Source organism: Pseudorasbora parva, chromosome 4 (genome assembly GCF_024679245.1).
Source record: "Pseudorasbora parva isolate DD20220531a chromosome 4, ASM2467924v1, whole genome shotgun sequence".
NCBI lineage: Eukaryota > Metazoa > Chordata > Actinopteri > Cypriniformes > Gobionidae > Pseudorasbora > Pseudorasbora parva.
In genome coordinates, this window is record NC_090175.1 from 16,967,137 (window position 1) to 17,035,108 (window position 67,972).

The 67,972-nt window shown below is 39.2% G+C and overlaps 2 protein-coding genes and 1 long non-coding RNA gene across 4 annotated transcripts in view; 1 reads left to right on the forward strand and 2 right to left on the reverse strand.

The window, feature by feature from the left end:
* Window positions 1-30,734, reverse strand: part of evi5l (ecotropic viral integration site 5 like) — a 94,225-nt gene extending 63,491 nt beyond the window's left edge. For both annotated transcript variants that reach the window (XR_010904719.1, XM_067441133.1), the window contains exon 1: window positions 30,510-30,734. The gene's annotated coding sequence lies outside the window, so the exon portion shown is untranslated. The remainder of the gene's footprint in view (window positions 1-30,509) is intronic.
* A 1,075-nt stretch (window positions 30,735-31,809) lies between these two features.
* Window positions 31,810-37,914, forward strand: ddx39aa (DEAD (Asp-Glu-Ala-Asp) box polypeptide 39Aa). Its single transcript, XM_067441134.1, has 10 exons — window positions 31,810-31,905; window positions 32,575-32,787; window positions 33,502-33,629; window positions 34,000-34,276; window positions 34,373-34,491; window positions 34,637-34,768; window positions 34,846-34,955; window positions 35,400-35,544; window positions 35,698-35,845; window positions 37,656-37,914. Exons 2-10 carry the CDS (start codon window positions 32,580-32,582, stop codon window positions 37,670-37,672), a joined length of 1,284 nt encoding a protein of 427 aa, XP_067297235.1. The 5' UTR covers window positions 31,810-31,905; window positions 32,575-32,579; the 3' UTR covers window positions 37,673-37,914.
* A 5,177-nt stretch (window positions 37,915-43,091) lies between these two features.
* On the reverse strand, window positions 43,092-51,260 carry LOC137073941 (uncharacterized). Its single transcript, XR_010904833.1, has 4 exons — window positions 50,489-51,260; window positions 50,298-50,362; window positions 43,444-43,589; window positions 43,092-43,241 (listed from the first exon to the last, which is right to left on the reverse strand). It is a non-coding gene; the product is annotated as an uncharacterized lncRNA (long non-coding RNA).
* Between the last annotated feature and the right edge of the window lie 16,712 nt (window positions 51,261-67,972).

Genomic DNA, 67,972 nt, shown 5'->3' on the forward strand with positions numbered 1-67,972 from the left:
ACACGGTGACAGATAGAGAAGCGATGGGTCTTTGCCTGTTGATCACACCTCTTGTGGTCTGATTGGTTGAAGGATTATCCAATTGCGTACAGAGTTATTCGAATAATGCTCGTTTACGACCTCTAGTGCAGAAGAATATACAGAGCAGACTCCTCAAGACCAATGTTCAATCTTAAATTAAGTCTGACAGACAATCTTGGCATGGTAGTTTTTCTGCAATATTGAACATGTTAGGTCATTAGGGACTACAGGTGGAAAGATAGATATGATTAAGCATCTTCTGGTTCTTATCACGTCTTATCACATCACTGACATTTAAATGAAGAAAAAACTGAATACATTTTATTTGGTGAGTCTGCAACCTCTGAACTTAATATGCTAACTTCAAAGTTTCAACCAACTATCAGAAAATGTGGTGCTTTTGATAGTACCCTGAAATTTGATAAACAAATTGACAGCTAGTTTTTTTCAGCTATGTCTATTGGCCAAGGTCAAACCATTTTTAAACCGTTCTGACCTTGAGAAACCTATTCATGCTTTTATTAGTTGACGATTAGATTATTGTAGTGCGCTTTATGCTGGTGTCTCACAGTCATCACTCAGGCGCCTTCAGCTGGTGCAGAACGCAGCAGCCCGTCTTCTAACCAACGCACGCGAACGTGAGCATATAACCCTCCACTGGCTTCCAGTTTCTTTTAGAGTTGATTTTAAGATTCTGTTGTTTGTTTTTAAAGCTCTCAATGGCCTTGCACCACCGTACATAACCGAGATGCTGGTTTTGCGTCAGCATTACAGGGCTCTAAGATCAACAAATCAACTTTTACTGGAAGTCCCAAGGACACGGTACAAACACTAGGGTGACCGGGCTTTTTCTGTAGCTGGGCCCAGCCTCTGGAACAAACTCCCTGCTGATATACGTACAATCACTGACTTGGGCGTCTTTAAGGTTAAAGGGCTAGTTCACCCAAAAATTAAATTTCTTTCATTAATGACTCACCCCAATGTCGTTCCACACCCGTAAGACCTCTGTCCATCCTCGGAACACAGTTTAAGATATTTTAGATTTAGTCCGACGGCTTTCTGTCCTTTGAATGTAAGTGTATGCCCACTTGCTGTCCACGTCCAGAAGGTAATGAAAACATCATTAAAGTAGTCCATATGAGACATCAGTTGGTTAGTTAGACTCTTTTGATGCATCGACAATAATTTTTTGGTCCCAAAATAACAAAAAATACGACTTTATTCAGCATTTTCTTCTCTTCCGTGTTCCTCAAATAAAGAATCAAACGGTCATGAATCATGATTCGGATCGCGTGTCAAACTGGCAAACCGCTGAAATCACGTGACATTGGCGATCCAAATCACGAATCAATACGCTGATTCACAACCGTTTGAATCTTTGAGGTCTGAAAACAAACGCGGAAAAGCCACTGTGTCTCTTCAGAAGCCTTGGATTTTGGGTTAGAGGATTAGTTATTTTTAAGATGCCTTTATGACATTTATTGGATCTTCTAACTTTGAGAGGAATGAACTTTAAAAAGTGGGACAGACATATCTCAGGTTTTATAAAAAAAAAAAAAATCTTAATTTTTGTTTAGAAGTTAAACTAAACAACATGAGGGTGAGTTCATGATGACAGAGTTCAAATTTTTGGGTGAATTACACCTTACAAATACAGCAAGTTGAGCCTCGAGATAAAACAACTCTGTATCGCAAATCATATTGTTTACATCATACATATTGTCACATTTTTATATTGATATATATCGATTAACCATATATAGTTACAACCCTAGTAAATTCAGTATACCGGTCAGTCTCAGCTTTCTGGGCGTGTGCTTTTGAATATGTGCACACAAAACTTATCACACAGTGCACGAGTACCAAATTGAGTTCTCTTTTGCGTCTTCTTGAGATTGAATGTTTAACTTGGCAAGGCTTAAAAACACCTGCAAATGATACTTATAATTTCATGACGATGCAGCACTGGCTCGATCGGGATAGCGACCGTTCCTTATTGTCGAGCCCTGCATTTAGAACTAGCACGTTAATTCTCTTTACGTGGCATGTGTACGCCTCTGTCTCTCTTATGTTGAGAGTGTGTGTGAGAGAAAGCAACAGAGACCGCTCTCAGCCAAGCTCAAGGCAATGGAATTATACCTGCGCTTAACTTGTTTTTGATCTGTAACTCACTGGCTAATTTAAGACATTTTTTGTCACTTAATGTGAAATTTGGTCACATATGCAAGTCATTTACTCGGATTGTAGAGGGTTGAAAATGCATAAAATGTAAATGCCCAAAACAAGCCACAGGCATTTTCCTCAAACATTTGCAAACATAAAACAGCTCCCACAAGGAAGAATGCAATAGAAAGCAGAACGATAACCCATAGCTAAAAATAAAGTCCAAGATGAAACCTTTTTAAACAAACTAAACACATACACTGTGGACAATGGTAGTATTCACATCAGAGGAGCAGCCCAATCAAAAGAACCATTAACAAGCGCATGAATCCAACCCCCCCGACCAAGAAAACACACAAACACACTCTCATCTCTGGCCAGTCGACGCAGTGCAGTCACAACCAAACACAACAACAGTCTGAACGTAGCAGAAATCTCTGTGTAAGGCAGAAGGAATGAAGTCAAAAAATTATTTCAAAAGGACCTTCACACAATATATAAATATATAAAAATAATGCAAGATTAGAAGAGTTTATTACAATCATAATCATCCATTTTAAAGCTAAAGTGTGTAATTTTATAGATGAAAAAAATTATTTTTACAAATTCATTGTTGCATTTTCTTTTGGTGCCACTAGTGGTGCAGAAATTGTACCCATCACCTTTTAATTTGAGTAGCTGGGTCCTAAAGAGAAAAATGCAGCACCTCTGTAGCATATTCAAAGTCACTGCTATGAGAACCTCAGCAGATTTAGGATGACCATGACCAGTGCCGTTTCTAGGCATAGGCAAACTAGGCGGTCGCCTAGGGCGCCAACAGCTGGGGGGCGCCAATGAGCCCCCGCCCCAACAAGATTTTTTAGTTATTTCATATATATTTTATTATTAATATTTCGTACTTTTGCTGTTTCAAGGCATTATGATTAGTTGCGATTATTGGAGTGAAGTCACCATGGTGATAGTGGCGCTGCTGTAATGAAATGAGATCATGTAGAGGGCGGCAGGGAACGTCGTCATCCTTGGCGTTGTAACGCTTGTGTCCGAGTGAAAAATGCGGATAGCTCACTCAATGTAACTGGAGTGGATTAAAACACGGAGGCGATTAACATCAAACCGATCGCACTTTATTCCCCGCTGAACTCTCATCACAAACTCCCTTTTCGTCCACAGCATTACTTAATAAAACAAAATAACTGACTGTTAGCAACAGAAAAGAGAAAATAATCCCCACACATGGGAGCTCAAGACTCAGTGCGCACATACACAAAATGAAGACTTCGTTTGCAGGGAGCGCGCGCAACTCTTAAAGGGGCCACACTATATTTCTACTCGTTACAGCGTGCTTTAGTTTCATCATCATGAAAAGGTCAAAGCCATCAGGGGCTCAGTATCGTAAAAAGAAAAAAGAGGAAATATAAAAAAAAGAAAGTGAAATATACAGGTATGTTAGCCATTATTGGTTACTTTTTCTCTACTAATCTGGTCTCTCTATCATAACGCTGAGCAAAACAATACACTGAATATTAGCACTGGACGTTAATTTGAATATTTTTTTTTTACATCAGAGATAGCTGTTTAGTGTAAATTGATCAAGTAGGCTAATACTGTCATAACCATGGGCCTCACTAGGCCCCTTTTTTATGAATTTATGCATCACCCCCCCCCCCCCCCCCCAAAAAAAAAAAATGTGATTAACCTTTAAAACATATGAAACTGGCGCGAGGCTTCGGCTACGGCTTCGTCCCGGTTTTAGTCTTTGTGTCACTGTGTTCTTCAATCCGCAGCGGCGCCGAGTGACATGGTTTTCAAGCTATTGTTATCTAATTTTTTGGCCTTCAGAACATCTTAAAATACACATATGTAGATCATAGAAATCAAAATTTTCTCGGGGGAGCATGCCCCCCAACCCCCCCAACATCTGTGATCTCAGTGATAATAAACCAAAGCTACATTATTGGATTAATGCATGTACAATATGCCCATGAAATAAGAAAGTCATATTTACTTAATAAGTTGTAGTTTAAAAAAAAAAAAAGGGGGGGGGGGGGGGGTTGCAACATATGAATCTCACCTAGGGTGCCAGAAAGGCTAGAAACGGCCCTGACCATGACAATGACTGATTCACTAACACTGAAACATTTTAGATTGCCTCCAGTTTAGCCTTTGACCTTTCTAAAATATATCTGAACCATATAATTTGAGACTGAGAAAGTAAAAAAAAAGAAAAAAGAAAAAAAGAATGGCCACAGGAAACAATAAGAGAAATGCAAAGGCCTTGTCGCAGGGCTTTAAATTAACTTTTTGCCTTGGTTGCACTTGTGCTAACGTTTTTATTTATAATATTTTATAAATATTTGTTTTATATTGTGCTTTGATGCTTGTCATAAATATGTGGTAATGTTACTGATAGGATATTGTAGGCTATGGTAGACTAAAGTTTTTTTTTTTCTTAATAACATTTTACCAGCTGGAACAAATGCTATAATGAAATGATGAATTATTACAGGTAGATCACCGCAGGATTAAAAGTGGTTAAAGGTTTTCTCAAAGAGCCAGAAACGCAAACACCAAATGATTACATGCAACGATTTTGTTTTAGTGGTTTGCTTGACGATGTGAGTATAGGACTCTTTTACCTTAATGTTAACGTAAGACATTTTTAAAAATTTAACTAAAACATCTATTCCTAGATCTTTTATGGCTTCCAGTTTTAGGTTTTTAGTCACAACAATGAAACTATTCATCTTGGCATCTTCTGAAGCGTTCTGATAATAAAAATTATTGGCCGAAACCAAAAAAGAGGAAACCGAACACTGAAAAAAATTATGCCAATCATTGCATTTATGGCTATTGCTATGACTGTGTAACTTTACTAGAAATCAAGGCATTGCAATTGCATAAATTAATATTAAAGTTTCATAAATACTTAATAATAAACAAAAAATAAATCAATTACAAATTACGCAAATATTTATTTAGCACATTGCAACAATGCACAGTATAAAATAAAATTCAAACTAAAATTTTTAACTTGATCCGTACTCGTCTCAATTATGTTTACAAAGTTTGTTTAACCTATATTATCACTTAAACATATCTTCTATTACATACATACTTTGAAATAAATTTCCATGACTTTTCCAAAACTTTCAGGTTTTTGCGTTTTTTCCAAAAAATTTCCAGGCCTGGAAATTGCTATTTTTAAATTACATGACTTTTCCAGGTTTTTCATGACCGTACGAACCCTGAAAAGATATTCAATCAAGAAGAGCAGTGAGTGATGTCTTTATCTTTTGTTTGACATTAAACAGAGCAGTAAAGGCTACTGCCCCTTTAAGACCTAATGCAGGGATATGTGTCGTCTTTCTCAACTGTATAAAGTTCACTTAAGGCATATACTGAATATGTCTGCTTGGATACTTATCAAGATGGACATGTTGACATACTTCTTGTGTGAGTTTGTTGATTTAAGCGTAAGACTTGAAAGAGAACTCAATATTTGCGCGCTGTGAGACGTGCATGAGTGCAAAGAGACAGATCTTCTCACAGCGCGTGCGAGTTCTCATTCTCGTCTTCTGGGTCTACCAAGCGGCAACCTCCCTCTCTCTTGACGCAAATACGGAAGTAATGTAAACTGCAATTCCTCAACTGGCCACAAGGGACAGGCTCCAGAAGGGAGCAGAATGTCATTGAGCCCCATGTTGAAATTCCCAACTTTACAGCAGAAAAAAAACATGTTTACAGCCGGGTACAAATTGTGGTGTTGGCCTATATGGCTAATTTTGCCCTTCATGACAACTGTGAGGGGGGACAGCCAATTATCCACCGTCTATAGTCATTGCGTCACCTAAGCTCTGCCCACATCCCGCCTCTTTGCCCATTTTCTGTTATCCTGGAGTGACTCGCGATGACTCGCTCGCAAGATGGCGACTGCCAGCTCGTCTGTACTTTACGTTTCAGAACAGCTTATCAGAATCCTATGGGTGACGTCACGTACACTACGTCCATATTTTTTACAGTCTATGGGCACTACACGTGTGTGATGACGCCGAAAATGACTGGTGATATTCGAACATACGGCAGCACTCGCATGCATTGAAAAAAGTTTACAAAGAGGTGAAACAGTATACTATTTTTATTTACCCACCACAGTGGCCGGAAGGTGAAGCGAGTTTACCCGCCACAACTCAAAATCACCCGCATCTGGCTGGTAGCGGGTGCTACTTTCCATAACTGTCACACACACAGTAAAATGGACTCACAAACGTTGCGTCTAGTTCACTGATGCTGTTTGACTCTCTAATGCGGCACAGATCACAATTTCAAATCCCACAGCACGGAGAAAGCTGTGTCTGGACCACAGCCAATCAGAGGCAAAGTCCCGCCCCATCTCTGTCTCTGATTGGTTTAGACCACGACATGACCCAACCATGAGTGTGTGAGTTCCGTCAAAGGAGAGAAAAACGCTTAGTTCGTGGAGGCAGCTGAGTGAATGCAAGAACGTTAGGTGCATGCGACCTTGGAAAAATTTAATGTGAAACCTTACAAATTTTGGGCGCATGTGCGACCAAATTAGTTGCACTCTAGAGCCCTGTGTCGCCTTGGTAATGGCAGAGAAAAACTAAGTCTGTGTGTGTGAGTGTGTGTATCTTAGTCACTCAATACAATAACACCACTGTGTTTCCTGCATCTGTCTCTTTCTTCTCCTGATAAGCAGCATAAGTGTGATTATTGTAGCTCTCAGCACAGTGTCAATCACACACACCCCTCCTCCCACATGCGATTAAACCCAAACCTCCAAACCTTCATCTGTCGTTACTAAGGTTGTGCGATATTGAAGAAAAATGCGATAAGCGATATCATCTTAAATACTGAGATATTTGATATGCGATACGATATTGCTATTAGTGTGTAAAGTCTATTTAAATTAGATGTTAAAAAGTATTTAAAAACTGATAATATTATTTGTTTCACATTCTTTCTGGGAAAAGAAAGCATTGATACAATGTCTGAAATGTATGTCATAAATCTGACAATATAATTTTAACAAACAAAAAATGGGAGGAGGAGTTTAAACTCGTTAAAGAGTTTTTCAGTCGATTTTTTTTCCTGGTTCTTGACGGACAAACCAATTTGTCAGATGTCCTTATATACATATATGTCTTGCCACTATTGGGCAAACAGGTCTGATCCTTAATTACTACAATTAGCCTGAATAATTTGTAAGCTAGATGTATGCCTATTTTTTCACATATTCGTGGCACACCACACGGATTTCTGTCATCTCATGTGTTAATATTTTTTTAGTGTAACAATTTATGATTTGCAAAAATAACTGTTGCATCTGTGTAGATTACATAAGCAAAGTGTATGCGCGTTGTGCACGCTATACATTATGGTCAAGCATGCGCCCTTAAAATAGCATAATGAACAATGTGCAACGCGCCACTGACTTTAGACTAGGTTTTTTCTGGTCAGTGGTGCAATTGTTTAATGGAACAGCAAAATAGCACCAGGGATTGTTTGCGACGGAACACGCCTCCTTTTTTTGCGCTGAACCGCCCAGGGAGCGCAAGTTCATTCACTAGTTTAGCGACGTGCTTCTGTGGAGGGAAAAGCGCGCTTTGCACGGGTGCAAAATAGGAATGACACATGCGTCGGTGTACAAAGTCAATTGCGCTGGGTGCAAGATAGGGCCCCAAGTCTTCCAGAGTCACAGCCAAAGCCGTTTCGAGAGACCGCTGTTTGCCAGCTTCTTTGTTTACAAGTAGCACACAACTCTGCTGTCATTATGTTAAGCCCGCCTACCGACTCTATACACAATGTGATTAGCCTGACCAGAGTTTGGTTTTTCCAGCTCACAATCCAACAGAGTCGCTAGACTACACTAGCTGCATATTAGATTTCGCTGCCGCTAGGGTGCGTCTAAATTTCTAGGTTAAAAGATATAATTATCTCAATTCAAACACACATGTGATCTCATTCCTAAATGACAATGATTCTCCTGTGTCTATTAAAGCTGTAGTCCGTAACTTATTTTTGGTTAAAAATTATTCATAATCAATTTGAGCAAGTACACAACAAGCCAGTATTCAAAACTATCTCCTTTCCTTAGTCCCATTCACAACGGTAAGCTTTAAGCCTCAAATTTACGGACTGCAGCTTTTAACTTCACACTTGACAAAATCACACCAGAACATTCATTATGAACAACAATATGCATTTGCACTGGTGTTTTCCCACTTCACAAGCAGTCTTTTCAGCCACACAGTAGGCTTATAATAATTTCTGTGTTACAAACATTAATATCATCACAGAAGTACTTAGATAAAAGTTTGGATATAAACACTGATGTCTACACGATCACAATAAAGCAAATCATCTTTTGAAAGTAACTTGATGCTTCAAATAAATTAAACAATATTTGAATTAATAATATCAATTACATCATTACACCAGTAGGTGGAGAAAAAGTAAAAATCATGTATATGCATTGAATCATTCAAGAGATTTGTTCAAAAACTCTGATTCATACACTAACGAAACAAGTGAAGTATTTATGAGTGAGTCATTGAATCATTCGTTTAAACTGTTTTTATTTTAATTATAAATAATTCATTTAGATTAATTGAACATTTTAAATAGATGGCAGCAATTAAAAAGGGTGTTCTGTGTTTTTTTTCTAGACTTGGTTGTGTTTATGGGGCGCAGTATAACATGTCTTAATACTTTTTTTTAAATTTTTATACGCTGTATTTTTCTTATATTTGACCTTATTCCACACCGCTGTCTCCACTGTCCTTTGAACAGTCTGCTTCCTGCTTCTATGAAGCCCACCCCTCTGAAAAACGCAATGGTCTTAGATTGGTTAGATGGCAAAATGTAGTTTCCTGTATTTTTATTGGCTGAAGTGCCAAGCACAGGTTGTCTGGAAACGCCACGCCCCTTACAATTACGGGCAGAAGTCACATCTGCGGTGACTAGCAAGGGTTTATGATGTCACCAACCCGGGAAGAAGCTCGTAAAAAAGACAATATCTCCGTTTGCATTGAACTTTCAGCGCTGTAACTTTGCAGATATGGTTTATGCTCAAGCAGCAACATTACACACTAACTAAAGTTAAAAAAGTGTAAATCGCAGGTAACCACCCCTTTAACATTTTGTCAGAATTTGTAGTAAATGACATGTTATTTTGTTTAGTTGTCAGTTCAGAATCATGGGAGAATCGTGATCGTGAAAAAAAAAGAAAAAAAAGTGTGATTCTCATTTAATCCAGACACTGCATGAAAAGTGGGATTTTCGTCCCCGTAAACGGCCGGAAATCTCCCTGATTTTCGACAATTAACGTCAGTTTACAGCCTGTGAACGTCGCGTTCGTCTGTGCCACATATTGACGGAAACGAACCATGACGTATGTGGAGCTTGCGGAGGCATGCTGGCGCCGGCGCTAATGGCTCTAATTAGCATATGAATAGCAGCTATGGGCGGCGCCTTGCCGGAATGGCTTGAATTTCCTCACTCAGTATTGGTTGAAACTACTACATTGAAACAAGAAATATCACTCGTGATTGGTTGGCAGATCTGTTACTATTGGTCAACCTGGGTAATAAATTAATAAATTTAAACCCCCAAATTATAATAATTTTACACACATATATATATATAGGCTATGTACAAAACGGCCCTCAATGAATCATGTATAAAGTTACTTTGGAAGCATTACTTATAATGTCCAGTAGATGGCAGCCTACCTTCACTCAAGCTCAATACAAGTATTGCATCAGCGGTAGCGCCAGTTGCGTTAAGAGAGATTGCCGGAAGCTTCGTTCAGGTGTGGACGGTTAGTGCAGCGTTCCTGAGACATTTAGCCTGTTCTAATGATTCCTGAGTGGTTTTAGTTGGTGTGCGTCAATGACGATATGTAAGTCCACTGTTCACTATTGAAGTCACTTTGAGATCGTTTCTAGACACTGCTTAATATCGTGATATGTGAATATTCAACCAGATGCTAAGCTAATTATGGCTTGCAGTGGAAGACATCATATGTATAACGTTTGTCTAGTGACTATTAATGCTTTAATCAGTTAATTATTGCAGCTGATTACTTTATAAAGAGAATTGTTGTTCTATTTCTAATATATTATACTAATGTGATAATATCCCAGTGTGTGAGCATAATGCTGTACTATTTGTGATAATATTGCCGTATAGTAATTATTTCCTCTCTGTTTATTGTAGAACCACACGCACATACCCACACATCTTGTACCCAATGCAAACTGTGTAGATTGGAACAAAGAAAGGAATGTATGCCATACCGTGCTGTTGCTGTTGCTGATTCTGAATCATAATCATTCAAGTAAACTATATCAACCTGATTATGTCTTCCTGAGTCGTGACTGACATCCTGTAGTGAATGCAACGTATTATCAGCTAACAGAGTCATTCCTACCTCTTCATAACATTGTGGTCCTTCGAGCCGGATGTGATTTGCTACAGTGACATTATGGTTGATAAGCATCAGGGAGGAACTGTACCAGAGTCTGTACGGCCAAAACGGCAGACACGTCATCCTGCCTACTTTGATGATTTTGAAGTGGACTATGGAGGTGATCGGCTGCATAGTGAACCTGTTCCTCAGCACTTAAGCACAGCACGGTATGAGCACAGACATGACCTGGGATCCAGTGAGCGCAAGGGAGTTTCACAACAGATGGCGCATCGTACTCCACCAAGAGAATTAAACCTGTCAACGGAGTCAACATCTTATCCCTACCTGCCAGATTCAAGGGCACAATCCTTTGCAGCCTCACAGCATCAGGCTGTTACCAGAAATCTACCTGAGGCTTCTACTCCCTTCTATGAACAATCAGCGAACGTTATGCCTGCCTTACACAGTCCACTCCATGGTCGAGTATGTTCCAGTGCTCCGCCTTCCTTGTATGAACGAACAGCAACACCTGACTTGCATGCTTCCCCTTCCTATGTGGTTTCCCCCGATCCTTATTCACTGCCAGCTGGGCCTTCACGGTATTCAATCGGTGGTGTGAATCATGGTGCTAATGACTCAAGGTACTTCTCTCAGCAGCAGAGAGCTCCCCCGACTAAGCCACACAGTGCCACAGACATGATGGTTCTCATTGACAAAATGATGGGTCAGTTACAGCTTATGAAAGATGAAGTGGTGTCAAACCATGACTCCCCTAGGGGTCCAAGTCATTTGCAGCATTATAAAGAGCCACCTCCTGTGCATTATGAATCTCCTGGCCCACAGTGGTATGCACACTCACCTCAGTATGCTACAGACCGAGCTTATGGGCCATCTGACAGATTCCAGATCAGCTATGAGCCTGTCCCTAGATCAAACAGCAATATGTACCAGCACCAGAGGCCACCACGTGTTCAAAGACCAAAGCCTTACTGGTCAGAGCATCCTTCTATTCAACTAAAGGAGTCAGTGTCAGAATACAGGGGTCCTAAGCCCAGCATACCTCATCTTGTGCATAAAGATCCAAGCGAGTTTGCACGTCTGAGGCTCGCTCTATACAATCTGCTTCCTGAGGACGGGTCAGAGTTGTTCAAGTACCAAATCTTGGTGGATCATCTGCAGCTGGAAGAGGCTAGACTGATAGCAGATTCTTTCCTCAACTCTCCATACCCCTTTACAGAGACAATGAACGCCTTGACCGAGAAATTCGGTAAGCCTCATCAACTTGCTTTGAATAAGATTGCTAGAGTAATGGATGCAGCTGATGTCCGTCCAGGGGACCCTGAAGCCTTTGAAAGGTTTGCATTACAAATTCAGGCCCTTGTAGGACTGCTAAAATCCTTGGGACCAGATGGAGATGCTGAATTGAGGTGCAGCTCCCACGTAGTTCGCCTGCTGACCAAACTGCCACCTGATTTGAGAGCTGCCTTCAGGAGACAAATGCTACCTAATCACGCCTCAACCTTCACACTTCCAGAGTTCTCCAAATGGTTGCAGTCTGAAACGTGGTGTCAAACCAGTGATCTGGTGGGAAACATTCAGCCAAAGGGATGGCCAAAGCAGAGGATTGAGAAACGCAAAGAGCAAAGGCCAAGACCAGCTACTGTTCTGCATGGAGCAGGCAGTTTCACCCCAAATATTACTTCCTCTCCAGTCAAAGTGGCCATTTCGCCAGAGAACCAGGTGAAAAGTAAAGCCTATTGTCCCTACTGTGAGAATACAGACCATTTCCTTAGTCAGTGCCTCAACTTTCAGCAGCTCACGACAGAACAAGTCAAAACATGGATTCAAACAAACAAGCGTTGTTGGAGGTGTGGAAGGACACATTTAGCTGCGCAGTGTAATTTGAAGAAACCCTGCAACAAATGTAAAGGTAAACATTTGCTTATACTTCATGACATCAACAACCAGGCGGTCAAGGATGCTTCCCCAGCGTCAATCTCTACAGCTGAAACCTTATACCTGGATAGACCTGGAACAGATAACCGGGTCCTGCTGAAAGTAGTCAGAGTTCTGCTAAAATATAAAAACCGCACCCTGGACACGTACGCTATCCTGGATGATGGATCCGAACGCACCATCTTGCTGTTGGCTGCAGCACAGAAACTGAATCTGAAAGGTGATGAGGAAGAGTTATCCATTAGAACTATCCATCAGAAAGTGTCATGTCTACAAGGCTCTACAGTTTCATTCAGTGTGTCTCCAGTAGCGCAACCACATAAGACCTACCATATCAAGCAAGCCTTTACAGCTGATCAATTGGGATTATCTCAACAATCCTATCCTATGGAAGCACTCGGGAGTAAGTACAAACACCTGAAGGGTCTTCCTATTCATTCCTTTGAGAACATTCACCCTCTTCTTCTGATTGGTGCAGATCAGCCTCATCTAATCACCCCAATCGAACCAGTTCACCTTGGACCACCTGGCGGGCCAGCCGCCATTAAGACAAGACTGGGTTGGACGCTGCAGGGTCCAGCGAAGCTTCTTCTGAATCCGCTTCGTTCTCAGCATGTCCTTTTCACTTCAGTGTCGACTCAGCAAACAGAGCTGATGAGAAATGTTGTGAAGTTATGGGAGCTAGATACTCTTCCCTACCACAATGAAAAACTGGTCACTCGCTCCAGGGAGGATCAGGCAGCCCTTGAACTCCTGAACAAAGGAACTGTCAGAGTCGAAGTAAATGGTGTCCAAAGGTATGCTACCCCGCTGTTACGTAAATCCAACATGGACTGTCTTAATGCCCCACCAGAAGCTGTGATGCCACATCTTCGGAGAACTGAACGGCATCTCTTGAAAGATCCTGAACGAGCAGCGACCTATTCTGCTGAAATCAAGAAACTGGTGAAAGAAGGGTATGTTGCCAAACTGGACCCAAACCAAGCACCACACAGCCATGAGAGGTGGTTCATACCACATCATTTGGTAACCCACAATGAGAAAAATAGACTGGTCTTCAATTGCTCGTTCCAGTACAGAGGAATGAACTTGAACGAATCCCTACTTCCTGGCCCTGTACTTGGCCCATCACTCCTTGGGGTCCTGATAAGATTCAGGGAGCATTCTGTAGCTGTGAGTGGGGACGTGAAAGGAATGTTCCATCAAGTCCGACTTCTGGAACGGGACAGACCTATCCTGCGATTTCTTTGGAGGGATATGGAACGAGACAGAGAACTGGATGTCTATGAATGGCAAGTGCTCCCATTCGGCACAACTTGTAGCCCCTGCTGCGCCTCCTATGCCCTGCACAAGCATGTCCTTGACAACACAGATTCCGGTGATCACCTACAATTCACTATACAAAGGAGCTTCTATGTCGACAACTGTCTTCAGAGCCTGAACACAGTGGATGAGGCCAAGGGGCTGATTGACAATCTCAGAGAGCTACTGGCAAGTGGAGGATTTGAAATCCGACAGTGGGCCTCAAACCAACCAAGTGTCGTAAATCATCTACCCAAGGAAGCTCAATCTACCAGTACTGAACTGTGGTTGTCACAAAGGGAAACAGAAGTACCAGAATCCACTCTAGGTCTGCACTGGCACTGCCCCACTGATACTCTTAGGTACAAGCACCGTCCCATAGAGTATGGACCGCCCACCATGCGCAATTTATATCGGATCCTTGCCAGTCAATACGACCCGTTAGGCTTCATCCTCCCTTACACAACCAGAGCAAAAATCCTAATCCAACAGCTGTGGGCTAAACCAAGAGAATGGGACGATCCTTTATTACCTGATGAACTTCTGCAGAACTGGCTTCAGTGGGAAGACGAACTCAAATCCCTTTCCACCATTAGAGTCCCTAGATGCTATGTTACCGCAGAAATGGATAACGCTTCTGTTGCAAGAGAGATACATGTGTTCTGTGACGCATCAGAAAGAGCCTATGGTGCAGTCGCATACCTGAGAACTGAGAATAGTCAAGGCAAAGTACAGTTGGCATTCCTACTAGCGCGCTCCAGAGTTGCACCCAAGAAACAGTTGTCAGTTCCCAGACTTGAACTCTGCGCCGCACTCTGTGGAGCTCAGATAGCAGAGTTGTTAAGGAAAGAACTTACACTTGAGTATTGCAGAGTTACCTTGTGGTCCGATTCCACCACGGTGCTAAACTGGTTGCATTCAGATTCGTGCCGGTTCAAAGTCTTTGTTGGCACCAGGATTACAGAGATACAGGAAACAACGAATCCACGTGATTGGAGGTACGTGGACTCTGCTCAGAATCCAGCTGATGACCTAACAAGGGGGAAATCCCTTCAGGATCTAGCCACACCGAACAGATGGAGTAATGGCCCACCATTCCTCTTAATGCACTCTGATCAATGGCCCAAAATCCCTTCTAACAGCTCCCTGGAAGATGATTCAGAATTGCGCAAGTCCATATTCTGTGCCCTAAATGTTGTGACACCCAATCCAGAGATTCCGGATGCCAGCCAGTTTACAACCTACAGAGAATTACTGGAAGCTACTGCACGATGGGTTCAGGGGGTGGCAAGTGGACAGGCCATAACTGCTGGAGATTTACTACAAGCAGAAGTACTTCAGTGGAGAGCAGCTCAGCTAGATACTTTCTTTGATGACTTCCAATGCCTGAAACACGGGAAACCTCTTCCTTCTAATAGTAAAATGCTCACTTTGAGTCCAGAACTGGACGAAGAGATGGATATAATTCGAGTGGGGGGAAGACTTCGACGAGCTGAGGCACTTGACATAGCAACTAAGCACCCAGTTGTCCTTGATCCCAGTCATGCCCTTACCAAGCTTCTAATTCAGGATTACGATCAACAGTTGAAACATCCGGGCCCAGAGAGAGTCCTGGCTGAAATTAGAAGGAAGTTTTGGATTCTGCGTGGCAGAGAGGCCATCCGTCATCACCAATTTCGATGCATTGACTGTCGGAGATGGAGAGCCAAACCAGAAGTCCCACACATGTCAGACTTGCCTGTAGCTCGACTTCAGCTATTTAAGCCTGCTTTTTACTCCACGGGAATGGATTGCTTTGGGCCCTTCTCAATTAAGATTGGACGGAGAGTGGAGAAAAGATGGGGAATAATTTGGAAGTGTTTGACAACTAGATGTGTCCATCTTGACATACTATCCAGTATTGACACCGATTCCTTCCTCATGGCATTTAGGAGATTTGTGGCACGTAGAGGAACTCCCTTTGAGCTTCGGTCTGATCAAGGGACTAATTTTAAAGGAGGGGAGAGAGAGTTGCATGAAGCTTTCAAAATGATGTCACCTGAACTACAACAACAGTTGGCAAGGCAGAGGGTTCACTTTCGTTTCAATCCACCTGGAGCTCCTCATTTTGGAGGAGTGTGGGAACGTGAGATACGATCTGTTAAATCAGCTTTGTATGCTTCTGTTGGTGTTCAGTCTGTTACAGAGGAGGTACTCAGGACAGTTTTAATTGAGGTAGAAGGAATACTAAACTCCAAGCCTCTCGGATACCTCTCCTCTGACGTCTCGGATATAGATCCTATTACCCCAAATCACCTTCTGATGGGGCGGCTTGACGGCTCTCTCCCACAAGTGGTATATCCTCAAAGCGAAATGATCAGTCGAAAACGATGGCGCCACAGTCAGATCCTCACTGACTTATTCTGGTCTGCATTCATTAAGTACTACCTACCAAATCTGCAGACTCGATCTAAATGGCAGAAGGATGTAGAGGACATTGCAATTGGTAACGTTGTTATGCTGGTGGATCCCCAATTGCCAAGAGCTATGTGGTTGATCGGAAAGGTTACCAAGGTCATGCCAAGTGCCGATGGGCATGTCAGAACTGCAGAAGTGCAAATCAAGGGACGAACCTACACCAGACCAGTTTCAAGGATGATTGTACTTCCTGCCATCCCTGATGACCCAGACCACTCATAAATCCGGGCCATTTATCAGGGGCAAATTTAATGACTAAATTTGGGGGCGGCTGTACAAAACGGCCCTCAATGAATCATGTATAAAGTTACTTTGGAAGCATTACTTATAATGTCCAGTAGATGGCAGCCTACCTTCACTCAAGCTCAATACAAGTATTGCATCAGCGGTAGCGCCAGTTGCGTTAAGAGAGATTGCCGGAAGCTTCGTTCAGGTGTGGACGGTTAGTGCAGCGTTCCTGAGACATTTAGCCTGTTCTAATGATTCCTGAGTGGTTTTAGTTGGTGTGCGTCAATGACGATATGTAAGTCCACTGTTCACTATTGAAGTCACTTTGAGATCGTTTCTAGACACTGCTTAATATCGTGATATGTGAATATTCAACCAGATGCTAAGCTAATTATGGCTTGCAGTGGAAGACATCATATGTATAACGTTTGTCTAGTGACTATTAATGCTTTAATCAGTTAATTATTGCAGCTGATTACTTTATAAAGAGAATTGTTGTTCTATTTCTAATATATTATACTAATGTGATAATATCCCAGTGTGTGAGCATAATGCTGTACTATTTGTGATAATATTGCCGTATAGTAATTATTTCCTCTCTGTTTATTGTAGAACCACACGCACATACCCACACATCTTGTACCCAATGCAAACTGTGTAGATTGGAACAAAGAAAGGAATGTATGCCATACCGTGCTGTTGCTGTTGCTGATTCTGAATCATAATCATTCAAGTAAACTATATCAACCTGATTATGTCTTCCTGAGTCGTGACTGACATCCTGTAGTGAATGCAACGTATTATCAGCTAACAGAGTCATTCCTACCTCTTCATAACAGGCTATATAAAATTATGATTTGCATATTATTTTTTAATTGTATACATTCATATTCATGTGATATGCTATTATGTTTTATATTCATGTCATTGTTATCCTATGGACTATTATAACCATCAAGGACATTCATTTATTGAGGAAAGGAAAATATGCCAGGGACGTGCAGTTTATTCAAAGAAAGAGCTTTATTAGAACAAACACAAACACACAACCAAATGCAAAACGTTTGAGATCTGCCCACAACAATAGGAAGCTCACGAGAAGCCCAAAATCCTACAGCACCATGAAGTCTCTGTTTTCCGCTTCAGAGCTGTAGGTAACTAGCGCCATTCTGTCTGTTTTAAGTCCATTTTTCAGACGTCTGTCGTGCGTTGCCCTGTTCTTTGGAATCGCCTCTAATCTCGATTGCAGCGTGGCACAGAGATCGGCGAGCTCCTGGCTGGTCAAACAGTCCATCCAGACACCGCGCGAACGATGCCGTCTTCCTCATCAGACATCAGGTCTATGGTAGCGCACTTCCAAAGGCCCACCTCATATCCTCAGCTAACACACTCTTTCTTGCTTGTAGCAGCTGTAAAAACAAACAATAAAGACAATCAGTATTGCGCGATGTACTGCGTAAAATGCACCTGAAAAATAGTCACACTGACCAAAAACGGATCTAATCTAATAAATCTTACCCTCTTTCTTCTCAATCGACTCCGAGCTGAACTCTTCACAGCTTTTCAAGAACTGGATGTTTGTACCTCCTGCGTACTGTCTCTATGTCTTACATGCAGCTGGAAAACAATTAAATGAGTGTTATGACGAAGTTGTGAAGACGGCGTACTGCTTCCTGTAAAATGACCAGAAAAAGAAAACACTTTTATAAAGCAACTTACATTTGTTCTTTTACAAGGCTAATTTCAGCTTGTGCTACTTAAAAAGCTTTGCTTTAGGTTACTTTAGCTTAGATAACAGTCTTACCGCAATCTTAGGACTGGTCTTCTCTTAGGCACTCGTCTTCTCTTCTTAAAGTTAGTATCTTCCACACAGTTTTTCGACTCCAAAGCAAGCAACCTATCATCTATGGACAGCAACCTGGAGATTACTAAAGTTAACTGCTCGTTAAAATCGGCAGCAAACTGAGCAAGCTGACGAGATAGCCCACTGATTGCATTCAGCTGTTTCTTCCCGCCGGTGTTACGGATCAACTGGGGATCATGTTATCTGGGGACGGGCGCGTGCACGCAGCTAGTTTTACCTGGATTTACAGCAGATGTTAGACGAGGACAGATTCGTCACAGCGGATTTTCCACTGAACAGATTTAAAACGCTTTCCACATTATTGGTAAATGTTTGCATAATATCAGGCTCTGTGTTTCCTCTGTCGCTGCTTTGCTGTATGTTTCAAACGCAGTTTAAGGGAAATTTTAATGTGGTTTCATTTCACAACACAGACCACGCCCACATTTTGTTACATTCTTTTCGATGAAAGTCGTATCCAATGACAATTACATTCAATAAATTACATTGTGTCGTATTAGTATCAGAATTTTTATTTTATTTTTAATAACTTGTTTTTCTAATTTGCTTAGGGTATTTTTTAAATTATATATATATATATATATATATATATATATATATATATATATATATATATATATATATATATATATATATATATATATCCTAACTAAAATAACTCATAGCCTGTCATATTACCTTTCTCATATTAGCCTATTATATTCTATTATAATCTATTATATTGCCCACCCCTTGCCCACCTGCACATCCCAGCTGATATACAAGATTTGGGGGGTCATTCTGCATTTGAAAGTTTGAAAGGGTTTTAAATCTTCTAAATAAAGTAAAATGATTCAAAATCAAGTAATTTATATATGCCAAAGTCAACTTTAAACATATACAATGTAATTTCCAAACAGCAAAATTGTGGCCAGTGAAAATGCTGAGTGACTAGTAACTTTGGAAAACCACTAGCCACGGTGGCCGGTGAGCAAAAAAGTTAATGTCAACCCCTGTATATATATATATATATATATATATATATACACACACACACACACACACACATATATATATATATGTGTGTGTGTAGTGCCGTTAAAATTAATTTGCGTTAACACGTTAATTTTGACAGGCAATGATATATGATATATAAAGTTTGCTGATGTATGACGCCGCTTTTTAGCAGGAGACCGCAATGATTGGTAAAAGTTGCGGTGATTGGTCAAAATTGCGAGTCGCACTGAATTCACGGGGACTGATTGCAAATGACACACAATAAATAATCTTGAATACTTTCATCAAATATATAAATTCAAGCTTAAGTTTAAGATTTTACAATTAGGCTATACTGAGCCTGATCTATCTAAGAGATTTTCTTAGAAGGAAGTTCATACCTTTTAGAAAAATGTCACATGGGTTAAAACTCCTGCTACCCTGATTTGCATTTGTATAGCTCACAGCATGTTCATTTACATGTTAAAGCCTCCCCTGGAGTTAAGGGAAGGGGGGTCTTGGGGGGGACAACTGCCAAGCAAGGCCCACGTCAATTTCTGACAATTCACGGCAGTTTTCGGTGTCGCCTGCAAACTGCCGTGTACAGTCGTAAACCTGATCTTTCACGACAATCTACAGTGCCGCTTACTGACGAAAATCCCACTTTTCATGCAGTGAGAATCATGCAGGTCTAGCACCTAACCTAGCAGTAAATCATCATATTAGAATGATTTCTGAAGAATCATGTGACACTGAAGACTGGAGTAATGATGCTGAAAAATTCAACGTTGACATCATAAATTACATTTTAAAACATTGTAAAAAAAAAAGAAAACATTTTAAATATTTCACAATATTCACATCTGAGTATTAATCAGACTTGAAGGAAAAGTGTGTATGCAGGATAAATTAAACAACTTTTTTAAACATTTGTCACCCTTATTATTGAAACATGTCTGATAATGATAGTTGAGCAGTATTTGTCAGGTCATGTGATCTCAACATGGCAGCCAATATGAGAGGTATGTAAAATAATACGTAATCTCGCATGCGATCTTACATCATTTTAAACATTCCTAAAAGTGTAAAACTCTTTATAAAGTGAAATATTCTGTGATCTTTATAAAAAAGTTAAGATGATAATAAAAGTAACACAGGCAGGCATACACACACCTAAACACACAAAGCTCTAAACAGAGACACAGCAGAACAAAACGTTTCATGCCTTATAGGCGTGGTGGACAAACTATATGACTCAAAATTCACACAATAGCTTTAGCTTCATCATGGAGCTCCTCTGCCCTGTGTGACATTCCACAATCTTTGAGCTCAGAGACACACAAGAACACACCCTCTCCACCATAACTGCCCTTCACAAAGACATATAATGACTCACACACAGACTACAAGGCATGACTGAAGGGCTGACACACTCATTGAAAGTGGACAATCGAGTTTCATAAATATAATCATCAATATGATCAGGTAATCTAGGCGTAAAATGATTGATCACTGCAATAATAAGAGGAAGAATTGCATTACATGTATGATCTCTTGTTGCACAAATCTTTCATTGTGTTAAGGGGTTTATGCAACTCAAGGAGGGAGGATACGGCTTAGACACAATGGTTTACCAGCTAAGATCATGAGGGATAATTTGGCCCATCAGTCCTTATAATGAGAAAACGTTTGCAGCTGAACTCTAAAGCTGAGTAGAGATAACAAACAAGAATATTCATATTCAGAGACTCTGATAAAGTGTCATTTCCAGGAACAGGCCAAGTGTGTAATAGCCCTAAGTTAGTATAAAATAGTATTACTATTATATATTCTCAAATTACCTTTGACAGTGGTTAACCTCTCCCACTGTAACCCCCTATGCAAGTGAGGTCAAGTTTATTATTAATTTATGCAATTGCAATGCCTTGATTTTTAGTAAATTTACACAGCAATAAATGCAATGGTTACTATTATTGGTAACAATTACTAATAATTGGCATAATTTCTTTTGGTGTTTCGGTTTTCGGCCTTGTTTTCCTCTTTTTCGGTTTTCGGTTTCGGCCAATAATTTTTATTTCGGTAAATCCCTAATCAATATGGAAAACATGGAACTTCAGTGTTCGCTAGGGGTTGCACCCACTAGTCGACTTTAAAGGGATCCCCTGGTGTTGAGACTTGTATGGCTTAATATGACATAAATGATGTCTCTTACTGAATTATGTAGTAGAAAACCCATGAAAGATCTACGTTATTTAAAAAATCGATTTTATATTTGGACCATGGGCGGCGCCATTTTGTTTGCGTTCTAGGTTGATGACGTAGAGTGGTTGAACTCCTCAATCAGCTGGCGTTACCCGTAGCTATTTTTACCACAACGCAACTCGAAAATTGTTTCAGAGTTAAACAAAACCAATGAATTGCTTTGTAATTGTACTTAAAACACACTCAAACATACATGTGCAAACAAACTCACCAACACAAACAGATCGGCGGCCGGGCACACACACCTGACAGACTGCGTTGTCTCAATCGAGATGTTGGGCTGCTCAGTCTCCATGACAGGGGCTGAATCCGAAATCGACCCCCTATACCCTGAAATAGGGCATTATTTGAAGGGACGGCCATTTGTAGTGTTGTCCGACATCATAGTGGACATGTTCAAGTGCAGTCATTCAGTCTCACGTTGCACCGCAGTGTACAGCCGATTTACAACAGCTGTCCGACTTCACGCACCCAAACATGTGGACACAAACTCTCTCGCTCACACAGACTCACACACACCCCAACAGATCGGCGCGAACACACACACACACACACACACACACACATATGAGGCGCGAACAGATCGGCGCGAACACACACGCACTGCGTGCGCGCATACATCACTATTCCCTGTGTTGATATCATAGATAGACTGTTGATATGCAGTAGATTAACTGTAATGCCTATGTATCCAGCAGAGGGAAATATCTAGGTAGGATGATGGGATAAAGTTAACGTGAGGAAGAGAGGCAGGATGTTTTGGTGATGATGCATGGGATTGGTTTGTGCATTAAAGTTTGAGCACGCTCAGTGAATTAACCTCAATCTTTAAACTTTCACTTTTAAGACACAAATTACTTTCGCTACTTTTGTTCACTAATACAACTTGAAGGAGTGAATGAAGACGATCGAGTGCGTGAAGTCGGACAGCTGTTGTGTGTAAATCGGCTGAAAACTCGTTATTGCGGTGAACGTGAGACTGAATGACTGCACTCGAACATGTCCCTATGGTGTCGGACAACACTACAAATGGCCGTCCCTTCAAATAATGCCCTATTTCAAGGTATAGGGGGTCGATTTCGGTTTCAGCCCCTGTCGTGGAGACTGAGCAGCCCAACATCTCGATTGAGACCGCGCAGTCTGTCAGGTGTGTGTGCCCGGCCGCCGATCTGTTTGTGACTTGTGTTGGTGAGTTTGTTTGCACATGTATGTTTGAGTGTGTTTTAAGTACAATTGCAAAGCAATTCATTGGTTTTGTTTAACTCTGAAACAATTTTCGAGTTGCGTTGTGGTAAAAATAGCTACGGGTAACGCCAGCTGATTGAGGAGTTCAACCATTCTACGTCATCAACCTAGAACGCAAACAAAATGGCGCCGCCCATGGTCCAAATATAAAATCGATTTTTTAAAATAACGTAGATCTTTCATGGGTTTTCTACTACATAATTCAGAAAGAGACATCATTTATGTCATATTAAGCCATACAAGTCTCAACACCAGGGGATCCCTTTAATGCTCTGCCATGACGCTTTAAGCTTGACGTCGACTAGTCGCTGGCCTATAGAGGGCGCAACAGGATAAGCAATTACCTGACACGCAGGCTCTGCTCTGTTTTCCAGTTAAAAATGACAAATTTAAGTCGTTAGTTGGTTATGAAAATTGCGTCGATCTAGATGATTGGACAGTTAACGTTACATCCCTTGATAACAATATGCAGCTAAGTCAAAGTAATATACTTTTACTTTCATTATAAATACTATAAATTTTGTTTTGCTTAGCGCACAATAGGTTGAGGTTTTGCATTGTCTCAGTAAACATATGCTGGCATGTTTGAATTAATGTAATAATCCTATTTTTTATTTGTATTATTTATTTATTTTAGTTTTTTGTGTGATTTCAGGTCATGTGGAAAGACTGGAGACTACAGCATATGAGCATTACAATGCAGGTGAGGAATAAGTGCACTGTTCTTCTCATTCAACAAATTTGCATCTTATCATGCAGATGTTTTGTACAGTATTTCTGTTGTAATTGTAACTAGAATCATTACGAAACATGGCTTTTCCAATCACTGCTATCATGACACATCTCTACCCTTCATTCCAGCAGATGATCAGCCGGTAGCTGCTCGCATCTCAGCCTGCTTGATGGAAATTTCCGACCTTCACCTGGATGACCTTAACCTTCAACTCAACCTCACCAAGACGGAAGTGCTCGTGGTTTAAGCCAGCCCTACCTTTGTGTTATAATTGATCAGTTAAACTTAACAGATTTCTTAACAGAAATTGCTAGAACTGCCTGATCTTGCAGATTTGCCTTGTACAGCATTGGGATGATCAGGCCATTCCTATTGGAGCTACACAACTTGTCATCCAAGCTCATGTTCCAGCCACAGGCATCAATGTTTGCTTACAGAACAACGACTGGTTCTGCACCCCTACACCTAAACTCACTGCTTCAGATTTATACGCCCTCCAGAAACTTGCACTCTGAATGGTAATGGTGCATTGTGGTTCCACCCCAAAGAGGCACAAAATCACTTTCACAGACCTTTACCTGGATTGTTCCATGCATGGACTAACTCCAACCATTTTCAGGAGACCGCTAAAGATGCATCTTTTTGTGAACACATGACCCACTAAATCTAGCTATTCCTAGGCTATCTAGGAATTGTCACAGCACTTATTGCTGCTTCCAAACATCTGGGACCTGCGGTGTATGTAGACAGAAATGGCTCATTCTAAGGTAATGAAAACAACGAATCATTATGTAAGGTCTTTATACACCACTGAAAACATAGTTAAGTAGTTAACATAGTTCATGTATGGTCACCACAAATGTCTTTGAAAATTACAAAATTTGAATGTCCTCTTTGCTCCGTGATGTATTTTTCCCTGCGTGAGAACATGATGTGCGGTGTGAGAGTGCCATGGCTTGTCAGACATAGTAACAGTAAGGGGGCGGGTCCGTTTGCGAATGGACTTTTGAGCTTAAACGGACAAGTTCACGCAAAATAAACATCCCGTTAGTTAAGTGTTGTAATACATTTTTTATATCGCAAAAAAAAAAAAAAAAAAAAAAAATCGCAATGCAAGTTTTTTCCAATATCGTGCAGCCCTAGTATACTATATTGCATTTCTGTCAATAGATCCTCCTAAATATTACACATTGAACCTTTAAATAATTGTAATTACAAGATTTTTGTCAAAAAAATACAATACATCTAACATAAAATCATACCAAAACTCTGACAACACAGTCATAAAAACAACAATAAAACTTTTACTTTTTACAGAAAAGAAAATGGTTAATAAGCAAAAACTAATAAGACATCTGCTGTGAACCAAGAGCAGCTGCAGTGAATTCAAATTAGTATGACTAAGTAAAACCCAACAAACAGCAGCAGCGGAGCAGAGACTCAGATGGAAACAGGAAAACGTAAGTAGAGGCCCGTTATGACGGTCATGGCCAATGAGCCCCAGCTGCTCTGAAGCAAGGCCATCGTCTCTCTATCAGACACACACAAAATCTTCAAAACACATGCAGGGTTAGCCCAGCCTTCACATTCGTGTGCTGTTTGAAATGATGACGTGAGTTAGCCTGCAGCTGTAAACCAAGAGAAAGTGTGTCGGTGCCAGAACCCTTAAATGCAGATACAGAAAGGAAAAGAGAGATACATCGAGTAAAAGAGGTCGCAGAGGGCGGATAATGCCTTTCTCTCTGGCTCTCTAGGGCATGTTGTGTACTACATAACAGCTTGTTTGTCCTGATGAAACCACAACACTAACCATATCAGTTTAGCATTCACGGTTCACATGACCAATCTAGAACTCACGTAAATCATGAGGTCATTTCAAAGAAACAAAGACTGAAGTGCAGCCATTAGAACAAAAAATTGTCCATTGTTTATTCATATTATTAGTACAAACTGAGAGATCCAAAGAGTTTTAAGTTACATGGAAAGATCTGTTGACATTTGTGCGCCAATCATTCAAACCGTAAATGCTATAGAACGAAGTACTCTGGAGCTGTAAGGCAATAACATCATGACAATGCTGACTGCATCACAAGAACACCAGCAGACTGGGTAAAATATAAATAGATAAATACGGGCAATGTAGCTGTGTATGTGTGTGTGTTACTTGCAAAAAATCTATTCCCTCAGAATACACAGTTTTCAATGGCTGCCGACAGAGAAAGAGGATTTTTCTTGGGGAATGGTACAGCAATGACAACTACCAACAGTGGCTAACTGGACCCTGGAAACCAGCCAATAATTAAACATAGTCAGATCATATTCATTTCCAGGTAATCTCTTGTTTTTTTGTCTCTCCTGTTTCGTCTCCACAATAGTCTTAGTAACTGTTTCATCAAACGAGTACTGATGCAGCATGACTGGGTTAAGCTGGAACCTCAAGCAAATCATAATATTCTCCGATGTCTTTAGAGTTTACACACAACCTGTTGGACACCTGGATTACCACATACTGGCCTTGTCTCAAATGGCACACTTCATATGCACTTTCAGTCATGTGGACTTACAATGGCTGCCACGTGTGCATGTCCGTTAAGTCCATGAGACCGTAGGGTGTCCCATTTGTCATTTCAGGTTCAAGAAGGGTGCTCTACATTACGGCGTTACATCGTTACGATGTCATGAAATCGTCATGAAAGTGCAGACTCGTAGGAAGACCGCAAGGATTTAGGGTGCCATTTGGGACAGGGACATTGTGTATAAAGAGCGAGGCTGTAACCACCATATTAGACAGTGAGTGCGTTTACATGAACGTTCTTAAGCCGATTATGCCTATTAAGCCGAAAAGGAACATGGTCATGTAAACGCGGTAACCCGTTTTTTTTTTTATCGGAGTACGGTCATAAACGGCGTAAGCGTAAATCGGTCAGGACAGGTAGTTTTTTAACCTCTTACCGCGATTTTGCAATGCATGTAAATGTATTAACCTGTTTTCTGTCAGACATATATATCACAAACCACAGACTCTTTTAAGACCCAGAAAATTGTAAAGATGTGTTCTCATCTCATGCAGCAGAAGTAAAAGAGGTTCAGTCAAAACGCTGCATCTGGAACTGTATGAGGGATAATATGAGCCGTATATCTCCCGCTGACACGGTGCACGCTTTATTCAATCATCACAACTGATGTAACATTTGGAATACTCCGAGTCAGACACGGACATTATTATTTTTGATGTCACTATAAGGAAAATCAACTTACTGGTGTGCATGCAAACGAGCTCAATGAGCAACAATTAGAAATGGCCCAAATCAAGTATCCCCTCCAAATTTACTTAAAATGTTTTTTGCAGAGCCCGACCGATTTATCAATCTGCCAATTTGATTAGCCGTTATCAGCCTGTCGCAGATATATCGGCATATATGCTTCGGATATAATAATAATAATAATAATAATAATAATAATACATTTTACTTATAAAGCACTTTACATTTTGAAGAAAATCTCAAAATGCTAAAAAGAGAGGATTTTTTTTTTTTAAATAAATTATGCCACCGATATGAACGCGCGCACAGCGTCTCACAGTGTGCATATATTTACACAAATTAAGTCAAAATGCCTGTCTTGTGAGTATCATAGCAAACATAGTCAGTTGTCGTAAGTGAACGTAAACATGAAATTTGCCAGTCACTGACTCACTGCCAGCATTTTTGGTCAAATTTCATGGCCCACAGTAGCCTAGAAATCTAGAAGCACCCTAGCGGCAGCAAATCTAATCTGCCGCGAGTGTCGTCTAGTAACTCTCGTCTGAGCTGTAAAAAACCAAACTCTGGTCAGGCCAATCCCATTGTGTATAGAGTCGGTTGGCAGGGCTTAACATAATGCGGCAGAGTTGCGCTTGCTTGCTACTAGTAAACACAGAAACTGGCGAACAGCGGTCTTTCGAATCAGCTTTGACCGCGACTCTGGAAGACTTGGAGTTAAGCTTTTCTCTGAGAAAAGAACGGCACTGAAGTCATTCTTAAAAAGGGAAGATGTGTTCAGAGTTTTGCTGACCGTTTGCTGATCTTTATGTGGGTCTGGCTTGTCAGGCTAGGCCCACAGAATATCTTGTATAAATATCTGTACAAGCAATATATCAAAAGAAAGAACACAGCTGTTCTGTTTTATTCTAGCTTCATGTATTATTTTTCATCAACACATCAACATGAAAGCTAGGCTACATTTTGAGGAAAAAAAGCTGAGAAAAATAATCGCATTTTTAACAAAGACTAACTTACATACAGATGGGATTCAGATCGGTGATCAAAACACAGATGGAGTAAAAGATCCATCAACAACCCCCAAAGCTTCACAGTCCTGGGTCGACATTTCATTCAATAACATAAGTTTTGATTTATGTGATGTTTAATGTTGATGGTTGATTTATTTTATTTATATGCATCTGCTTATATGAGATCGCTCGTTTCTGCTTGAGTTTCTTTCCTCTGTTGAATACAAAATAAGATATGTTGAAGAATGGAAGTAACCAAAGAGTTAACCCCATTGACTAGTATGGGATAAATATTCAATGGAAGTCAATGGAGCCCATCAATTTTTTGGTTACTGACAATATTCACATATCTTATTTTGTGTTCAGCAGATCAAAGAAATTCATTCAGGTTTGGAGCAACTTGACAGGTAAGTAAATTATGACAGAATTTTCCTTTTTGGGTGAACCATGCGTTTAAAGGTGCAGTGTGTAGTATTTATAAGGCTCTATTGACAAAAAGGCAATAAAATATACATAAATATGTTTTCATTGGTGTATAAAGACCTTTAACATAGTGTACTGTTATGTTTTTAATAGCTTAGAAAGAGCCATTTCTATCCACATACGCCGTGGGTCCCCTTAAAGTGAAGTCGCCATTTTGCACCAATATTTTTCTACAGTAGCCCTAAAGGGACAAATGCTAGCTACTCTCAGACAATAACATCTTTGTCCTGTGTCGGCCACATAGACAGTAAAAGAAATGGACCGAGCGATCCCATTGACGTCAACGGCTAAATAATGAAGTCAACCTAGGGGCACTCACTTCCTGATGGCTGAGCGAACTGCGCAGGCTCAGACTGAGCTTGAGGACGTAGATGTGACGTGAGCCTCCTGTCTGACAGCTGTAGGTCTTCTAGTAGTTGTGGAAAGTGAAAGCTGAATCACGTTGTTTAAATATTTTCTCCCGTTGCTTTTGGCTCACTATGGGCTTCTCCCCATTCTTCCCCCTTGACTTTATCAGACTTTATGTCTCCACGTCCCCCCGACTGTCTCAGACAGTAAAAGATTGCCTGCGAGCGTCTCCTCAGGTCTATACGGTAATTTCTCAACTGTGCGACAGAGTCGCGTTGGTTATGACGCAATCGTTAGCCTATTTTTACAAAAACAGCTTCTGCGGGGCGATAGTGTAAGATACAAGGTAACGGAGCCTTTTATACATTGTCTTGTTTCTTTAGAAATAAACAATGGACAAATGGAGTCTTTAAACGTCTCAGATGTAAAGTTATTCACTGTCAAAGTGACTCAAAAATGAATGGGAGTCAATGGGATGCTAACAGCAGGTGATGGTTTGGTTAGCAATGGCAGCCCCTAGGGGTGGAACGCTTTCCGAGCGCTAGATTACCCCCTTGGTCGGCCACAAGCTTCTCTGTGAGCTTGGAAAGGGAGGGGGTAAGTGGTGGGTAATTGCAATCCACAACCTCACCACTAGATGCCACAATTTCACACACTGCACTTAAGCAATAAAGCTCCAATTTAACACCCAACTGCAATGACATCGCTTTCACTAAATCATCACAAAATCTACTTATTTTAGACAAAAGTAAATAATTAATTAAATAATCATGAATAAAAATAATAATAATAATAAAATGAAATAATAAAAAAACAACGACATGGGTTCCCACAAGCATTTTTTTCTTCGCTGGTAGCACAACCACACACAGTCTAGCCTATTCATTAAATACCGGCTCAAACAAGTAAACTCTCCTCCCTACCAAAACATGTAATCAGACTGCCCTTAATCATTAGTAAGTGCAGACAATAATCTCTTAAACTGTGACAAACCAAAATAAAAGAACATAACAGCTCACCAAGACATTTTCTTTTGGTTTGTCCAAAATGTCAACAGAATGCAGGGAAACAAATTAAATGAAATCAGACAAGTCTGATGCTTGTAATATATCGCGATATATAAAATGTAACAATAACAAGCTCTTCAGGTCTTTCAAGAAGACAGAAGGCTTAAAATAGCCATAGCCGTTGGTCAACGTGTGCACAGTGTGTAATGCAGGCAAAGTACAATAAAGCCTGTATTCTGGACTCGGCAAACCCTCGTGCAAATGCACCACCAGGGGGGTGCCAGTTTTTACTATAGGTGAGCAATGGATTAGTAACACATTATATTTGTTATTGCGAAGGGGAATTTTAGTGATATGACTGTTTTGATTGAGCTGCGTTATGGACATTAAATGCAAACGCCTTTGCAATGGAGAACACCTAGGGAATTCAAAGCACAATGGTATTTAAACGCAAAGTGCATTTGGATGACTATTATATTAGGTCATAATCATAATTTTTCCGTGTAAAATAAGGGTGTGGATGATGATTTCCCCCCATGGCAATTAGCAGACAGATGGGTTGCAAATCACCGCTGCTGGTCCAGAGATGGGAGCACGAGTGTGATGCGCTGGAATTTCCCCGCGTTTCCCTAGACTACATCTCTGTCATTTCATCCTGATTAACATTTTCAAAATAAACCTTGTATACCGGTGGATGAATGCACTTATAATAAACCAGCCACCACACACTGTCAGTGATGGAAAATGCATACAGCAATGCCCACCTGAATCTCGGTCTCATTACTGAAGCTGCTCCGGCGATCTTGCCATATTAAAGATGATCGGTCACAAAACCGGAAGATATCGGCAATCCTTTCGTGTATGAAGCCGTTGGACCACTACGGTAAGTCGGCAAATGAATAGGGCACCATATTGGATATATTTGATGTGGATGCTCATCTAGAGGAAAATATGAGTCGTCAGGGCGAGCTTCCTCAAGGAGAGCTGCGGTCGACGCCTACAAGAGGAAACCCCGCCCAGGTCCCGCCTACTACCTTGGCCGTGATTTTATAAAATTGCTGATATACATAATCGTAAGCTACCTTATTACAATAAATATCCGATGAAAACTAATCGGTGCATCGGTGCAAATATTGTGCATTTGTTCTCCGAATATTTAACGGAATCGTTCAAAATTAACCATAGTGCAAAGCCCTAACGTCAGCGGATCTCGTGCGATTGACAAATATTTAACCAATAAGAGGATAGACTCTACTGGAATATTCGTGATTGACGGCTCATCCCACCAATCCTTTATTTTCTTAGACTCAGCCACAGTGGGTAGCGGGCAGGTGATGTTGCGGTGTTGATTGGTTTGTGTCCAGACAGATTTGTACGCTGACGTTTTATTATCTTCTGAAGATGAGCCATGCTATTCTTTAATATAATTTTTCATAAATCATGCATAAAACGGCAAATACATTTTTTTTTTAAAAATCTACAGACCCTTACGTCAGAAAATTTAGTAAATGTAATATCTGAAGGTTCTTTGTTAAATACAGTTCTATAGAAAATTCTACATACAGTGGTTTCACACTATTGTGAAAATGTTTATATTTTGGATTTTTTCGACAAATTATAGACATATTTTGGTGAAAAATTGTACTGAAAAATGTTTCAGAATTTCAGAATGTCAGAGACAGAGTATGCAAAGGAAATTTTATCTTAACTCAGTCAGTGTCACAAATGTACATATACCACCGCGACAATTATATTCCTTAGACTATAACAACTGTACTTTATATATTATTCCATAATTAGACTTTGATGTTATGTCTTTTATATCTTTTTTGTCTTTGTCTATATCTTGTATTTTCTGCATTGCCTTGTTACGCACTGTTTATACCGTACCCGTTTGTCATTGAAGGCCAAAACCAATGCATAGAGCGACATCGCGTGGACATATTAGAGTATGAAGGCTGGCGACGGGGTTTTGAACCCGCCCCCACCATCGACGCATTTTCACGTTAGCCAATCGCACGTACTTGCTTCTTCTCAAACATCACTGACGTTGAATCCAGCCAATGGGAGAACTCGGTTTTTTATTTCCGGGAAGCGGTATAAACTTAAGGCCTAACCACACGATTCCTGAGTGCCGACGTTGAGTATCAACGTCGAAAGGTAATTTATGTTTTGTTCCTTATACATTGACTAACTCTAGTTTGTTTAAGGCAGGATAATTAATGCGTTTCACTTCCTGATTTAACCTGATCTTTGGAGGTAATTTTTGTAAAAAATCTAAGTAACGCTAGGCTAATCTAACGTTAAACGGACAGTTGTATATACCTCGCGTTTCTTTGAGCCTGCGACCTGCAAGGATCAAAGCCCAAACGAAACACATTTGCGTCCAAACAGCTTCGTATTTAATTGCTTCCCATGTATCAAAATATTTCATAGTCATGGATATTCTACACAATTTTAAAAAAACGCGTTTTTTTTTTGCTGGTTTAGATCAGAAGATCTGTTTAGATGCGACAGTGAATGGCGCGGCTCTATTGTCTAACGTACACGCCGGTAGTCAATCGACTAAATTGGAGCAGGTTTTACATGTATAGCAACTTGTATCATGGCTAACCTTTTCAGCTTTAACCTAATGTAGGCAGAATTGATGAAAACAGAACAATATAACTTAAGCGTGCATTTAAAGATAATATCAATGAGATGGATAATGCCATACAATATCCATTCATTAGTTTAGGATTTGTGTGTGTGTGTGTTTTCTATTAGTATTGCGCTGTGTCGTTATTGTCGTTATTTACATCTATGGGTTTCCTCTTGTTGCTCCCAAAGTTACCATGGCCGAAAACGATGTTGATAATGAGCTGTTGGACTACGAGGAAGACGAGGAGCCGCAGACCGCCGTGGACAGTGCCGTCCCAGCCGGCAAGAAGGAGGTGAAAGGATCCTACGTCTCCATTCACAGCTCCGGCTTCCGAGATTTCCTTCTGAAACCAGAGCTGCTCCGCGCGATCGTCGACTGTGGCTTTGAACATCCTTCTGAGGGTGAGGATTTGTGTAAAAGTTTAATGGTGTTTACACTGCCTTTGCCGTATATGTGCAAAAAGTATTAGTAGGGATGAACCGGTTAACAAACAAATATTGGCCTATACCAATACCTGTCATTTGTTTTCTTATCTGAACTTCTGTAATTAAAATAGATTAGTGTGTTAGAGTTCATGCTTTTTTCGTTCTATAGCCAACGATGATACAAATATTGGCCAATACATTGGTGAAATTTGATAATTTTATCAAATTGCATGCGGTAGCACAAATGAAAAAATATAATGAACATACAAATTAATTAAGTGTCTTAAGTTTTATCAAGTAGGTCCAGCAGTAGTATATCGGTAACTACTACAGAAATTGAATAAGGAATCCAATGTTAAATAACATTAGTGCTAAATGCTTTAATGTTTAATGCCAAGATTTATTCAAATTATAAACTTAAGATGCGACACTGGCTTGTCTATGCAAGTGTTTGTTGTGCAACGTAAAACTCTGTTCGAAATGACTCGGTTTGTAAAATTTTACATTAATGCTTAAGTATTCAACAATGTAACAGTTGTACTTGATTTCAACAACTTTCATTAGAAACATTTAGTGTTCTTGTACAGTTGACAGTATTAAACTGACTCCTATTATAAAAATCTTTGTTAATTTTTTTTAAAAACATTTGTTATAATGTATTTTTTTTAAAATCTTTTCTCCTTTCCACAGTCCAGCATGAGTGCATTCCACAAGCCATTCTGGGCATGGACATCCTGTGCCAAGCAAAGTCTGGTATGGGAAAAACAGCCGTATTTGTGCTTGCCACACTCCAACAGATCGAGCCAGTGGATGGGCAGGTGCGTGTTAAATGCTCTAGATCTTACAAACTCAAAAACATGTAATGGTTAATCTGAACAGATCAATTGTCAAGGATTGTTGAGGTACATTGTCATGGGCTAATTTGCTTAACTTTTTACCTCAGTGTAAGGTTGGCCAAGACTAATATTGTTCCAATAAATATTTTTTTTCTGATCTCAGAAACATTTATAGGTTTAGAATTAAATCTTTCCACTTGCAAACAAAAAAACCCCCAGCAGTATTCCCCTTCATCTATGCAGTTGTTTTCCATCACGTTGCAGACTGTTATCTTGAATAATCACTATCAGCTCTTGTGGTAGTTATGGATAGCAGGGCCAACTCAAATTTCTCCCTCTGCCATCTCTGCAGGTTTCTGTGTTGGTTATGTGTCACACACGTGAGCTGGCCTTCCAGATCAGTAAAGAGTATGAGCGCTTCTCCAAGTACATGTCCAATGTTAAATGCGCTGTCTTCTTCGGTGGCTTGTCCATAAAGAAGGATGAGGATGTGTTGAAGAAGAGCTGCCCTCACATTGTGGTGGGAACACCAGGAAGGATCCTTGCTCTCATTCGCAACAAGACCTTGAACCTCAAAAATGTCAAACATTTTGTTTTGGATGAATGTGACAAGATGCTAGAGCAGCTGGGTGCGTTTCATTTTTATCCATTTTTTTGGTTTGCTATATCGAGGTGGATGTTTTCCCGTTCACCAGAGGTCTAACTGTGCGTGATTTGTGTATTAGATATGAGACGGGATGTCCAGGATATCTTCAGACTGACGCCTCACGAGAAGCAGTGCATGATGTTCAGTGCCACATTAAGCAAAGAGATCAGACCGGTCTGTCGCAAATTCATGCAAGACGTGAGTCATCCTTTTTTTAAAAATCCTTTATAGTTACATTTTAATTAGCGGTGTGCAGTTTTGTCTATGAATGTACCTACAGTCCTCAAACTCTTAGCAATGATCCAAGGTGTTCTGAAATGTAAAGGTTCTTCTCTTCTTCCAGCCAATGGAGGTGTTTGTTGATGATGAGACGAAGCTTACGCTACATGGTCTTCAGCAATACTATGTCAAACTGAAAGACAGCGAAAAGAACCGCAAACTGTTTGACCTTCTTGACGTTCTTGAGTTCAACCAGGTGACTGTCATTTCATCATGTTTTTAGTCATTGGCTTTGAAAGTGGGCCGTTCTCAACTCAAATGGTTTGTTTATAGGTTGTGATATTTGTCAAGTCAGTTCCACGCTGTGTGGCGCTGTCTCAGCTGCTGGTGGAACAGAATTTTCCTGCCATTGCGATCCACAGGGGAATGGCTCAGGAAGAAAGGTGAGACACTTGTTGATCCCAGATATTGCAATGGTTGGGTAAAGGCATCGACATACTCCACAAGAACAGAGAAAAAAGTTCTCGCTCCCAGGGCTGCGAGAAAAAAATTACGTCATTTTGTTCTCGCAGCCCTGGTTTGGGAGTTCTCACAGCTTGTTCTCGACACACCGCCTGAGCAGAACTTTTTTCTTGCAGGTGTCCGAGAACTATTGTGTGATTGGTCAGACATTTAAAGTGGTCGTGGTTAACGCGGAGAAACGCAGATGATCGGCACCTGCTTTTCTTGTGAAGTATGGAATGTACTGGCCAGAACGAACTTTGTTCTTGCCACCTCAAGAAAACTAATTTCTTTGTTCTTGCAGAGTATGTTCCAAGCTTAAGAAATGTCTTTTGCATCTCAAATTTTGCATTACAAAATGTAATGTCTCATACTTTCTCCTGCAGATTGTCCCGGTATCAACAGTTTAAAGATTTTCAACGGCGGATCCTGGTGGCTACTAATCTGTTTGGTCGTGGGATGGATATTGAGCGTGTTAATATCGTTTTCAACTATGACATGCCTGAGGACTCAGACACATACCTTCACAGGGTATTTATGCGTCATGCACTATGGCATTCTTCTTTTTAACAAAACCAGAAGTGCAACTATAATGTCCAACGGCAAGATAGAAAAAAACTAGGACTGGATTTGCAAAAGTGGACAACTCAAGATTATTAAACTAATCCTTCTCCTTACTTCTAGGTTGCTCGTGCTGGTAGGTTTGGCACAAAAGGATTGGCTGTCACCTTTGTATCAGATGAGACCGATGCGAAGATCCTGAATGATGTGCAGGACCGTTTTGAAGTCAATGTAGCTGAGTTGCCTGAGGAAATTGACATCTCTACCTACAGTAAGAAATCGGCACACATTTTCTAATTGTTCATCTTTTCACGTTTTAGATGGGGATGGCCTGCTTATACTTTATGTATGATACAGCAACCTTGAGTATCTGCTAGTCCAAATATAATAGTCTTTATTTATTTCATTAAATAGATTTTTTTATAAATCAATTGAGATTTATACCTTGTCTTGCAAACTACATATTTATTAATTATAGAGAAAACAAAAAAATAGGCTAACATGTTTTATATATACACATCAATATAACAGTAATTCTAGACATTTTATATTTTAAATCTAAAAAAGACAAAAAATAGGTGAGTGTAGACCTTTAAGTGCTACATCTGGCAATCTTAATTTTTTTAAATTTACTATGCATTAAGAGTCGACGTTTGTAACGTTAAACGATATATTCATGATTGGACTACATGCATGTATACTACTTTTTTGGAATGCCACATTTTTTGGGTCAATTTACCCTATTTACTTTGTTACCACATATTACAGGTCTACATATCACATATAGGGTGAACAATTAATCTGTGTTTATACGCTCTGATGCCACAGAGGGCAATTGATGCTTTAAAGCAACATGGACTCAGTGCCAAGCCTAGCTGTTTGTCAAGTTTTATAGCGGAGCATAAAGATATTGATAAAGAGAGAAAAGATATTGTGTGTAGGGCTGGTTCGAATACCTTTTTTATTTTTTTGAGCTTTGAATATTTGTTGTTGATTACTATCGATACTTCGCAGCGAGGGGTTTGAGCATATTATTCTCTCTAATAAGGATAGAAATCTTGAAGAGGCGCACCTCATGTAGACAGGGCTTATATGCTCAGAGATCAGATACTGCAATAGTGTTGGGACACACATGTGTGTTATGTCTCAGTAACAAAATCCTATATTTCACAGTAGATTAATTTAGATTGATAATAATAATCACTTGCCCACCAAGTCTTTGATATCACTCTCTTTGATTATTTTATAGTAGTAAAAATAATTTAGTTCAGTTTGAGAACCGATTAACTGCAATTTAAAAACTGAATGTGCAGCATGAGCTGAACGAGTCTCTCAGCACAGACCAACAGGAGGAGGCAGATCTCATTCATCACGAGAGTTAGGAGCTGAATGACAAGAGGATTATTTGGTGTCAAAGCAAAGTGTAAAAGTGCCTACTTAAGGGAGTTTGTCATTGTATGTTTTTTTTGTTTTTCCATTAAGAATAAAAGGCTAATGAACCCACTATTCAAGCAACCCGCCCCCAATTTAATGCTAATTCTGAAGCAAAAGTAAAGTGCGCACAGACGCAGTCATTCATTCACGGCCCCACAGTGGACTCTAATGAACTCTAATTTGAGAATCTAAAAATTCTCCCAGTCACATACATTTTGATTCTATCATTTTATTTATAAAAAAAACTTAGGCTAAGAAGCAGCAAATATATTTAAATATAACTAGGTTGGCTTCCTCAACTGTCCATTCTATAAAATATGGCTTGGCTAAAAGATAATTGTAAAAAACATTGTATTTTGCCTGGGTTTTATAATGTAAACGTATTCAAGCACGAATGAGAACCATTTCGAGGAGGATGCCAGGTCTGCGAGGAAAAGACCCCCCCCCCCCCACCCGAATATTTGAATCTGTTTAAAATACAATACCAACCCACCGAATGTATATCGGAATATTACCTTGTTTTTATTTTAACAATATGACTAGGTTATCTTGTGAACTATTATTTAAACCACAATCAATTATGCAAATGTATGTAATTTGACATCCACACTCCTAATACTTCTCTTTCTCTCTGTCTCTATCTATAGTTGAGCAGTCCAGATGAGCTAGATGTATGCTGAAGTGAAGGTGGTGGTTGTCCAGCTCTCCGTATCTGTCTCAGTGTAATTTCTGTGACTACGGAAGAGAGAACTGCCCTGTTTTATTTTCATACGATCATGCCCTAGAAGCCTCTTTTCCATTTGTGTACTTTATTTTATTGTTCCAGGGGATTGGTGGGGAGTCCTTTTTTTACTTCTGTTAATTGTGGTTGTTAAATGATTTGAGAATTAAAAACTTTTTATACTACATGATTTTTCTGTGTGGTATTTGAAATGTTTCAATTAATTAAATTTTCATTGTTAATGCTTTCTTCCATTCCAGTTTAATGTACAGACAGCTGTAAGTATCTTTTTCTGTTGTGCTTTTAAAAACATTGGTCTGTTTGTTGACGTGATCTAATGTCAACTGGCTCCTCAACCTCTTAATTTATGTTGGGTTTGAACTACGAATAAAGGGAATAAGGTGTTTAGTTAGTAATAGTGAACTTGACAATAACAAATTAGGAAAATGGCTATTATCATGGAAACAATGGCTCTTTATTGCACTTCTTTGTCTGAATTGATTGTAATTTGTAATACTTCACAGGAAGATTTTCTCACTCACTCTGCATGTTTTTGATGATCCAGTGGATACGTAAACTTATTTTTATTTAAAATATAAAGTGGACACGTTTAACTAGAGCAGCCTCCCACTGTTTAGCTGCGTGAAATTTGTGATGCTTTTCAACATGCCATGCAACATCATTATTTATTTGAATTATAGATGACTTGCTGTGAATGTAAGAACGCCTTGCATCATGTCCATTTCTTTTTTCTTCCTTTTTTTGGGTTTGGAAACTTGCTGCTTGTAAGTAAAAACAGACCATGCCTAGGTATTTCCTTACAAACGACCTGCCACTGTAAAAAAAAAAAGATGCATATTAATGCATATGCATTTATAAATGATTGACTGGCATCAACCTTAAAGATGCAGTCTAACATTTTTTGGTTAAAATGTATAGAAAATAAAATTGAGCAAAACCAACCGGTGTTCAAAACAGCGTTCCGTAGCTCGACTTACAACGGTTAGCTTGTAATAATGATGTTTTTAATTCCAGTGGTACTGGTGGATTTCCATGGGAAATTCAAGCATATCTTTGCGTCATTACTTCACATAAAAGTGTCCCCCCCCCCGTTCTAGCATGCGATAGCCTACCAGGACAGTATCCTTGTAGGCTATCGCATGGACGGGGATTCACCCGTAGTAAGATGCAAAAGACTTCGGAGTGGCTACAGAAAAAAAGAGATCTGTGCCCATGCGAAAACAAGGATAAAAAGGGCTTTTGAAAGGTGGCCTGAACTTCGTGTTTTGATGGGGTTTTCAGCTTTTTTATTTTTCTCTAAAGGTAATACATTTCAATGGTTCAATTAGGCTATGTAACCGTAGCACACTTCAGTTTTCTTTGTTATGCATTATGTAAATATTTTGTGCGAGCTATATGAGTGCAACTCGACTGCACAGAAATGGAATATAGTCCTAATATAGCCTTGTCACGCACTGCTGTTAACATTAACAATTTTAAAACAAAACATTTTCATGGTTTGACGTAATAATCACCAATCGTCATCTGACGATAATAGAACTTAGGCTACCTGAGGTAAGTTAAACATTTATAGTATAGAGGGACAACTTTAATTTTTAGTTAATTTAGCGGGTTTCATGGGCGTAGGTTTGGGGGTGGGGGGTGCTAGGAATCGTACGGACTCCGGAGTCGTCCTCGTCCCTTATTTACAAGCAAAATGACGCGTCCCGTATTAAACCAATACGGGACGCGATGCACAAGATTGCGGCTTTGCTGCCATAGCGACGGAGTCTAGAGCATGTGCTGGAAACCTGCGCGTTTTTAAAAAAACATGTCGAGCTCGCGTCCACCGTTTGAACGCAAGATCATTTCCAGATATAGGGCTGAATAGAAACAAAGGGGTCAGTGAGTTTGTCCAGTAACTCACGATGAACCTAAGGCGAACTGCACACTTTGCAGAGAAGCATTTCAGTGTCTCAGACTGTCTGACTTAAAGCATGCAATGACAGACACATCCATGAACTAAAGGTAGGCCTATTGTTTTTTTTTTTAAATGGATAATATATTCATATATTGTTCCATACATTATCAGAGCTTGGCAGACTTATTTTTCTAGACATAGACCGGTTAATTAATAGATTATAGCCTAATTAATGTTATTAACTTATCATTTAGCAGTTTGACATTTAAAAAAATATTTAGATTAAAATGGGATAAATAATTACATAATAATATAGTCATAATAGTAAATGAGTAAAGAAAATTAGACATTTTTGAATTTCAGATTTGTCAGTAAAGTAGTTACTGGGTCAGAACGACTGCTTAAAGAGACAGTGCACCCAAAAATTTAAAATCTGTCATAAAGTCCTCACCCTCAAGTTGTTCCAAACCTGCATGCATTTCTTTACGTTGAATACATAGGAAGACACATTCCTACCATGGAAGTAAATGGTGCCCTAAAGCAGCCTGGTTACAAACTTTCTTCAAAATATCTTCTTTTGTGTTCAGCAGAAGAAAAAAACTCATACAGGTTTGGAACATCATGAGGGAGAGTAAATGATGACAGAATTTACATTTTTGGGTGAACTATCCACTTAAAGTACACCAATATAGGCTACTTCAGAGTTCTTTAGAAATAAATAAAATAATCAAATGTAAAATAATATAAAATGTGCTCCGTTGCAAGTTTACATACTTGATTGTTTATTGTTGAGCTGTTGTCATTGTTTAATTGTCACTCTTATCACTCTTATATTGCCAAGTTCATGAATTATTTTCAAAAACGGATTCAAAACTGATTTGGAAAAAAAACATACTAAATAACTTATTTTCAATATAAAAAGTGATTGTGGACTGAATATTTTTTGACATTTTATCACAGTCTTGGGCATGTCAAAGATTAGTAACAACACTGGCTTTTAAGCATTGTTAGTTTCTGTGCAGCATCAGATATATATATATATATATATATATATATATATATATATATATATATATATATATATATATATATATATATATATATATATATATATATATATATATATATATATATATATATATAGCACAGTCCTATCTAAAGGGTTAATGGTGCCACCAGGTAATCAACTGTAAAAATTACACATTTTACCTCTTCCCAAAAGGGAAAACCACCAACAACCAAGAAAGGCTTTCCAATCAAAAAATGAGGCTATAATGGAAGTCAATGGGGCAAAAACAGCCACAAACTGTAAATGAGGGAGGAAAAAATTGATCCTGTACAAAAGTTAACAAAGTCAAAGCTAAAGTTGTTACTAATCGTTGACATGCCCAATACTGTGATAAGAGGTAAAAAAATCCAGTCTACAATCACTTTTTATATTGAAAATAAGTCATTTTGTGTGTGTGCGTTTAAAAAAAAAATTTTTTTTATTAGTTTTGAAAATCATTTATGAACTTGAAAATTAAAGAGTATTTTGTTTTATTATTATTTTGGTACTGGATAATTTGAACTGAAGAGCGTCATAAATGAATAGACATATTAATAAACTATGGTGCATTTCCATACTCAGTAACATAAATAATAGACTATATAATCTGGGCAAACCTGGTGGGATGTCCCCACCAAAGCTGAGACCAAACCTACGCCCTTGGCGGGTTTAGTTGCACAACCTGCTTTCATGTTTTTGTGCTGACTTATCCCCAACTTCACTGGATGGAATCTCATTGGAAGTAATACTCCTTGTGAATATTAATCATACACTGATCAGGCATAACATGACAGGTTAGGTAAATAAAATCTTCATCACGGCACCTGTTAGTGGGTGGGATATAGCAGCAAGTGAACATTTTTGGCTGAATTTTGGTGAGAACTAAATATATATTTAACTACATTAGTCATTTCTCTAACCAATCAAAAATGTTGGTTAAAAACATAAATTTACACAGAAACTGCTGATGCAACTTTTGGACGCCATCTTTTTTTGTCACAGAATGGAACACATAGGATTGTGGGTATCCTTCAAAACTCGATTAGATGAAGGTATCTCAGTCAGGAGACAGTAAGTGAAGCTAAAATTAGATTTGGACGTACTTTGATGCCTTCCTTGAAATGAAAAATGAAGCATAAGGATTTGAGCGAGTTTGACAGGGCCAAATTGTGAGAGACATCTGGGTCAGAGTATCTCCAAAACCACAACCCTTGTGAGGTATTCCCGGTCAGATACCGGTGGTCAGTAAGTATTTAAAGTGGTCCTCGCTAGGAACAGTGGTGAAACGGTCATGGACGGCGAAGTCTCACTGCTGCACTTGGCAGCGAAGGCTGGCCCGTATGGTCCGAGCTACTGTAAATTGCTCAAGAAGTTAATGCTGGTTAAAGAAAGATGTCAAATTACACATTGCAACACATTTTATTGCATATGGGGCTGCATAGGCCACCTTTCCAACACAATATTAGGAAGATGGTCATTATGTTATGCCTGATTGGTGTATATAAATATTGTTGTAGCTTACTTGCTACAGTCAGAAATACACTTTAACATTATTTAAACTAATTTATGTAAAATATCAATGTGCTACCAAATGTTTGCTCATTGAAGATAGGCTACTGTATGATGCCACTGGATGATAAGATGTAAGAATTGAAGCAACTGTCAGACGCTCTTTATTTGTAATCATAGATTTGTAATCATCAAGTTTGCAAATATTTTTCATTATGTTTGTATAAACTTGTTTGCAATCATAATTACAGAAGCTTGGACCAATTATGAAGAATAAATGAACAGACAGTATTAGTAAATGACTCTTAGTAAAAACTAATTGTTTAAAAAATTTAGCAAATAAAATGCTCATATTTTTCATAATGTTTATATGTTTATTAAACTCAATTCATAAAATAATTTATTTTATAATTTAAAATATTTTATTTATAAAACAAACAAAACAGCCATGAATGTTTAAAAATGTAAATTATTTGTATAATTGTCTTAACAGTATAGTAGATACATTTACATGAAATAAAAATAGATAAACTATTGGTATTACAGTAGCTTAGTGTTTGTTACACTGTAAATTATTAACATGAACAATACAAATTTAAATTAACATTTACTAGACTTAATTATCAGCAAACACAAATAATTTGAAAAGAATAAATATAACTAAATCATTTTACATGAACACATTACATTTTTAACACATTAAATGTATTGTTTAATTTAGTCATTCAATTATATTATTACTCTATATAGATTATATTTTAAATTACTTTATACAGAATTTTAACGATTTGTACATAAAAAAGTTATGTGTTATTACAACATTACAATAAAGTATAAGATCAAAGAAAGATGTTACAGTTCCATCAAAAAGATTTGGATGAGGATGAAAAGAAGGAAAGTGACCACTTCAGTGAGTCTGCTACTTGGTATTTCACTGCCAGATGATATAGTTGTATCAAACTGACTGCTTGCATTTGTTGTTGCTCCTGTTGTGATGCTCGGAGTAGGGGTTGATGTGGTGACATTTCGTGGATCTGTTTCAAGAAGGTTTTGAGCAAATAATTAAAAAGACAGTTCATGTTTGTATAATGATTATTCTAATTGCATTTTCATTTTTAAACAAAAGATAGTTATTCATAAGTGCGTTCAGAGAGAAAATATTACACTTTCTTATAATTATCCTAAGAGCTTTCTGTAAGATTAAAGATAAAACAAAAACGGACTTAGAAGACTCACCAACATAGATACTGGAAGGGATGACGTTCAAGAAGATGACATATTCATCAAGCCCTTGTTTCAGGGTATCCACTATATCTGTTATGTTGGGAACCACACTCTGGTTTTGAAAAATTAGCTGAGATGTTACCCCCACTGATCCGGGCCTAATGACAAAAAGTAGTTTTCTTAAATATGTGTTAAAAAAGGAGAATGAATGTGTCTAGAGAAGTAAAATCAATTGCTGTTATTATTAAGGCAACTGTTTTTGTTTATTTTTTTAAAAATGAACTAGTAACCAATATTTTGTATGATGTTCATACCCTACATCTGTTACAATTTGTGGTAGTACACTGCAACAGAAAGACTTACTTTTCAGATATCAAAAATGCATTCATGCTGATGTAGTTTCAAATCCCAAACTCAAACATCACAGCTAGTAAAAAGTAAGCTACTTTCAATAAAAGGTATACTTTTAGCTGTGTCAAAAACAAATCAACAACTTTGTAGAGCAAACATAAGTGTTTTGCTTATAATAAAGCCATCTGCAAGGTATGTGCACCAGGGGATATTTTTGACACTATGCACCAGTGCCACTCTGGACACATCAAACATTATGAAATAGTACTTTTGTCTTTCTGAACAAGAGTATGATGATGCTCTGTGGTGCTGAAATGCGCATTGGAGCATATGCAAGTGCGTGCATCGCGATGCCCCGTTCGCTTTGATGTGTATATGACGCATTTAAACTTTGAAGGTCAAGGCGAATTCTGTAACCAGTGCTGAATTTCTTTAATCATATAACACGTCAGCCATGGTCCCACATGGGTTAAAGTCATTTTAAAGGTGCTGTATGTAAGTGACAGCTACACTGTAAAAAAAAAAAAATCAGGTCTCCAATTGAACATTTTCTAGGGACAGATCACATCTAAATTTTTCAGTTGGCCGAATTGAATTTCTGTGAATTAAATTGAATCGTCACAGAATTTCAATTCGGCCAACTGAAAAATTTAGATGTGATCAGTAGAAAATTTTCAATTGGAGCCATTTTTTTTCCAGTGTAGTGGTTGAAATGAGTACTGCAGACCAAATTCAAAATATTGTTTGCCCCGCTCCCACTTTAACTGGATGCTCACATGGGTGGCCAGTTTGAGGACACGCAACAGAAACGAGCACAATTGACAAAGGAAGGCAAGGTTTCACTGTAAGGTCATGTGAGTCCGTGTGAAGTCCGTGTTTTAATGTGCTTCCAAGATTTTTAGATGGATGCCGAGGCTTTTTAGGTCAGGTAGTTTTTTTGCTGGCTTCCAGGGCAGCGATACACTGTGATGTCTGGCAACTGGCAGCCTGTGGTGTTGAAATACTATTGGCTAAACTGGCAACTTGTGTTATTGCACAGACCAATACAAAAACAGACATACCGGCACGGAACGCACATTTCAAAGTAAAATAACTGGCTGTAGCATTGTTTCTCAGAGAGACGAGTATGTGAAATCAGCATGTTTTCTAAATATCTGCCAACATATGGTATTTTTATGCTTTAGTATGGTCAAAAACTTACATACAGCACCTTTAAGACAATTAATTTCACTTGGTGGCCATCTTTGAAACCGTCTCAGGCATGCAAGTGCAGCTCCTAACTCTTTGAATGAGGAAACATCAAATTCTCAAACTGTTCAAATTTCACATTTAAAATCACCAGTGAAATCTGACTAGATTGGGCAAACCCAGCCTGATCTGCCGGCGATTTGATTTCGCCCTGCAACTCGGTCTGGAAACATGTACATTCATTTCTACTGCTGCTGTTAGACTTTTGCGGGAACCAATCACAGACTGGCTTATCCACCTGGAACGCTATTGGCGGGTTTAACATGACAGATAGAGAAGCGATGGGTCTTTGCCAAGCGGCAACCTCCTGCGATCTCTCTTGAGGCCAATACGGAAGTAATGTAAACTGCAATTCCTCAACTGGCCACTAGAGGCAGGCTCCAGAAGGGAGCAGAATCTCATTGAGCCCCATGTTAAAATGCCCAAATTTACAGCAGAAAAAAAAAACATGTTTACAGCCGGGTACAAATTGTGGTTTTGGTCTATATGGCTAATTTTGACCTTCATGACAACTGTGAGGGGGGTGAATTTTTTTTATAACTCATTCGTTTACGTTATATAAAGCCTTAGGCCAGCTGAGCTGAAAACGATAGGCGCTCTGCTGAAAACGCCTCGCTGGGAGTGCTTGAGAGTGTTTTGGCAGGCAGCGTTTTTTTCTCCTCAGTTGCGACTCTGCTTGTTTTTATGATACAGAAAATCCGCGGAAGTCTTTCTAATTTCACAGGTAGTTTGTTCCTGTATTGATTCTATATAAAATTGCAGATCCAATGTAAAGTATTTGCTCTGGCTTTTGTTTTAAATCATTTTGTTTTGTTATTATTATCTTGTTGTCATCTGATGATGACACGCAGAATGTGGCAGTTGGTCTGTGTTGTGGTTGTCCCGGCGCTCCTCCACTGTGATTGGACGGCTGGGTGAAAAGTGACAGTGATGAGCGCTGCGTTTTACTCAAAGTTGAACATGCTTCAACTCTCGGCGACCAGTAAAAAACGCTGAGCGCTCAGCACGTGAGCATAAAATACTCGCTCAGCGCCTCGGTGCGCTCCAGGCGTTCTAAAAAAGCAGCGCTCTCATTGAAAACAATTTAAAACGCCAGCCAGCAGCGTGAAAAAACGCTTTGGTGGACACACGGCCTTAAAGTTCTGCATAATTAAAGGCGTGGTTACAGGTGGATAGCCATTCATCTGCCGTCTATAGTCATTGCGTCACCTAAGCTCCTCCCACATCCCGCCTTTTTGCCCATTTTCTGTTATCCGGGAGTGACACGATGACTCGCTCACAAAATGACCGCCCAGCTCGCCCCTACTTTAAGCTTCAGAACGGCTTATCAGAATCCTATGGGTGACGTCACGGACGTAGTGTCCATATTTTTTTTACAGTCTATGGTCTTTGCCCGTTGATCACGCCTCTTGTGGTCTGATTGGCTGAAGGACTATCCAATTGCATACAGATTTATTCGAATAATGCCAGTTGATCACATCTCTTGTGCAGAAGAAAATACAGAGCAGTCTCCCCAGACCAGTGTTCAATTTTAAAATTGAGCTTGGTCTGGTGATAGCCAGACAAAAATCTGACAACAACTGACAACAAATTTTCTTTCTAATTACTCGAATCATGACAAAAAACTTAATTTTTCAGCCTGGACTAAGTTAATGAGCATGTGCAATCCTAAAAACTGCCTGTTTGAGGCATACCAATATCGAGTACTTCCCTTCGGTCTAGCACTGTCACCCTGCACATTCACCAAGTGTGTGGATGCAGCTCTGGCGCCGCTGCGTCTGCAGGGCATCCGCATACTGAATTATATTGACGATTGGTTGATCCTAGCTCACACCGAACAGATGGCGGTTCAGCATCGAGATGCTGTTCTCGCACACATGTCGAAATTGGGGTTGAGGCTGAACGACAAGAAGAGTGTGCTTTCTCCGGCTCAGAGAACCACTTTTTTAGGCGTGCACTGGGATTCCGTAATTATGCGGGCGCAATTATCATCGCATAGCATCGATCCTGGCAGCAGTCAAAGAACCGAAGCTAGACAGGGCCGTTACTGTGAAACAGTTCCAGAAACTGTTAGGTCTCATGGCAGCTGCGTCCAATGTGATACCTTTTGGCCTGCTGAACATGAGGCCGCTACAGTGGTGGCTCAGAACAAAAGGGTTCTCCCCGAGGGGAAACCCACTCCGCACGATCAAAGTCACGCGGCGATGCCTTCGGTCATGTGGAAAAATCCTGGGTTTCTGTCCCAGGGACCCGTGTTGGGGGCTCATGTTCGTCGCGTAACGCTAACGACAGATGCTTCTCTCACGGGGTGTGGTGCGACCATGAGTGGCCGTTCATCCCAGGGTCTATAGCAGGAACACCAGCGGCTATGGCACATAAATCGGCTAGAGATGCTCGCTGTATTTCTTGCATTGAAACAGTTTATGCCCGACCTCAGGGGCCATCATGTATTAGTCAGGACAGACAACACATCGATGGTCGCCTATATAAATCACCAGGGGGGTCTGAGGTCCTGTCCCTTATACAAACTGGCATGTCAGATCCTCCTGTGGGCCCAAGGGAAACTGCTTTCCATCAGGGCAGTTTACATCCCAGGGGTCCTAAATCAGGAAGCGGACATCCTGTCGAGGCAGGGGCCGAGGCCCGGGGAATGGAGACTCCACCTTGAGGTGGTGGAGCTCCTATGGCAGAAGTATGGGAAAGCAGAGATAGACCTGTTTGCTTCGGCAGAGAATTCTCACTGTCCTCAGTGGTTCTCTCTGTCACATCCAGCTCCACTGGGGCTGGATGCCATGGTACAGGAGTGGCCGAGGCTACCCCTGTACGCATTTCCCCCGATTGTCCTGCTTCCAGGAGTTCTGGAGAGGGTACGCCGGGACGGGGCCCAGGTACTACTAGTGGCTCCGTACTGGCCGACCAGAATACTGTTTTCGGACCTAATATCTCTCCTGGAAGGCTCTCTGATGGAGATTCCGACCAGGAGGGATCTCCTCTCTCAGGCGGGCGGGAGATTCCTGCATCCGCGCCCAGAGTTATGGAAACTATGGGCCTGGCCTCTGAGGGGGCCAGGCTCATAGAGGAGGGTCTCTCGACTGAGGTCGTAGAGACCATCCTTCACTCCAGAGCTCCGTCCACGCAGAAGCTGTAGGCTTTGAAATGGAAACTTTTCTCAGCATGGTGCAGAGAACGCCAGTGGGACCCAGTTAACTGCCCGGTTGGTACAGTGCTGGAGTTCCTGCAGGCAAGGTTCTCGGCAGGGTTGACCCCCTCCACAATAAAGGTGTACGTGGCGGCCTTAGCTGCCTTCCACGTCCCTTTGGGTGGAGTGTCTTTGGGAAGACACCCTCTAATTACACGTTTCCTCCGTGGTACTTTAAGGTTGAGACCGGTGGTGCATTCGAGGGTCCCGACCTGGGACTTAGCCATTGTTTTACGTGGCTTGGCTGAGCCTCTGTTTGAACCTTTAGAGGAAGTTTCAGAGAAGTTCCTCACCCTAAAGACTATCTTTCTTTTGGCCATTTCATCTCTTAAAAGAATAGGAGACATTCAGTCCTTGTCGGTAGAGTTTGCGCCTGGTATGGTAAAGGCTTTCCTGCATCCCAGACCAGGTTACATCCCCAAGGTTCCTACGAGCCCACAGGGCCCCATTACTCTACAAGCCTTCTGTCCTCCTCCATTCATGACGTCAGACCAGGAAAGATTAAATCTGCTGTGCCCGGTTAGGGCTTTAGACGCATACGTCCACAGAGCTGCCCTGTGGAGAAAATCTGATCAGCTTTACATCTGTTTTGAAGGGGGCTCCGGTGTCTAAGCAGAGAATGAGCAAGTGGGTGGTCGAGGCCATTTCACTTGCTTATGAGGCAGTCAGACAGCCGTCTCCACTGGCTGTCCGGGCACACTCTACCAGGGGTATGGCTGCTTCTAAAGCACTTTTGTCGGGGGCTTCCCTCCAAGATATTTGCAATGCGGCAGGCTGGTCTTCACCGCTGACCTTCGTCAGATTCTACGAGTTAGATGTGGCATCTACTGTTGGGTTCTACACGTGCTTCACAACGCATTAACGTAGAGGCGTTCTCACAGCGTTTCGACGCAGCGTCTCGTTCCCTCAGGGAACTAGGGTGACATACGTAACCGAGACGTTTTCTTTTATTGGTCAGATGAAATATGCAAATTTTTTGAGATAAAAAATATTTCTTCCCTTCATAAATACAGACTGGTTGACACATATGGTTTCCTCCAAACATGGTTTAAACAAAATGGCATATAGAGATGCTAATAATTTGTATTCTAAGTTGTATTAGGAATTTTGGGTTTTCATGAGCTGTATGCCAAAATCATCAGAAATATTTCAGTGGGTGTGCAATGAATCTAAAATATATGAATGTTTAATTATCATTTATTTCTGTGATGCAAAGCTGAATTTTCAGGATCGTTACTCCAGTCTTCAGTGTCACATGTGACATCCAGTCTATCACATGATCCTTTAGAAATCATTCTAATATTCTGATTTATTATGAGTGTTGGAAACAGTTCTGCTGCCTAATATATTTGATGAATAAAAAGGTTCAAAAGTAAAAAAAATAAAAGTTATTCAAAATAAAAACAATAAAATATTTTTAAATAGTATAAATCTCCTTTACTATCAATTTTTATCAATTTAACACATTCTTGCTGAATAAAATTATTGATTTATTTCAAAAAAAGAAAGAAAAAAAATTACTGACCCCAAATTACTGACCAGTAGTGTATATTGTTGTTACAAAAGATTTCTATTTTTAAAATATTTGCTTCTTGTTTTTTTTATTTTTTATATTCTTCAAAGTATTATAAAAAAGTATCACAGGTTATGAAAAAATATTAAGAAGCAGAACAGTTTCCAACTTTGAATTAGTTTTTCAACTTTCACTAGAATGATTTATGAAGGATCATGTGACACTGAAGACTGGAGGAATGATACTGAAAATTCAGTTTTGCATCACAGAAATAAATTATCATTTAAAGTATAAAAAAAATTGAAAACCAATTTATATCACAATATATATATTAAATAATATTATTATTTTTCTTTATTTTTGATCAAATAAATGAGCAGAAGATGAGCTTGATGAGCAGAAGAAACTTTCAAAAACATTTCAAATAGTAATAGTAAAGTAAAATAGTAATATATATATATATATATTCTCTCTCTCCTTATAATAGCTATAGGAAGATACAACAAATTCATGGCATTGAAATTTTTGAAAAGTTGTAGAGTTAATATAACTCACCAAAAAAGGATGATGATTGATCTCAGAAATATATATGGGTATTTTAATGTGTATCCACGATTAAGCTGGAAAAGAAAATAACAAAGAACAATGCAGATAGTTTTTCTTGCTATAATAATTAAAAGGATACAAAATGTTTGTATTTGTATTTTAATATAAAATATTTGCTTCAAATTTTAAAAGTGATTTACCTCAGTTGTTACATTTCTTTCCAGTGCTTTATAGGCAGAAGAAGTTTTATCATTGTAATCTGGAACAAAAGTCCTCACCATTCGAAATTTTAGATTAAGGAATCCTTCTTTCTCTGTGGCTGGATCTAGAGGTGCTAGGGTGGTTTTTGTTGGTGTTTCTCTTGACTCTGTGGTCATATGTTTTAGAGAAATATCTGTGTGTTGCTTAGATCTTGTTGACATTTCAGTTGTTGAATAGTTGCTTATATTTGTTGATTGCATTGTCGTAGATGCATTTGGTTTATTGGCAAGTCTAGTGGCAGTAAGTGGTTGAGTTAAATTTATTTGATTAGGACTCATGGATGCTGATCGTTCAGTAGGTGTTGTAGAAATGGTATCTGAGACTTTTAAAGGCATATTACTGTGAGTTACTGTTGGCTTGTCAGTTGTTTTATCTGCATAGGGGCTTGTGCTTTGTAAATGCTTTGTTATTTCAGTTTCAGTACTTCCAGTGGTTACAACTTGTTTAGATGTACTTATCTCAACTGTTGTAGATCTTGATGGCACAAAAAATGTTGTTTGAACTATAAATGAGGTTGTTGGCAAAAGCTTAGTACTCTTTTGAGTTGATGGCATATCAGTAGTTGCGGCTGCATTTGGGCTTGCTTGCAAAAGTGTACTGCTTTGTTCAGGTGCTGTGATTGGCATTTTAGATGTCGTTGCAGCATTGCTTGTGCTTGTAGAATTTGGCAAAACAGATGCGGTTAGAACTGTTGATGAGGTTGTTGGCAAACGTGTAGTTCCTTGTTGAGTTGTTGTCAATGGTATTTCAGATGTTGACATTGAAATAGGGATTGTATTTGTAGATGATGTGGCAACAACAGTCGTTGATTGAGCCATTGATGTGGTTGGTGGCAAAAGAGTACTGCTTTCTTCAGTTGTTGTAACTGCCATTTTAGATGTTGTTGCAGCAGCATGACTTGAACTTGTAACATTTGGCAAAACAGATTTAGTTTGAACAGTAGATGAGGTTGTTTGCAAATGTGTAGTTCCTAGTTGAGTTGTTGTGAGTGGTTTTTCATATGTTGACATTGAAATAGGGATTGTATTTGTAGATTTTGATGACACAAAATTTGTGTATTGATTCGTTGATGTGGTTATTGTTGGCAAAAGTGTACTGCTTTGTTCCGTTGCTGTAACTCGGATTTTAAAAGTTGTTGCAGCATCAAGGCTTGTGCTTGTAGAATTTGGCAAAATAGATGTGGTTATAACTGTTGATGAGGTTGTTGGCAAATGTGTAGTTCCTTGTTGAGTTGTTGTAAGTGGTTTTTCAGATGCTGACATTGAAATAGGGATTGTCTTTGTAGATGATGTGGCAACAACCATCGTTAATTTAGTCGATGATGTGGTTGGTGGCAAAAGAGTACCGCTTTGTTCAGTTGTTGTAACTGCCATTTTAGATGTTGTTGCAGCAGCATGACTTGTGCTTGTAAAATTTGACAAAACTGATTTAGTTTGAACTGTAGATGAGGTTGTTTCCAAATGTGTAGTTCCTTGGTGAGTTGTTGTAAGTGGTTTTTCAGATGCTGACATTGAAATAGGGATTGTATTTGTAGAAGATGTGGCAACAACAGTCGATGATTGAGTCATTGATGTGGTTGGTGGAAAAAGAGTACCGCTTTGTTCAGTTGTTGTAACTGCCATTTTAGATGTTGTTGCAGCAGCATGACTTGTGCTTGTAAAATTTGGCAAAACAGATTTAGTTTGAACTGTTGATGAGGTTGTTTGCAAATGTGTAGTTCCTTTTTGAGTTGTTGTGAGTGGTTTTTGAGATGTTGACATTGAAATAGGGATTGTTTTTGTAGATGATGTGGCAACAACATTCGTTGATTGAGTCATTGATGTGGTTGGTGGAAAAAGAGTACCGCTTTGTTCAGTTGTTGTAACTGCCATTTTAGATGTTGTTGCAGCAGCATGACTTGTGCTTGTAAAATTTGGCAAAACAGATTTAGTTTGAACTGTAGATGAGGTTGTTTGCAAATGTGTAGTTCCTTGTTGAGTTGTTGTAAGTGGTTTTTGAGATGTTGACATTGAAATAGGGATTGTATTTGTAGATGATGTGGCATCAACCGTCGTTGATTGAGTCGATGATGTGGTTGGTGGCAAAAGAGTACCGCTTTGTTCTGTTTTTGTAACTGCCATTTTAGATGTTGTTGCAGCAGCATGACTTGTGCTTGTAAAATTTGGCAAAACAGATTTAGTTTGAACTGTATATGAGGTTGTTTGCAAATGTGTAGTTCCTTGTTGAGTTGTTGTGAGTGTTTTTTCAGATGTTGACATTGAAATAGGGATTGTATTTGTAGATTTTGATGACACAAAATTTGTGTATTGATTCGCTGATGTGGTTATTGTTGGCAAAAGTGTACTGCTTTGTTCCGTTGCTGTAACTGGGATTTTAGAAGTTGTTGCAGCATCAAGGCTAGTGCTTGTAGAATTTGGCAAAATAGATGCGGTTAGAACTGTTGATGAGGTTGTTGGCAAATGTGTAGTTCCTTGTTGAGTTGTTGTAAGTGGTTTTTCAGATGTTGACATTGAAATAGGGATTGTATTTGTAGATGATGTGGCAACAACAGTCGTTGATTGAGTGATTGATGTGGTTGGTGGCAAAAGAGTACCGCTTTGTTCAGTTGTTGTAACTGCCATTTTAGATGTTGTTGCAGCATCAAGGGTTGTGCTTGTAGAATTTGGCAAAATAGATGCGGTTAGAACTGTTGATGAGGTTGTTGGCAAATGTGTAGTTCCTTGTTGAGTTGTTGTAAGTGGTTTTTCAGATGCTGACATTGAAATAGGGATTGTCTTTGTAGATGATGTGGCAACAACATTCGTTAATTTAGTCGATGATGTGGTTGGTGGCAAAAGAGTACCGCTTTGTTCAGTTGTTGTAACTGCCATTTTAGATGTTGTTGCAGCAGCATGACTTGTGCTTGTAAAATTTGACAAAACTGATTTAGTTTGAACTGTAGATGAGGTTGTTTCCAAATGTGTAGTTCCTTGGTGAGTTGTTGTAAGTGGTTTTTCAGATGCTGACATTGAAATAGGGATTGTATTTGTAGAAGATGTGGCAACAACAGTCGATGATTGAGTCATTGATGTGGTTGGTGGAAAAAGAGTACCACTTTGTTCAGTTGTTGTAACTGCCATTTTAGATGTTGTTGCAGCAGCATGACTTGTGCTTGTAAAATTTGGCAAAACAGATTTAGTTTGAACAGTAGATGCGATTGTTTGCAAATGTGTGGTTCCTTGTTGAGTTGTTGTGAGTGGTATTTCAGATGTTGACATTGAAATAGGGATTGTATTTGTAGATTTTGATGACACAAAATTTGTGTATTGATTCGCTGATGTGGGTACTGTTGGCAAAAGTGTACTGCTTTGTTCCGTTGCTGTAACTGGGATTTTAGATGTTGTTGCAGCATCAAGGCTTGTGCTTGTAGAATTTGGTAAAACAGATGCGGTTAGAACTGTTGATGAGGTTGTTGGCAAATGTTTAGTTCCTTGTTGAGTTGTTGTAAGTGGTTTTTCAGATGCTGACATTGAAATAGGGATTGTATTTGTAGATGATGTGGCAACAACAGTCGTTGATTGAGTGATTGATGTGGTTGGTGGCAAAAGAGTACCGCTTTGTTCTGTTTTTGTAACTGCCATTTTAGATGTTGTTGCAGCAGCATGACTTGTGCTTGTAAAATTTGGCAAAACAGATTTAGTTTGAACTGTAGATGAGGTTGTTTGCAAATGTGTAGTTCCTTGTTGAGTTGTTGTGAGTGTTTTTTCAGATGTTGACATTGAAATAGGGATTGTATTTGTAGATTTTGATGACACAAAATTTGTGTATTGATTCGCTGATGTGGTTATTGTTGGCAAAAGTGTACTGCTTTGTTCCGTTGCTGTAACTGGGATTTTAGAAGTTGTTGCAGCATCAAGGCTAGTGCTTGTAGAATTTGGCAAAATAGATGCGGTTAGAACTGTTGATGAGGTTGTTGGCAAATGTGTAGTTCCTTGTTGAGTTGTTGTAAGTGGTTTTTCAGATGTTGACATTGAAATAGGGATTGTATTTGTAGATGATGTGGCAACAACAGTCGTTGATTGAGTGATTGATGTGGTTGGTGGCAAAAGAGTACCGCTTTGTTCAGTTGTTGTAACTGCCATTTTAGATGTTGTCGCAGCAGCATGACTTGTGCTTGTAAAATTTGGCAAAACAGATTTAGTTTGAACAGTAGATAAGGTTGTTTGCAAATGTGTAGTTCCTTGTTGAGTTGTTGTAAATGGTTTTTCAGATGCTGACATTGAAATGGGGATTGTATTTGTAGATGATGTGGCAACAACAGTCGATGATTGAGTCATTGATGTGGTTGGTGGCAAAAGAGTACCGCTTTGTTCAGTTGTTGTAACTGCCATTTTAGATGTTGTTGCAGCAGGATTACTAATGCTAGTAGAATTTGACAAAACATATGTTGTTTGAACTGTAGATGAGGTTGTTTGCAAATGTGTAGTTCCTTGTTGAGTTGTTGTAAGTGGTTTTTCAGATGCTGACATTGAAATAGGGATTGTCTTTGTAGATGATGTGGCAACAACCATCGTTAATTTAGTCGATGATGTGCTTGGTGGCAAAAGAGTACCGCTTTGTTCAGTTGTTGTAACTGCCATTTTAGATGTTGTTGCAGCAGCATGACTTGTGCTTGTAAAATTTGACAAAACTGATTTAGTTTGAACTGTAGATGAGGTTGTTTCCAAATGTGTAGTTCCTTGGTGAGTTGTTGTAAGTGGTTTTTCAGATGCTGACATTGAAATAGGGATTGTATTTGTAGATAATGTGGCAACAACAGTCGTTGATTGAGTGATTGATGTGGTTGGTGGCAAAAGAGTACCGCTTTGTTCAGTTGTTGTAACTGCCATTTTAGATGTTGTTGCAGCAGCATGACTTGTGCTTGTAAAATTTGGCAAAACAGATTTAGTTCGAACTGTTGATGAGGTTGTTTGCAAATGTGTAGTTCCTTTTTGAGTTGTTGTGAGTGGTTTTTGAGATGTTGACATTGAAATAGGGATTGTTTTTGTAGATGATGTGGCAACAACATTCGTTGATTGAGTGATTGATGTGGTTGGTGGCAAAAGAGTACCGCTTTGTTCAGTTGTTGTAACTGCCATTTTAGATGTTGTTGCAGCAGGATTACTAATGCTAGTAGAATTTGACAAAACAGATATTGTTTGAACTGTAGATGAGGTTGTTTGCAAATGTGTAGTTCCTTGTTGAGTTGTTGTAAGTGGTTTTTGAGATGTTGACATTGAAATAGGGATTGTATTTGTAGATGATGTGGCAACAACCGTCGTTGATTGAGTCGATGATGTGGTTGGTGGCAAAAGAGTACCGCTTTGTTCAGTTGTTGTAACTGCCATTTTAGATGTTGTCGCAGCAGCATGACTTGTGCTTGTAAAATTTGGCAAAACAGATTTAGTTTGAACAGTAGATAAGGTTGTTTGCAAATGTGTAGTTCCTTGTTGAGTTGTTGTAAGTGGTTTTTCAGATGCTGACATTGAAATAGGGATTGTCTTTGTAGATGATGTGGCAACAACAGTCGTTGATTGAGTGATTGATGTGGTTGGTGGCAAAAGAGTACCGCTTTGTTCAGTTGTTGTAACTGCCATTTTAGATGTTGTTGCAGCAGCATGACTTGTGCTTGTAAAATTTGGCAAAACAGATTTAGTTTGAACTGTTGATGAGGTTGTTTGCAAATGTGTAGTTCCTAGTTGAGTTGTTGTGAGTGGTTTTTGAGATGTTGACATTGAAATAGGGATTGTATTTGTAGATTTTGATGACACAAAATTTGTGTATTGATTCGTTGATGTGGTTATTGTTGGAAAAAGTGTACTGCTTTGTTCCGTTGCTGTAACTGGGATTTTAGATGTTGTTGCAGCATCAAGGCTAGTGCTTGTAGAATTTGGCAAAATAGATGCAGTTATAACTGTTGATGAGGTTGTTGGCAAACGTGTAGTTCCTTGTTGAGTTGTTGTAAGTGGTTTTTGAGATGTTGACATTGAAATAGGGATTGTAGATGATGTGGCAACAACAGTCGTTGATTGAGTCATTGATGTGGTTGGTGGCAAAAGAGTACCGCTTTGTTCAGTTGTTGTAACTGCCATTTTAGATGTTGTTGCAGCAGCATGACTTGTGCTTGTAAAATTTGGCAAAACAGATTTAGTTTGAACTGTAGATGTGTTTGTTTGCAAATTTGCAGTTCCTTGTTGAGTTGTCGTGAGTGGTTTTTCAGATGTTGACTTTGAAATAGGGATTGTATTTGTAGATTTTGATGACACAAAATTTGTGTATTGATTGGCTGATGTGGGTATTGTTGGCAAAAGTGTACTGCTTTGTTCCGTTGCTGTAACTGGGATTTTAAATGTTGTTGAAGCATCAAGGCTTGTGCTTGTAGAATTTGGCAAAATAGATGCGGTTAGAACTGTTGATGAGGTTGTTGGCAAATGTGTAGTTCCTTGTTGAGTTGTTGTAAGTGGTTTTTGAGATGTTGACATTGAAATAGGGATTGTATTTGTAGATGATGTGGCAACAACAGTCGTTGATTGAGTGATTGATGTGGTTGGTGGCAAAAGAGTACCGCTTTGTTCAGTTGTTGTAACTGCCATTTTAGATGTTGTTGCAGCATCAAGGGTTGTGCTTGTAGAATTTGGCAAAATAGATGCGGTTAGAACTGTTGATGAGGTTGTTGGCAAATGTGTAGTTCCTTGTTGAGTTGTTGTAAGTGGTTTTTCAGATGCTGACATTGAAATAGGGATTGTCTTTGTAGATGATGTGGCAACAACATTCGTTAATTTAGTCGATGATGTGGTTGGTGGCAAAAGAGTACCGCTTTGTTCAGTTGTTGTAACTGCCATTTTAGATGTTGTTGCAGCAGCATGACTTGTGCTTGTAAAATTTGACAAAACTGATTTAGTTTGAACTGTAGATGAGGTTGTTTCCAAATGTGTAGTTCCTTGGTGAGTTGTTGTAAGTGGTTTTTCAGATGCTGACATTGAAATAGGGATTGTATTTGTAGAAGATGTGGCAACAACAGTCGATGATTGAGTCATTGATGTGGTTGGTGGAAAAAGAGTACCACTTTGTTCAGTTGTTGTAACTGCCATTTTAGATGTTGTTGCAGCAGCATGACTTGTGCTTGTAAAATTTGGCAAAACAGATTTAGTTTGAACAGTAGATAAGGTTGTTTGCAAATGTGTGGTTCCTTGTTGAGTTGTTGTGAGTGGTATTTCAGATGTTGACATTGAAATAGGGATTGTATTTGTAGATTTTGATGACACAAAATTTGTGTATTGATTCGCTGATGTGGGTACTGTTGGCAAAAGTGTACTGCTTTGTTCCGTTGCTGTAACTGGGATTTTAGATGTTGTTGCAGCATCAAGGCTTGTGCTTGTAGAATTTGGTAAAACAGATGCGGTTAGAACTGTTGATGAGGTTGTTGGCAAATGTTTAGTTCCTTGTTGAGTTGTTGTAAGTGGTTTTTCAGATGCTGACATTGAAATAGGGATTGTATTTGTAGATGATGTGGCAACAACAGTCGTTGATTGAGTGATTGATGTGGTTGGTGGCAAAAGAGTACCGCTTTGTTCTGTTTTTGTAACTGCCATTTTAGATGTTGTTGCAGCAGCATGACTTGTGCTTGTAAAATTTGGCAAAACAGATTTAGTTTGAACTGTAGATGAGGTTGTTTGCAAATGTGTAGTTCCTTGTTGAGTTGTTGTGAGTGTTTTTTCAGATGTTGACATTGAAATAGGGATTGTATTTGTAGATTTTGATGACACAAAATTTGTGTATTGATTCGCTGATGTGGTTATTGTTGGCAAAAGTGTACTGCTTTGTTCCGTTGCTGTAACTGGGATTTTAGAAGTTGTTGCAGCATCAAGGCTAGTGCTTGTAGAATTTGGCAAAATAGATGCGGTTAGAACTGTTGATGAGGTTGTTGGCAAATGTGTAGTTCCTTGTTGAGTTGTTGTAAGTGGTTTTTCAGATGTTGACATTGAAATAGGGATTGTATTTGTAGATGATGTGGCAACAACAGTCGTTGATTGAGTGATTGATGTGGTTGGTGGCAAAAGAGTACCGCTTTGTTCAGTTGTTGTAACTGCCATTTTAGATGTTGTCGCAGCAGCATGACTTGTGCTTGTAAAATTTGGCAAAACAGATTTAGTTTGAACAGTAGATAAGGTTGTTTGCAAATGTGTAGTTCCTTGTTGAGTTGTTGTAAATGGTTTTTCAGATGCTGACATTGAAATGGGGATTGTATTTGTAGATGATGTGGCAACAACAGTCGATGATTGAGTCATTGATGTGGTTGGTGGCAAAAGAGTACCGCTTTGTTCAGTTGTTGTAACTGCCATTTTAGATGTTGTTGCAGCAGGATTACTAATGCTAGTAGAATTTGACAAAACATATGTTGTTTGAACTGTAGATGAGGTTGTTTGCAAATGTGTAGTTCCTTGTTGAGTTGTTGTAAGTGGTTTTTCAGATGCTGACATTGAAATAGGGATTGTCTTTGTAGATGATGTGGCAACAACCATCGTTAATTTAGTCGATGATGTGCTTGGTGGCAAAAGAGTACCGCTTTGTTCAGTTGTTGTAACTGCCATTTTAGATGTTGTTGCAGCAGCATGACTTGTGCTTGTAAAATTTGACAAAACTGATTTAGTTTGAACTGTAGATGAGGTTGTTTCCAAATGTGTAGTTCCTTGGTGAGTTGTTGTAAGTGGTTTTTCAGATGCTGACATTGAAATAGGGATTGTATTTGTAGATAATGTGGCAACAACAGTCGTTGATTGAGTGATTGATGTGGTTGGTGGCAAAAGAGTACCGCTTTGTTCAGTTGTTGTAACTGCCATTTTAGATGTTGTTGCAGCAGCATGACTTGTGCTTGTAAAATTTGGCAAAACAGATTTAGTTCGAACTGTTGATGAGGTTGTTTGCAAATGTGTAGTTCCTTTTTGAGTTGTTGTGAGTGGTTTTTGAGATGTTGACATTGAAATAGGGATTGTTTTTGTAGATGATGTGGCAACAACATTCGTTGATTGAGTGATTGATGTGGTTGGTGGCAAAAGAGTACCGCTTTGTTCAGTTGTTGTAACTGCCATTTTAGATGTTGTTGCAGCAGGATTACTAATGCTAGTAGAATTTGACAAAACAGATATTGTTTGAACTGTAGATGAGGTTGTTTGCAAATGTGTAGTTCCTTGTTGAGTTGTTGTAAGTGGTTTTTGAGATGTTGACATTGAAATAGGGATTGTATTTGTAGATGATGTGGCAACAACCGTCGTTGATTGAGTCGATGATGTGGTTGGTGGCAAAAGAGTACCGCTTTGTTCAGTTGTTGTAACTGCCATTTTAGATGTTGTCGCAGCAGCATGACTTGTGCTTGTAAAATTTGGCAAAACAGATTTAGTTTGAACAGTAGATAAGGTTGTTTGCAAATGTGTAGTTCCTTGTTGAGTTGTTGTAAGTGGTTTTTCAGATGCTGACATTGAAATAGGGATTGTCTTTGTAGATGATGTGGCAACAACAGTCGTTGATTGAGTGATTGATGTGGTTGGTGGCAAAAGAGTACCGCTTTGTTCAGTTGTTGTAACTGCCATTTTAGATGTTGTTGCAGCAGCATGACTTGTGCTTGTAAAATTTGGCAAAACAGATTTAGTTTGAACTGTTGATGAGGTTGTTTGCAAATGTGTAGTTCCTAGTTGAGTTGTTGTGAGTGGTTTTTGAGATGTTGACATTGAAATAGGGATTGTATTTGTAGATTTTGATGACACAAAATTTGTGTATTGATTCGTTGATGTGGTTATTGTTGGAAAAAGTGTACTGCTTTGTTCCGTTGCTGTAACTGGGATTTTAGATGTTGTTGCAGCATCAAGGCTAGTGCTTGTAGAATTTGGCAAAATAGATGCAGTTATAACTGTTGATGAGGTTGTTGGCAAACGTGTAGTTCCTTGTTGAGTTGTTGTAAGTGGTTTTTCAGATGTTGACATTGAAATAGGGATTGTAGATGATGTGGCAACAACAGTCGTTGATTGAGTCATTGATGTGGTTGGTGGCAAAAGAGTACCGCTTTGTTCAGTTGTTGTAACTGCCATTTTAGATGTTGTTGCAGCAGCATGACTTGTGCTTGTAAAATTTGGCAAAACAGATTTAGTTTGAACTGTAGATGTGTTTGTTTGCAAATTTGCAGTTCCTTGTTGAGTTGTCGTGAGTGGTTTTTCAGATGTTGACTTTGAAATAGGGATTGTATTTGTAGATTTTGATGACACAAAATTTGTGTATTGATTGGCTGATGTGGGTATTGTTGGCAAAAGTGTACTGCTTTGTTCCGTTGCTGTAACTGGGATTTTAAATGTTGTTGAAGCATCAAGGCTTGTGCTTGTAGAATTTGGCAAAATAGATGCGGTTAGAACTGTTGATGAGGTTGTTGGCAAATGTGTAGTTCCTTGTTGAGTTGTTGTAAGTGGTTTTTGAGATGTTGACATTGAAATAGGGATTGTATTTGTAGATGATGTGGCAACAACAGTCGTTGATTGAGAGATTGATGTGGTTGGTGGCAAAAGAGTACCGCTTTGTTCAGTTGTTGTAACTGCCATTTTAGATGTTGTCGCAGCAGCATGACTTGTGCTTGTAAAATTTGGCAAAACAGATTTAGTTTGAACAGTAGATAAGGTTGTTTGCAAATGTGTAGTTCCTAGTTGAGTTGTTGTGAGTGGTTTTTGAGATGTTGACATTGAAATAGGGATTGTATTTGTAGATTTTGATGACACAAAATTTGTGTATTGATTCGTTGATGTGGTTATTGTTGGAAAAAGTGTACTGCTTTGTTCCGTTGCTGTAACTGGGATTTTAGATGTTGTTGCAGCATCAAGGCTAGTGCTTGTAGAATTTGGCAAAATAGATGCAGTTAGAACTGTTGATGAGGTTGTTGGCAAACGTGTAGTTCCTTGTTGAGTTGTTGTAAGTGGTTTTTGAGATGTTGACATTGAAATAGGGATTGTAGATGATGTGGCAACAACAGTCGTTGATTGAGTGATTGATGTGGTTGGTGGCAAAAGAGTACCGCTTTGTTCAGTTGTTGTAACTGCCATTTTAGATGTTGTTGCAGCAGCATGACTTGTGCTTGTAAAATTTGGCAAAACAGATTTAGTTTGAACTGTAGATGTGTTTGTTTGCAAATTTGCAGTTCCTTGTTGAGTTGTCGTGAGTGTTTTTTCAGATGTTGACATTGAAATAGGGATTGTATTTGTAGATTTTGATGACACAAAATTTGTGTATTGATTCGCTGATGTGGTTATTGTTGGCAAAAGTGTACTGCTTTGTTCCGTTGCTGTAACTGGGATTTTAGAAGTTGTTGCAGCATCAAGGCTAGTGCTTGTAGAATTTGGCAAAATAGATGCGGTTAGAACTGTTGATGAGGTTGTTGGCAAATGTGTAGTTCCTTGTTGAGTTGTTGTAAGTGGTTTTTGAGATGTTGACATTGAAATAGGGATTGTATTTGTAGATGATGTGGCAACAACCGTCGTTGTTTGAGTCGATGATGTGGTTGGTGGCAAAAGAGTACCGCTTTGTTCAGTTGTTGTAACTGCCATTTTAGATGTTGTCGCAGCAGCATGACTTGTGCTTGTAAAATTTGGCAAAACAGATTTAGTTTGAACAGTAGATAAGGTTGTTTGCAAATGTGTAGTTCCTTGTTGAGTTGTTGTAAGTGGTTTTTCAGATGCTGACATTGAAATAGGGATTGTCTTTGTAGATGATGTGGCAACAACAGTCGTTGATTGAGTCATTGATGTGGTTGGTGGCAAAAGAGTACCGCTTTGTTCAGTTGTTGTAACTGCCATTTTAGATGTTGTTGCAGCTGCATGACTTGTGCTTGTAAAATTTGGCAAAACAGATTTAGTTTGAACTGTTGATGAGGTTGTTTGCAAATGTGTAGTTCCTAGTTGAGTTGTTGTGAGTGGTTTTTGAGATGTTGACTTTGAAATAGGGATTGTATTTGTAGATTTTGATGACACAAAATTTGTGTATTGATTGGCTGATGTGGGTATTGTTGGCAAAAGTGTACTGCTTTGTTCCGTTGCTGTAACTGGGATTTTAAATGTTGTTGAAGCATCAAGGCTTGTGCTTGCAGAATTTGGCAAAACAGATGTGATTAGAACTGCTGATGAGGTTGTTGGCAAATGTGTAGTTCCTTGTTGAGTTGTTGTAAGTGGTTTTTCAGATGCTGACATTGAAATAGGGATTGTATTTGTAGATGATGTGGCAACAACAGTCATTGATTGAGTAATTGATGTGGTTGGTGGCAAAAGAGTACCGCTTTGTTCAGTTGTTGTAACTGCCATTTTAGATGTTGTCGCAGCAGGATTACTAATGCTAGTAGAATTTGGCAAAACAGATTTAGTTTGAACTGTAGATGAGGTTGTTTGCAAATGTGTAGTTCCTTGTTGAGTTGTTGTGAGTGTTTTTTCAGATGTTGACATTGAAATAGGGATTGTATTTGTAGATTTTGATGACACAAAATTTGTGTATTGATTCGCTGATGTGGTTATTGTTGGCAAAAGTGTACTGCTTTGTTCCGTTGCTGTAACTGGGATTTTAGAAGTTGTTGCAGCATCAAGGCTAGTGCTTGTAGAATTTGGCAAAATAGATGCGGTTAGAACTGTTGATGAGGTTGTTGGCAAATGTGTAGTTCCTTGTTGAGTTGTTGTAAGTGGTTTTTCAGATGTTGACATTGAAATAGGGATTGTATTTGTAGATGATGTGGCAACAACAGTCGTTGATTGAGTGATTGATGTGGTTGGTGGCAAAAGAGTACCGCTTTGTTCAGTTGTTGTAACTGCCATTTTAGATGTTGTCGCAGCAGCATGACTTGTGCTTGTAAAATTTGGCAAAACAGATTTAGTTTGAACAGTAGATAAGGTTGTTTGCAAATGTGTAGTTCCTAGTTGAGTTGTTGTGAGTGGTTTTTGAGATGTTGACATTGAAATAGGGATTGTATTTGTAGATTTTGATGACACAAAATTTGTGTATTGATTCGTTGATGTGGTTATTGTTGGAAAAAGTGTACTGCTTTGTTCCGTTGCTGTAACTGGGATTTTAGATGTTGTTGCAGCATCAAGGCTAGTGCTTGTAGAATTTGGCAAAATAGATGCAGTTATAACTGTTGATGAGGTTGTTGGCAAACGTGTAGTTCCTTGTTGAGTTGTTGTAAGTGGTTTTTGAGATGTTGACATTGAAATAGGGATTGTAGATGATGTGGCAACAACAGTCGTTGATTGAGTCATTGATGTGGTTGGTGGCAAAAGAGTACCGCTTTGTTCAGTTGTTGTAACTGCCATTTTAGATGTTGTTGCAGCAGCATGACTTGTGCTTGTAAAATTTGGCAAAACAGATTTAGTTTGAACTGTAGATGTGTTTGTTTGCAAATTTGCAGTTCCTTGTTGAGTTGTCGTGAGTGTTTTTTCAGATGTTGACATTGAAATAGGGATTGTATTTGTAGATTTTGATGACACAAAATTTGTGTATTGATTCGCTGATGTGGTTATTGTTGGCAAAAGTGTACTGCTTTGTTCCGTTGCTGTAACTGGGATTTTAGAAGTTGTTGCAGCATCAAGGCTAGTGCTTGTAGAATTTGGCAAAATAGATGCGGTTAGAACTGTTGATGAGGTTGTTGGCAAATGTGTAGTTCCTTGTTGAGTTGTTGTAAGTGGTTTTTGAGATGTTGACATTGAAATAGGGATTGTATTTGTAGATGATGTGGCAACAACCGTCGTTGTTTGAGTCGATGATGTGGTTGGGGGCAAAAGAGTACCGCTTTGTTCAGTTGTTGTAACTGCCATTTTAGATGTTGTCGCAGCAGCATGACTTGTGCTTGTAAAATTTGGCAAAACAGATTTAGTTTGAACAGTAGATAAGGTTGTTTGCAAATGTGTAGTTCCTTGTTGAGTTGTTGTAAGTGGTTTTTCAGATGCTGACATTGAAATAGGGATTGTCTTTGTAGATGATGTGGCAACAACAGTCGTTGATTGAGTCATTGATGTGGTTGGTGGCAAAAGAGTACCGCTTTGTTCAGTTGTTGTAACTGCCATTTTAGATGTTGTTGCAGCTGCATGACTTGTGCTTGTAAAATTTGGCAAAACAGATTTAGTTTGAACTGCTGATGAGGTTGTTGGCAAATGTGTAGTTCCTTGTTGAGTTGTTGTAAGTGGTTTTTCAGATGCTGACATTGAAATAGGGATTGTCTTTGTAGATGATGTGGCAACAACATTCGTTAATTTAGTCGATGATGTGGTTGGTGGCAAAAGAGTACCGCTTTGTTCAGTTGTTGTAACTGCCATTTTAGATGTTGTTGCAGCAGCATGACTTGTGCTTGTAAAATTTGACAAAACTGATTTAGTTTGAACTGTAGATGAGGTTGTTTCCAAATGTGTAGTTCCTTGGTGAGTTGTTGTAAGTGGTTTTTCAGATGCTGACATTGAAATAGGGATTGTATTTGTAGAAGATGTGGCAACAACAGTCGATGATTGAGTCATTGATGTGGTTGGTGGAAAAAGAGTACCACTTTGTTCAGTTGTTGTAACTGCCATTTTAGATGTTGTTGCAGCAGCATGACTTGTGCTTGTAAAATTTGGCAAAACAGATTTAGTTTGAACAGTAGATGCGATTGTTTGCAAATGTGTGGTTCCTTGTTGAGTTGTTGTGAGTGGTATTTCAGATGTTGACATTGAAATAGGGATTGTATTTGTAGATTTTGATGACACAAAATTTGTGTATTGATTCGCTGATGTGGGTACTGTTGGCAAAAGTGTACTGCTTTGTTCCGTTGCTGTAACTGGGATTTTAGATGTTGTTGCAGCATCAAGGCTTGTGCTTGTAGAATTTGGTAAAACAGATGCGGTTAGAACTGTTGATGAGGTTGTTGGCAAATGTTTAGTTCCTTGTTGAGTTGTTGTAAGTGGTTTTTCAGATGCTGACATTGAAATAGGGATTGTATTTGTAGATGATGTGGCAACAACAGTCGTTGATTGAGTGATTGATGTGGTTGGTGGCAAAAGAGTACCGCTTTGTTCTGTTTTTGTAACTGCCATTTTAGATGTTGTTGCAGCAGCATGACTTGTGCTTGTAAAATTTGGCAAAACAGATTTAGTTTGAACTGTAGATGAGGTTGTTTGCAAATGTGTAGTTCCTTGTTGAGTTGTTGTGAGTGTTTTTTCAGATGTTGACATTGAAATAGGGATTGTATTTGTAGATTTTGATGACACAAAATTTGTGTATTGATTCGCTGATGTGGTTATTGTTGGCAAAAGTGTACTGCTTTGTTCCGTTGCTGTAACTGGGATTTTAGAAGTTGTTGCAGCATCAAGGCTAGTGCTTGTAGAATTTGGCAAAATAGATGCGGTTAGAACTGTTGATGAGGTTGTTGGCAAATGTGTAGTTCCTTGTTGAGTTGTTGTAAGTGGTTTTTCAGATGTTGACATTGAAATAGGGATTGTATTTGTAGATGATGTGGCAACAACAGTCGTTGATTGAGTGATTGATGTGGTTGGTGGCAAAAGAGTACCGCTTTGTTCAGTTGTTGTAACTGCCATTTTAGATGTTGTCGCAGCAGCATGACTTGTGCTTGTAAAATTTGGCAAAACAGATTTAGTTTGAACAGTAGATAAGGTTGTTTGCAAATGTGTAGTTCCTTGTTGAGTTGTTGTAAATGGTTTTTCAGATGCTGACATTGAAATGGGGATTGTATTTGTAGATGATGTGGCAACAACAGTCGATGATTGAGTCATTGATGTGGTTGGTGGCAAAAGAGTACCGCTTTGTTCAGTTGTTGTAACTGCCATTTTAGATGTTGTTGCAGCAGGATTACTAATGCTAGTAGAATTTGACAAAACATATGTTGTTTGAACTGTAGATGAGGTTGTTTGCAAATGTGTAGTTCCTTGTTGAGTTGTTGTAAGTGGTTTTTCAGATGCTGACATTGAAATAGGGATTGTCTTTGTAGATGATGTGGCAACAACCATCGTTAATTTAGTCGATGATGTGCTTGGTGGCAAAAGAGTACCGCTTTGTTCAGTTGTTGTAACTGCCATTTTAGATGTTGTTGCAGCAGCATGACTTGTGCTTGTAAAATTTGACAAAACTGATTTAGTTTGAACTGTAGATGAGGTTGTTTCCAAATGTGTAGTTCCTTGGTGAGTTGTTGTAAGTGGTTTTTCAGATGCTGACATTGAAATAGGGATTGTATTTGTAGATAATGTGGCAACAACAGTCGTTGATTGAGTGATTGATGTGGTTGGTGGCAAAAGAGTACCGCTTTGTTCAGTTGTTGTAACTGCCATTTTAGATGTTGTTGCAGCAGCATGACTTGTGCTTGTAAAATTTGGCAAAACAGATTTAGTTTGAACAGTAGATAAGGTTGTTTGCAAATGTGTAGTTCCTTGTTGAGTTGTTGTAAGTGGTTTTTCAGATGCTGACATTGAAATAGGGATTGTCTTTGTAGATGATGTGGCAACAACAGTCGTTGATTGAGTGATTGATGTGGTTGGTGGCAAAAGAGTACCGCTTTGTTCAGTTGTTGTAACTGCCATTTTAGATGTTGTTGCAGCAGCATGACTTGTGCTTGTAAAATTTGGCAAAACAGATTTAGTTTGAACTGTTGATGAGGTTGTTTGCAAATGTGTAGTTCCTAGTTGAGTTGTTGTGAGTGGTTTTTGAGATGTTGACATTGAAATAGGGATTGTATTTGTAGATTTTGATGACACAAAATTTGTGTATTGATTCGTTGATGTGGTTATTGTTGGAAAAAGTGTACTGCTTTGTTCCGTTGCTGTAACTGGGATTTTAGATGTTGTTGCAGCATCAAGGCTAGTGCTTGTAGAATTTGGCAAAATAGATGCAGTTATAACTGTTGATGAGGTTGTTGGCAAACGTGTAGTTCCTTGTTGAGTTGTTGTAAGTGGTTTTTGAGATGTTGACATTGAAATAGGGATTGTAGATGATGTGGCAACAACAGTCGTTGATTGAGTCATTGATGTGGTTGGTGGCAAAAGAGTACCGCTTTGTTCAGTTGTTGTAACTGCCATTTTAGATGTTGTTGCAGCAGCATGACTTGTGCTTGTAAAATTTGGCAAAACAGATTTAGTTTGAACTGTAGATGTGTTTGTTTGCAAATTTGCAGTTCCTTGTTGAGTTGTCGTGAGTGGTTTTTCAGATGTTGACTTTGAAATAGGGATTGTATTTGTAGATTTTGATGACACAAAATTTGTGTATTGATTGGCTGATGTGGGTATTGTTGGCAAAAGTGTACTGCTTTGTTCCGTTGCTGTAACTGGGATTTTAAATGTTGTTGAAGCATCAAGGCTTGTGCTTGTAGAATTTGGCAAAATAGATGCGGTTAGAACTGTTGATGAGGTTGTTGGCAA

Coding starts and splice junctions, on each gene's coding strand:
- ddx39aa (XM_067441134.1), top strand. CDS start 32,580: ATGGCCGAAAACGATGTTGATAATGAGCTGTTGGACTACGAGGAAGAC. Junction 32,788..33,501: donor CTTTGAACATCCTTCTGAGG/GTGAGGATTTGT, acceptor TCCTTTCCACAG/TCCAGCATGAGTGCATTCCA. Junction 34,769..34,845: donor ACGTTCTTGAGTTCAACCAG/GTGACTGTCATT, acceptor GTTTGTTTATAG/GTTGTGATATTTGTCAAGTC.